The 69,964-nt window shown below is 52.6% G+C and overlaps 1 protein-coding gene across 8 annotated transcripts; it reads left to right on the top strand.

Annotated features, from left to right (window-relative positions):
- The first annotated feature begins 1,239 nt into the window (after nt 1–1,239).
- On the top strand, nt 1,240–50,171 carry TLE3 (TLE family member 3, transcriptional corepressor). 8 transcript variants are annotated; one of them, XM_086319015.1, is made up of 20 exons: nt 1,240–2,443; nt 3,024–3,124; nt 3,658–3,721; nt 4,663–4,707; nt 24,587–24,649; nt 26,156–26,230; nt 33,500–33,704; nt 35,276–35,292; nt 39,146–39,265; nt 40,174–40,224; nt 40,825–40,977; nt 41,375–41,516; nt 42,081–42,280; nt 42,853–42,929; nt 43,709–43,958; nt 44,319–44,566; nt 45,080–45,227; nt 46,079–46,229; nt 47,082–47,158; nt 48,150–50,171. In XM_086319015.1, exons 1-20 carry the CDS (start codon nt 2,420–2,422, stop codon nt 48,255–48,257), a joined length of 2,319 nt encoding a protein of 772 aa, XP_086175141.1. In that variant the 5' UTR covers nt 1,240–2,419; the 3' UTR covers nt 48,258–50,171. The 8 variants fall into 8 exon arrangements, with proteins under 8 accessions (XP_086175141.1, XP_086175143.1, XP_086175142.1 ...); XM_086319017.1 differs by having other exon boundaries at nt 42,081–42,265; XM_086319016.1 differs by having other exon boundaries at nt 41,375–41,507.
- Nucleotides 50,172–69,964: the final 19,793 nt, after the last annotated feature.

Here is a 69,964-nt window from a genome sequence, read left to right on the forward strand (position 1 = left end):
GCCCCTGCGGCCCAGGGCGCGGCCCCCCCCCAGCCCCCCGACGCTCGAGGGCCGCGTCCCCCCGGCCCGTCTGCCCTGACGTAACCCCGAGCTCAGTAGATGGAGGCTATGGGTTTGCGGGCAAACTGGCCCCCGGAGTCGAGTGGCCTGTGCGACCGCGCGGGGAGTCCCGGAGGCGCGGAGGTGGGGGTGGGAGAGGAGCGAACGGGGGCGGGTGAGCGTCTGCGCCTCCCGGGGCGTCGAGGCTGGCGGCCGAGACGCCCACAGGCTCGCACGCGCGCCCCTCTGCAGGCTTCCGCCGACGCCGTGACACTGCCGGGGGCAGGCTGAGAAAACCGGGTCGGAACTCGAAGCCCCCGGGCTGGTGGGGTAAGGCCGCCACCGCATTCCCGACTCCGCTTCCCTGGCCTCGGCGCTCACTGGGCAGCTGCGGCGAAGGCGTAGCGGTCTACACCGAGAAAGAGTCCCCGAGTGGGGACAGCGCGGACTGTGCAGGGTGTCCGCGGACAGACGGGCCCTTCTATCTGCGCAGCCCGCCAAGCAAGAGTTCCTCCGACATGTCCTCGCGGGCAGCCGCTGCACATCAAAGACGCTGTTTATTTGGCTTTCCGTAAAGGACAAATGAACAAAGAAGAAAAGCTGGGGGCCGCGGGGGCGGGGATGGGGGTGGGTGAGCAGAAGAAGGGGCAAAGAAAGGGACACTCTCAGTTCCCAGCAAAATTAAGGTGGGAGGCAACTTTGGGAGCCACCATTTTATCGGTCCTAAATCTTGTGAAGTGAAAACATTAAAGTGACAAAGTGATTCTGTTTGTTTTATAGTATCTAATTGGGCTGCTTTGCAGACCTAATGAGATTAGAGGGAGGAATCGTTCGCCGCCACTGCAGAATAAACTGATACATTGCTACCAGCCACAGGTTTTGAGGACTGTACAGCTTGTCTCTTTTTCTTTTGTTGTTATTCTGTCTTTCCTCTTTTCCCCTCCCGCCAAATGATTATTTGCTAGTATATCGTGGGAAAAAAAAAAAAGAAGAAGAGGGGGGGAAAAAAACCCCAGCAGCCCTGGACTATAATATATATCTATTTATTATATGTCTTTCGGTTAATTCCTGATCTGAGGAGCGCTGTTTTTCACTCCCATGCGAAAGTCACCAGCGGGTAGGGCCTGATTGCTACTTTTCATGCATAGTTTTAGACACAAGAGGGCATTGTGACGTTGCGCCCGGCGGCGCCCAGTCGCAGGCCGAGTCCGGCTGCCCCACGTGGGGGCCCCGAGCTCCCATTGGCCAGCGCTGGGCGAAGCTGCCACATTATTTTGTTACTTTTCAGTCCCTATTTGGAACTGCTCTCGCGGCAGTTCAGACCTCGTGCTCGTCCCACTCGCCTGTCTGTGTGTGGTATCCGCAGGTTCGGGGTACTTTTTTGGTGTGTGTGTGTGTGTGTGTGTGTGTGTGCGTGCGCGCGCGCGTTGGGTGTGTGTTGGGGGTGGGGGGGAGTGTCGGGGCGCGGAGAGGAGAGCCGGGCCGAGGCGAAGGAAGGAAGCCGCAGAGCTCCCGGGTCTCGAGCTGCGTCTCCCCTCCAGCGCTCTTCTGCCTGCGCGCTCCGAGGCGGCGGTGGCGGCACCGAGCGCTCCTCGCTGGGGACTCGGCGCTCGAACTGGGAGCAGCGAGGACACCCTTGCGGCGGCTTCTAGTGCCTACTGGAGTTAGAATGCCAGGGCGGTTGATTCCCACCCACTGAACCCGGAGTTTCCTCCTCGGCCCTGGGAAGGGCTTGCAGTGGCGGCGGCGGCGGCGGCGGCGGCAGTAGCAGACGGAACAGCAGGCTTTCCTCTCCGAGGGGGGGCGTCGAAGCGCCAGCGCCGGGCTCCCGCCCTCACCCTCCGGCGCTCCTGCGGCCCCAAGCCGCCACCTCGGTGCCTGCCTCCTTCCTCTTCTCGCCGAGAGCCGCCCCTGGGATCGGACCCGTGCGCCCCGGATGCTGGGGCTGCCCTGGCGCGCCCCCACTCCCGGCGCGACGCGCTGAGTGAACCGGAGGGCGCCCGCGCTTGCCCCAAGAGGGGCCCCCAGAGTCGGGACCCCGCGCCGGACCCGCCGGGGAGACGACGATGTCCGCGCAGTCCCCGGCTCTGACGCGCTCCACGCAGCGGGGGGAAGGCGGCCGGCCGCAGCTCGCGGAGCCCTAGGTGCACAAAGCCCGCGCCCGCCGACGACTTTGCCGCCTGCTCCTCGGCTCTTTGTCTCCGCTTGGTGCGGGCGCCGGACTCTGGGATTTCGGTGCGAGATCGGGCTGGGGGGGCCGGGGGCGAGCTCTCGGTTTCCCGGCCGCCCCCCGCTCGGGTTTGGCTCCCCCCTCCCCCACACCTCCCCGGCCCGGGCTCTCTGCGCTTCCACGCTCTCGGAATCACGACCCCTCCCTGCCATGTATCCGCAAGGCAGACATCCGGTGAGTAATTGCAACTCGGTTTATTTAAGCATCTATCATGGCAGGGTAAACGAGGCAGTTTATCTGGCACCTCCATTTTGCTTGTTGCTACCTTTATGGTATGTGTGTGTGTGTGCGTGCGTGTGTGTGTGTGTGTGTGTGTGTGTGTGCGCGCGCGCGCGCGCTCACACAAAGGATGGGGATGGGGGGGCGCCGTAGAGAGAGGAGGTTAATTCCGCCCTAATGGCGTGAGGGGCTCCCAGTGTTCCTGGGGAACTGTTTGTTTTCATGCTGTCTCCCGCCCCCTCACCTAAGTCTCCCAACTCATTCGTTGTGTCTCCTCTGTCCCCGTCTTACTTGGGAATAGGAGCCCCTTCGTAAAAGGGATAGGAGCCCCGCGGCCGAGAGGGAGAGATTAGGGCGCCCCCCTCCCCGTCAGGGACCGGAGAAACTTGTTGGGAAGGTTCTGGGCTTTGTGGGAGGCCCCTTTGGCAGAGGTGGGGGCGGGGGGAGACCGGGGAAAGCCGCTGAGGGGCCTGGGCAGCTTGGAGCCGGGTCTGACGCCCCCGCCCCTCCCCTGTCTTGTCCTGGCCGGCTTCAGGCTCCCCATCAACCAGGGCAGCCAGGATTTAAATTCACGGTGGCTGAGTCTTGTGACAGGATCAAAGACGAATTCCAGTTCCTTCAAGCTCAATATCACAGGTAAGGCCTGTGGGGGCCGCCCCGGGGCTGGCAGGGCGGGGGCATCCCCGCCGCGGCTCCTGCCACCACCCCTCGGGGACTGAGCGGGCTCTCGACCCCGGGGCGGCGGGGCAGCCCGGGCCTCCTCCTTTTGTTTCCCCTTTCCGAGCGCGGCGCCTTAACCCTTTGCTGCCGGCAGCCTCTCGGCTCCCCGTGCCGCTCCGGGGGTGAGGGAAGTTGAGGGATCCGGGCGCGAGCCGGCTCGCTCCGGGTTCTGGGGGTCGCGAGTCAACGTCAGGGTCCCGGCCCCCACCCCACCCCGAGCCCGGGATAAGTTCATTCGTTCGGCCGCGGGAAGTTTCAAGTTGTTACACTCCCCCTCCCTGTGTCGGGGACCCACGTCCCCCTCCGCCCGAGGCTGCGGGATGAGGGGAGTACCCCCGGGGGTGGGTGTCAGGAAAGTGGCCAAGTGGCTCTGAGACGCCCTAGGGTTTGGGGTCCCAGAGGAGGCTGTGCAGGCCCCAGGCCTGAGCCGGCTCCTCCTGCCCTCGTAGCCTCAAAGTGGAGTACGACAAGCTGGCGAACGAGAAGACGGAGATGCAGCGCCATTATGTGATGGTGAGAGGCGGCTGGGACTCGGCCAGGGTTGCGGGGGCCTGGGGAGCCCTGCCCAGCCTCCGCGGGGCGGCCCCCGCAGCGGGTGTAGTCCGGGTGTGCCATCCGACCCTTTTTCACCAGCCTCTGTCAGCCTGGGCCACTTGGAGGAGGGTGGGTGAGAGGAGGGGCAGAAAGAGAAACCCAACCCCTCTCCCTGTACACTACCTTTGTGCGCCTTTGATTTGTGTTCTGAAGGTTTCCCTGAGGGCTGGTTGTCCTGTCTCGGGGTTGGATAAAAGTCGTTCTTAGAGACCTCCTGGGAGTGTGTAGAAACTTCTCTGCTCTGCAGCCCTGGGATTTAGCCAGAGTGGGGCATAAGACCTCTCCCCTTCCCTCTCTCTCCCCAGGGGTTCCTGAGAGTGGAGGAGCCTTTTGCCTCCACCCTCACTCAGGGATCACCCCACTGAGAATCTCATGGACCCTGGGGCAGTGTGTAGACGTGTCCTCCCTTTTCCCAGTGTCTCTTCCAGCAAGTTTTAATCTTCTGATGGTGAGGAGGGCACTGGAGGTCCATATGTGGGACTCCCTGCACTGCTGTCCACATAAGAGACCTTGGACACATTGCTAAAGAACTCTGATAGGGCAAGCGGCCCCAGTGTTCACAGGATTGATTCCCTGTTGAACCCGAACGTTGTATAAACAGGATATATGGCACAGGCAGGGCTGGTGGGAGGGAGGGCCCAACTCTTCTTACACATAGGGTATTATTGCACATAGGGTATTCTGTAAGATGAGAACAACACTCCTGAGTCCTTCATCTCTTCAGCCCCTTTGTTAGCTGGCTTTGGGGTTTGACTTAAACTTCTTTAGCAAATGTATCCTAAAAGTACCATTTGGCCAAAGCCGATTCTGGAACACAGATTTTGGTGTTGTGAGTTAACGGCAGTTCTTTTTACTTTTAGTACTACGAGATGTCCTACGGTTTGAACATTGAGATGCACAAGCAGGTAAGTGCTTTAGGATATGTATCTAATTACAGATCCAGCTCTTGACAGGCAGGGTCTGAGGCTTGGTTGAGTTCTCAGACATGTTGAGCTTTTAGCAATCCGAGCTTATGAAGTTTGTCCTGGTCTTGGATCTTGGTGGAGGGGTAAGGAGCAAAAGGCAAGTTGCCCGTTCAGGATCCGCTTTACAAACTCCTGTAACCCAGAGGTGGCTGGCTGCTTTAATCTGTTTTAATGTAAAATTTACAAAAGGAAGGGCAGGAGGGTGTATGTGTGTGTGTGTGTGTTTGTATGTGCATGCGTGTGTGTGTGCGCATGTGCAAAAATGTGATGTTCTACCTTGATAAGATTAAACTTCAAGAGTCTTAAAAGCCAGGCTGAGCTGTCAAAATTTAAGGGAACAGGCTACCTACCGCTTAAAAATATAAATCCAGGATGAGTTACAGCCCCGTACCTTACGTATATGAGGCAACTTTCTCATCTCCATCGTAATGTAAAGGCTGCCTCGGTCATTCCCATTTTCCAGGGGGAAGCTGAGAGGTGAAGTAACAAGCCCAGGGGCAGCCTAGCTAGGACTTCTGAGATGGCTGGGGGTTGAGCTCAGCTTTGAAATCCTGAAGTCAAACCAGTTTAGCTGGTGTGTGATGGATATGTAAACTACCCTGTATCGTCACTCTTCTAATAACAGTATACCTCAAACTGGGCAAATACAAACACCTTTATCTCAGTGCATATCAGTAACTCTGTCCTGGGCGCTGGGCAGGGCTGTGGGAGAGGCCTGTTTGTATATTTGTATTCCGAGGAGAGGCCGCCTATAGTTTGGCTTGGCCAGCGATTAGCGTTGACTTGGCATGGAGAAATGGCGCGGGCCGGTGGTTCTTTTTAACAATTGGTGTTCTTGAAATCTCAGAAGGCTGTTGACTCATTCTAGCCTTTGGTGACCGTGACTTGAATGGATTTTCTGCTCTAAATGAACAGTGGTTTACAAGGTTTAAATTTTGCTCTTTAAGAGGGCAGGACCCAGGGCAGGTGAGAAGGGCAGGTGACCTCTGGAATGCTTGTAGATTCCTGCCTGCCCGCTCCAGTGGTTTCACAGAGAGCCTTTGGAATCCAGGTTCCTTCCCCCTTCTGGAGGGAACCCCAGTGTTGGGTGAAGGGCAGCCAGAAAGGGGCCTGATTTTGTTGAGGAATGTGGGGAGGCAGTCAGGGATTAGCTTTTTAGGGAGACACGGGAAAAGGCTACCAGGCTTTTACTTCTTGACCCACAAGAATCATAAACAGACACCAGTTTGTAAGTAAAGATGTTTGCCCCCGGGAGTATGGGCTAGAGACTGCCTAACTTGAAGTGGAACTGGCTGGATCTGACTGGTCCATTAAGAATGTGTGAAGTGAAACGGGGGTCCCAGGTGTTCGAGGACTTTGGGCTGTTATGCAAGATGCCACCGCCTCCCATTCTCCAACCCTCTTTTTTTGTCCTCAGTGCTTGGTATCTTGGGTGTGTTTAGAGAGGGTAATTGCACCCAGGTTTAAAATTTATAGCAGCCGTTCTTCTAAAAGCTTCGTAATTAAGGTGTAATATGTCGTTGCATGTTGAGGTCTGCATGGGTGGTGTTCCCTGTGTCTGTAAGTGGATGGTTCTTTGGCACAAAGAATCCACCTTGGCTGTTGGAGCGAAGCTGCTCCTGGAGTCCTGGGCCACTCTGAACCCAGGAAGAGTTATTCACCTTCCTAGTGCATTCAGTGGTGGGGTTTACATAAGAAGCAGCTGTGTGCATCTGGGGCTTCTGGCCCGTCCCCAGACCCTGGGTTCTTAGGAGGAGAATGCCTGAGGTTTGGCGACATGATCTCATTTAATCCTCTGAGCTGTCAGAGGGAGATAGATGTCTTATTTGCCCCCTTTTTATAGGCGAGGATACCGAGGCTTTAGGGAAGCCAGGAGGGCAGAGGTGGGACTTAAACGTGGGCCTCTGGCTTCCAGACCGAGCACTTTACCTTGTTTGCCACTCACCTTTGCCTTGGAGCCTCAGCTCCCACTTGCTTCCCAGCAGGACTGTCTGTGCTCTGAGCACAGTGCCTTTGCTGGATTTACAGCAACCTCTGAGTTGGGTGAAATCGCCCTGTGGCTGTGTAGGAACAAAGAGGCAAGGAGGTGAAGAAACCCTGCACTAAGAAATGCAGTCCTGACCTCCTGGGGCTGGCCACCTCCCTAGGCTTGCTAGGGTTCTGCAGAAGAAAACCGGCCACTAATTGTAGTGTGGGTCTTGGGTGCATTTGGCGGATGGTGGTTAGGCCTGAGCAAACAAGTTTATCAGCTGACCTGTTTAGCGGTTGACTGGTGTTTTATCTGCACACACAATCAAGTGACTGGAGTGCTTGAATTATTCATGCAGTGTCCTGCCCTCTAGACTTGACTGTTCGTGTGATTACATCTGCCTGGAACAAACAGGCTGGATTCTTCATCTTGAAGCTCAGGGGTGGGGGTGGGGACTGTCTGTACTTTTATATAATAGATGATCTCCAGAGCTAGCACCTTGGGAAGTGTGGCAGCCCTCAGCCAGCTCACACACACATGCACACATACACACATGCGTGCACACACGCACCCCTCTTACCAACACCACCACATATTTTTTTTCAAAAGCCCTTCTTTGCTGGCTCAATGGGAAATGCCTGTTAGTTCGGAACCTCAGGTTCTGCCAGACGGGCCTGAGTATTGACAGAGGGCAGCTGATGAGGTACGTGCAGCCAGTCTTTATTTTACTGAGAGGTTACACTTACTGTGGCTGGTTCCTTTCCTGGCCGTTTCTCTGTCTCCCTCTGTGTTCTTTCTCCAAGCTGTCGAATGAATCCCAGAGAACACAGTCGATGGTTTCTCCTCCCCTTCTTGGTTTCCCTCCCTAATTGTGGCAAAGCAGAGATTACAGAATCATGGGCCTGGCCTGAGATTTCAAGAGGTCACCCACCTCCTCCAAGCCTCTGCTTCTAGGCAGGATGTCAAGGGTGATTCAGCAAGGCCAGGGAGGTGATGATGGCTGGCCAGCTCATCAGTTCCCATCTTGTTCCCACAGAGGCTGACACTCTCCAGTGTCAGCCACAAATCACAAAGCCAGCGTAGAAACAGGCATTCCAGAGCGATTGTAGTGCATAGGGTTTGAGGCACTGATGCTCTGAAAAGCTGGGCCAGGCTGCCTCTTCACCCCTTGCTGGTGATCACTGAGGTTTTGGAAGAACACTGGAGGCCTATTGATTTGGGGAATGTGTCATGCCCCCACTTTCCCATCACCAAGCAGCCCTTCCTCTGACCTTCTGTTCTAACTGGGAGAGCCCTTTGGCTTCTACTGCACACCTTTCAAGGTCCAGATGAAGGAACTAAGGCCCAGGCAGGGGGAGCTGAGGTTTCCAGATCCATCCAGTCCAGTAAGTTACCAGAGGAGCTGCTGTTGCCGCTTTTCCTCCCGACCCAGCTCTCTTAGCAAAACTCAAGAAATGGAGAGTGCTCGTGTATTAACTAATAGCACTCTGTGTCTTTAATTACCATTGCTGCTTTCTGCATTATTATCTCAGGAGGTTAAGGCTACAGACCTGGCGACACCGAAGTCCAAAGTCCCCCATTTCGGGTTGTATAACCATATCAGCTGAATCTCTCTGCCTGCCCAGGGTCCTCTTCTGAACCGCCAGCTATTTGCACAACTAATGATTCATTGCGCCTGGTAATAAACACAATGTATAACTAGCAATCCCGGAGATAAGGTTCACAGGTAGGGTAAGGTGATAGAACCTGTGAATCTTGCACCTGAGGATGGGTATGGCCATGGGGGTGGCCATGGACATGGCTGAAAAGGAAGATGGAACATTTTCATTTATTACTTCCCCTCTCTGGGCCCTCACACCCACATAAAAAGGGGCTTGGGCTGGAAGACCTTCAGGCATAACATCTTGAAGTTCTGTGGCCACTGTAAAGGTGTGAGGAGCGAGAGGGGACCAGCAAGTGATGAAGTTACCAAAACCCTGCCCAGGAGTCGAGTCAGTCTGGGTAGGGAGAAGCTGGGACACTCAAATTGAAGGGGATGTATTTCTTCATACTAGGGCAGTCCCTGTTTTTGTGGCATCTGAATTGAGCTAAGAAAAAATACCTTTGAGTATCATTTATTTTGGTCAGAATACCGGGATCCGGGAACCCCTCTAAAGCCTCAGTTTCCTTCTGGTGTTTTTGCCTTGTTGCTCTTCTCCAGAGCTGTCTCTGCTCTCATTCTCTTCGGCAGTGGAGGAGGGTATCTGCCTCGCTCCACTTTGGGGTCCACCAAGTTGAAAGCTCCCTTCACCTTGTCCTGACCACCTAGGAAGAATCTGCCCCCTGGACCCTCAAGGCTGCCGTCCATTCCAGCCTTCTCTGGACCCCATTGCTTCTTGTTTATGGAGCTGTCAGAGTGAGGGTCTGTGTGCTTTCTGGCTCTTTTCCTTCTTATCCACGCTATTATTGAAATGATCTGGGAGATGGGCACGTGGTCCCTACCGATCATGGGTACTGGTCCTGGGTGGGGACCTTATTGAAGACTCTTCATGAATCCTGCCGGACCAGGAGCTCCTGGAGGGGCACAGAGCTCCTCTTTCTGTCTGTGGCTTCCTCCTCCCCCTCGTACAGGAAGGCCTAGTCTGTGTCAGAGGTCCTTTTTTTCCTTTTTGTTGTTGAAGTCAGTCAAGGGAGGGATTCCCTTTTTCTTCCTGTGTGGGCAAGATGTTTTTCATCTTGTTTGTACAAAATCCTGGGATACCAGGGAAAGGTAGCCCAGGCCAGACCTCAGTGGGGTGTCCCACTGATCCGCATGCAGAAAGTCTCAGTGTCTGTGGGGAGCCCCTCTTTTGAGGTCTCCTGTGTGTGCTTTGCACATAATAGGTGCTCAGTAAACACATTGCTTTTTCTTTGCTCAGGATTACTGTCAGAGGGTGGAATTCCCATTCCCCCAGCCTTGTGAGTAGGAGAGGGGGAGTTGCTCTTGCGGAGCTTCCTGCTACTTCCTCCTCTGGCTCAGCATCCAGTTTCTTCATCAGTCAAATGAGGGGGTTGGACTGATTCCCAAAACGGGTATTAGGGGCTTGGGATGTGCTGGGTGTGGGCTGGGGCTGGTTTCACAGACACCCTTCCCTCCTCAGGGGGAGTTGGGCATCTAAATGAGTCATTGCAATGCAGTGAGGTAAGTGCTAACAGGGCCAGTGTCACGGGAGGAGCACCCTGGGACAGAGCTGCTCATTCTTCCTGGGAAAGGGGAGTCAGGTCAGAGAAGACTACACCAGCGAAGACTACACCGAAGGGCTGTTACCTGAGCCGAGTCTTAAAACGAGGGTTCATTAGGCAGGCGCCCCCGGAGGCTCCTCTGGGGTGGCAGCAGCCCTTGGAAACACGGGGCTATGTGTCCCGGAAGCCACAAGTCCACAAGTCTTGGGAACTGGCAGTGGCGGGGGAGGGGAGGAGGGCCTCCACTTGGGGTGGGAGGCGAGGTGGTGACATGTTGCAGCGAAGTGATCTCCAAGGCCTCTCGGCTCTCACACTCGCTGCTCTGTGGCTCCTCCGTCCCCAGATGGCTCTCTAAGGCTGGCCCGCGTCCATCTGCCGGGCTGGGGGGTGGGGTGGGGGCCGCTCTCTGCAGTCTGTCTCCCTCCCCTGCTGGCTACCCCACCATCATCTGCTGGTTTGAACTTTATCCCCCAAAGTGGCATTGTCTTCTCGCTCATATTGGTAATTCTGTAATGACTGGTTATGACCCGCCCCCTCCCCCATATTTAATTCTCATCAGCCCAGCTCTCCACTTTGCTATTAATGATAGCAAGCCAGCAAAATAGCTTTCAACATGCCATTGACAGTCTGGTTTAAGAGAGCACTTGAAGTAGTGCTAGACAGCTGAAAGCACCCATAATTGTGTACCAGAGTGAGAACTGCACGCTCAAGGGCCTTGTTTTTATATGCTTAAAGGGACAATATCTTGTTTTCAACAAATGCTCTCTGAGACTCACAGCCAAGATGCGCTCTCTCCCCTTCTCTCTTTGCTTTTTTCCCTTGGCTTTTGTTTTTTTACCTCTTGCCTTTCAAAAGAAATGTTCCCTCTCAAGTTGAGGCTAAGGAGAAACTTAGGGAAGGGGGGATTTCCTGCCGCCACAGAAGTAAGGTCTGGGTACCATCCACTGCAGGCAGCCTGTGGGGTATGCGGTGGGGGTGGGGTGCCTCCCCTGAGGGTCTTCTGGAGGAGGTTACCGGGGGAGTTGCTGTTCTCCCCAGCAGTGATGTAGAGTTCTCCCGTGGGTAAGGATGTTGCCTGGTGAGCGTGAGGGTAGAGGGGGGCAGGCTTCCAAGATGTTACCTTGTCACCGTGGATGAGCAGGCAGAGACCACCTGAGGGAGAAAGGGGTCAGCCTTTGGGGAGTCAGATTAGAACCCTCTAAGCCCTTGAAAGCAGATTTTAGGAGGCCCTTCTGTACAGAGGTTCCTCTGAAAATCATGAGGATGAGTAGGGCAGGGACCTGCCTTCTGCAGGGGACGTTCATCCCAGCTTCGGGGATTAACAGGGGGACCCACTGACTCAGCTTTGAAGATTCTGCCCAAGAACAAATACCTCCCTCCACTTCACCCCACGACATCATGACTTTAATGGTGCAATATCTTTTTGAGAAGGGGTTCCCTTCACTGCTGTAGCCAAAACCTTCCCTGACCCAGTACAGGGTGAAGGAAGAACAAAGTTCCTAGCAGTGGGGCTGAGATGACCGGGGAGCCCTGTTGGGGTTGAGTCTGGCCTTGGCTCCTTAGAGGGGCCCCATTTTGTTCACCTGCCATGCGAGGGACACAGGTGGGATCCTGGGGCAGCTGCCGCCACCTCTAGACACTGCCAAGAGAAAGCCTTTATGAAGACAGAGTGAAAATTCTGATCTATAGTTAGAGACTATAATAATACAGGCTTTCACATTTGTGGAGCACTTGTTTGCAAAGCGGATAAGACATTTTTGTCTTAGAAACCTAAACTCACAGCCATGTGGGTCCAGGACAAACACACCAGGAGGAAAGCGTCAGAGCGTGTCAGGAAAGGCCTGGGGTGTGAAGATGACCTGTATGCTCAGGGTGCCACCAGGCTGTGTTCCTAAACTGGGGCTGGGGTGGGAGGGGAGCGTGTGGAGCAGCAGTGAGCTGTGAGCGCCTCGAGGGACAAGACCACTTTGTATCACAGAGGCTCCTGAGCCCGTCGTGGGTGCACAGTGTGCATTTTGTGGGGGACTCGGACTGTTGGGCTTCCATGGCGGCTCAGGCCAGGAAAAGAATCCGCCTGCAACACAGGAGACCCTGGTTAGATCCCTGGGTTAGAAAGGTCCCCTGGAGGAGGAAATGGCAACCCACTCCAGTATTCTTGCCTGGGAAATCCTGTGGCTAGAGAACGGGCCTGGTGGGCTATAGGGCTTCCCTGGTAGCTCAGTTGGTAAAGAATCTGCCTGCAGTGCAGGAGACCCTGCTTCGATTCCTGGGTACGGAGTATCCCCTGGAGAAGGGAATGGCTACCCACTCTCACATTCTGGTCTGGGGAATTCCATAGACTGTGTAGTCCATGGGGTTGCAAAGTTGGACATGACAGCAACTTTGACTTGATGGGCTGCAGTCCATGGGGTCGCCAAGAGTCAGGCATGACTTAGCGACTGAGCACGCACAAGCATGCACAGACCAGGACTGTTACATTCCAGTTTTTTTTTGGAGGGGCTCGCTGACCCTGTGTAACATCATTCTGGGAATGTTGCAGGCTTTCTCAGGTTACTGAGAGAGGCCTGTGGCTCCGAAAGTCGTGATTGTAGAAAGAAATATGTCATAAACCTGTATTTTAACGTGTCTTTAATAGGCTTAAGCTCTTCCCCCCCTCCTTTCACATGACAGGACAGTGTGAGGGGAAGAAAGGAGAGGGGTGAAGAACCAGATACTTGGGAAGGATAATAAAGCAGAGGTATGAGGGGATAAGGAATGGGGAAGAGCCAGGAAAGCATGCTGCATTTAGATTATAGGAGGACCTGAGCAGCAGGAAGCAAGGGTTAATGGCTTGGAGGTAACTTAGTCAATGATGCTTGTCATGCCTTAGCTATCTATATGGGCCTGGAGTTCCAAGTGCCAGGGCCTTATCTCATTGCCCTTTTAAATCCTTGATAACCATTGTTCACAGCTCTTCGACTTTTTTTTTTCTTTTAATTCCAAATGAGAGCTTCTTAGTTTGCACTGGAAGGCTGCGTCTTCCATCAAACGCGAGAGTTCTTTCCAACTCTTTGCAACAAGGGGCAGGGGAGGTGATTCTTCCTGCCTGGTCAGCTAGGGAGGCTTTCTTTGGTTTTAAACGCCTTCACCACCCACCCAGGTGAGGACGGTGTGATGAAGGGTTGGAGGAGGGGCCCCTACCCAGTCTCCCAGGGCTTCTTAAAGGAGAGCAGTTAACAGATCTGTTCTCCTCCTGGTTTGAAACTGAACATCCTGGCAGATGTTTGGGAATCAGTGGTGATATCTGCTGGGGAGGAGCAAGGCAGTTTAGCGTGGACTGGGGAACCAGGACAGGAGTCCGTCCTCCAGCTGGGGTGGGGCCGGGTACAGGCTCTGTCAGACTTCCTGCCCAGGAAGACGTCGGGCAGACTCACGGGCCTGGGAGAAGCTGTGTGCATCTGCTAAAGTCACTTCAGTCATGTCCAACTCTGTGTGGCCCTGTGGAGAAGCTGCAGGTGATACCACATGGTCTAGAGTGAGGGGCTGAATGGTCTGGTGGGAAGACAAACAGATGAGATGGGGCAGATGGAGGCGGTGAGCTGGCCAGGGCCTGATCGGTCAGTGGGTACTTTGGCATCTCCTTAAACCCTTCCTCTGAGAAGAGACAGGGACTCTTCCTCAGAGCTCCGTCACCCATGGAGAGTCTTGCTTGGCCTAAAAGCAGGAGTCCGAGGGCATGACTCTGGAGGGACTGAGGTCCAGGGACCCTGTCTCCCAGGGCCTCACACTTCATCCCAGGGAAACAGCTCTCCACGAAGCCAGCCAGAAATGAGGAGCATTAGAGCCCCAGAGAGGCACCTGCCCTTGCCAGGGTCCTCCCCCCTGTCGGCTTGCCTCTGGCCGTGTCACTTGGGAAGTGTGTGTGGCACCATGGAGCTCAGTCTGCAGGAATTCCTTAAGGTGGTGGCATGTGTGTGTGTGTGTGATCGTCTCTCTTAGCCTTTTTTTTTTTTTTTTAATTTATTTATTTGTGCTGGGACCTAGTTTTGGCCTGTGGGATCTAGGTCCCTCACCAGAGATGGAACTGAGGCTCCCTGCATTGGAGCTTGGAGTCTTAGCCACTGGACTACCAGGGAAATCCCTCTGTTAGCCATTTTTTGGTTTCTCATCTCTTACCTGATTCCTACCCACCCTTCTCAAAGGACCACCTTTCCCTGGCTCTCCCTCTCTGTCCCTTGGACCACATCCCTTTCTCAGTCCTCTGGTTTTGCAGGAATATTGGGCATTTCCCAGGCCTCCAGGTGATGCATCATTGATAAACCCTTTTTCACAAAGGTGCCAGTGGAATCAGAATTTCTTCATTAGAAGTCAGTTGGTTCTCAAAGGGGGAATCCTGGGAAGTTAGGGGCAAAGGACCAGGATCTGGGAGCTGGCCTGACCTGGTGGCTAAGAGACAGGCTTTGGAGTGAGACAAACTTAGGTTTGAGTCCTCAATCAGGGTCTACTGGCTGTGCAACTTGGCGGCCCGTTTGTCCTCTGTGAACTTGAATTTGTAACAGAGGTGATGAGGATGCCTGCCTCCCTTTAGAGCAGTGTTGTCTGATAGAACTTCCTGTAGTCATGGAAATGCCTGTATGGTGGCCACCAGCCCCATGGGGCTCTTGAGCCTTGGAATGTGTCTGTTGTGATCAAGGAACTGAGTGTCAAGTTGAACTTTAGTGAACATTCACTAGCCATGTGTGGCTGGAGGCATCATATATGGGCCTGTGCATTTATAGAGTGTTTTGAGGATGATGTGAGATGATGTATATTGAGTCCTCTGTGTGTGGGGAGATCTCACAAGGGCTTCTCAAAACAGGACAGTCCCCAAAGCTGCCAAGGCCTCAGAGAGCGAGGACCAGCTCCTTGGTGTTGCTGATGTTGTAAGACTTCCCAGAGCCCTTTCTCATTTGTGACTGGTTGGCTCCATCATGCCAGCCCTACTGTGTAGACACCTTAAGCCCCACCTCACAGTAGGAACACGGATGTTTCAAGAGTTTAAGTGGCTGGATTGCGGTCTTACGGTAGACTAGGGGTGGGTTCAGAAGTGAGAACTAGGCTTGTTTCATTTGGACCAATGATCTTTATCCAGAGGCCACATCAAGGTGTGGTCTTTTGTGGTCTGCCCACTGGCCCACCTCCAGACCCACCTGTGCGTCAGGGCTTCAGTTCCAGTGCTGGGAAGTCCTCAGAGATTTTAAGAATTCAGTGAAATGTAAGTGTCAGTGATGCATAGACCAGGGTTTCCCACCCTGGCCGTGTTGGCATTTGGGGCCGGATAATTCTTCGTGGTGGGGTTGCCCTGGGGTGTTTAGCAGCATTGCTCTACCTCCTAATTCCAGTGGCACCACTTCAGTTGTGACACCCCAAAATGTCCCCGGGGGAGCCAAAGCTGCTGTGCTTGAGAACCCATGATGGAGGAGGAGGAAGTCTGGCTCTAGGGCCACTGCCTTGCTGTGTGACCTTGGGCAGCCAGGCCCTCTCTGGGCTTTGTTTTCTTCATCTGTGAAATGAGACGGTGAATGTGCTGGTGGTTTGGGAGGAGGCCAGCCTGAGAGCGAGCCGATGATATAAACAAGTTCTTAAATACCTGATCTTGATTTTTAAGGCCTATGAAATGCCACCACTTCTGCCATCTTTGTCTGGGGAAGCGAGGCCCCTCTGACACTTTTAAACTAGGAAAAGGACGTGCTCTTGGGTTTTGAACTTGGTGGTGAGGGTAAAATGGGGCTGTTTCTGCCCACGGTCAGTCTGTTAAGGAATACTCTGACATCCTGCTTTCCCCTTCCTGCCCCCCAGGTTTCCCAGAGAGCCCCATCCTTAAAATTCATAGCCAATAGCCAATGCTTCATTTGTAGCACTGACCTTACAGGGAGACCCCCAAAATTTAACGAGCTGCCTCTGCAAGGGTAATGTGACTTTTACAGCCTGTTGAGGGGCAAAGGGAGATTTGCATAATGTTCCAAGGGGGATTAGGTGGCTGGGGGTTGCCATGGCAACCCCACAGGGATGAATTGAGAATTTTTCCTCCTGGCAGGAGTTGGCCAATGGAGTCTGGGAAGGTGGGGGAGGGAGGCTGGGGGTTATCTGAGGGGAGGGAGGGAGAGATGGGGAGGGGAGGGAGAGATGGGGAGGGGGTTGGTGGGTTGGTCGGTTGGTCGTGCCTGGGATGAATGGACAGTGTTGGGAGAAGCTGTAATTTGAAAAGACTTTCCCTGTTCATCTACACAAGCAGGCTCTTTGAGGACCATTCCCTGGAGTGGGGGTGGGAGGCAGGCAGAGTTTAATGTGTTTTAGAAACCAAGAAATTAAAGTGAACAAATATTTAAAGATTATTGGATCTTGTTAACAGGAAGCCCGGTGGATGGAAACTGAGAGTCTGAGAAATGAAAGCCTTAGAGGCAGAGAGGGACTTGGCTGTCAGATTTCCAGGTCCCTCCCATGGAGTGGTGTCCACCCCCGTGTGTCTGTAGGGTTGGAGTTGAATGCTGTCCAGGACAGGGTACTCACTTGCATACAGCACTGAATTTGGTTTTGAGAGCACTGACTATTATCCTGAACCCAAATCTGCCTCATTTATGCAATGGAAGCTGAGGTCCTAGCACAGGACACACCTGGGGCAGGCATGCAGGTCTCTGGACATTGCATCGCCAGCTCTTTCCAGGGTTAGTGGCCTAGACACTAACTCTGTCCCTTCCACCCCCCGCCACCCACCACCCCGCACCACTCCCTCACTTCCTCACTTAGCATCACCATTCCCAATTCCCTTCCTCCCTGGACTCTTGGCAGAAAATGTCTAAGGTTTCTGGTGAGCACAGAAAAGGAAGGTGAGGCTCCTTTCAGCGGAGCATGTGGCAGGGTCACGTCACGCCTAGGCCCCCAGACTCCCTCGCCTTTCATCTGCCCTTGCCAGATGAGGGCTGCCATCCTTTCTCTGTGTGAAGGGCGTGGGGGCCAGTGTCAGAGGCCAGCCCCCGGCAGCGTCCCTGCCCTCCCCCAGGAGACAGATCCTCAGGGTCATGCCAGGGCTGGGCCTTTTCTTGTTCCAAGCCCTCCCGGCATAAAGAATTCAGCAGGCTTCCTCGGAAGCATAAATATTTAATGGCGTTGTAGTTATATATAATTTGATCAATATGTCAGTGCTAAAAGGGCCTTTAAGGAGGCTCACCTATCATTGAGTGATCTGTGATGTAAACCTCCCCGGCCCCTCCAGGAGCAGGGGTCATTATCTCCCTGGCTGCTAAGTGGGTCATTTATTCACCCCCTTCTTAAAGATACCGTGGAACTGTTCTCTTGTTGAGCCTGTACATGGTAGGGATGGAGTGGGGCCTGGGAGCCCCGCCCCAGCTTTTGCTGGAGGCCTCATCCCTCCCTGGACTTCCTTTTCTCTGGTGATAAAACACCCACTTATTTTATTTCCGTGCTCTCTGAGTTTGGTTCGAGGAGAAACTGCCTGGCAAGGAATTTCATCTTGTAGTCCAATAATCGAGGGCCTATCAATTTAGAATTGCCTAGGAAATGCAATGGGATATTTTAAGGTAAAATTGCTTGGATGCATTGTTCTGGAATCTTCTAATATTTGATTGCTGGGTGACTGTGGCACCTGGCCGCTGGCGCTTCCAAGGCCTTCTGCGCAGCCTCCAACCTCTCCCTCTGCCCTTGTGATGTTACTTCAAGGTGAGATAGACTAACTTTAAACACTCCAGGACATATGTCAGAGAGCTAGGTAAAACCCGATTCAAATTCAAGAACCTCAGAGCAGACTGAAGTGGCCACCTCAAACGTACATGCTTCAAGAGGTCCAGCCACCAGGGTGTGACTTTTCAGAGGTCACATGGCTTGTCAGACAGGGAGCTGGTGAGAAAGCCAGCATTCCACATGGCTTGGAATATAACTCAGGGTCTCACGTAGGTATCTTTTCCTCAGCTCATCTTTCTCACACACATCCACAAACGCATCTCCAGAATCACACAGCTCTTTCCAAGAGCCTGCATGGTTGTCCGGTGAAGAAGTCCTTGTTTTAGAAGCGAAAGCAGGGACCTAGGAGCCGCCCCTTGGCTGCCTCACAGAGAGGCAGTGGTTTCTTCCTGCTGAATGAAACACCTTGAACCCTTTCCTGGCTGGCTGCAGCTCCTTGTGAATCATGCAAAGAACCCAGACAGGAGCAGCTGGACACTCACAGATAGGATAGGACATCCCTGCTTTTGCCTGCTCTGTGACTGTTGTGGGCAGTTTGGCTGATGGACACACTCGAATGGTTCGCGTGCCATGAAGACTGGTCCTGAGGACCAAGCCCCAGCTAGCCCCAGTCTCGCCCACACCACTCAGCATCCATCCACATTTCGAGGTCCATCCACATTTCAAGGTGGCTTGCCTCTTTGCTCGTCCTTTAAACTCATGCTCGGCTCTACTTTTCTGAGCTTTCTGGAGGAATCCCTGTGTCACAGAGCAACTTGGGAGCATTTAGTATTCTCAAACTCTAAACGATGGCTCTTGGATCTTATTATCGTCCCCCTGTTTTGCAGACAATAAAATTGAAGCCCAGATGAGGGAAGGGATTTGCCCAAAGCCATGCAGGTCATTTCTGTGTGGCTCAGGGTTCAGAACTCTAAAGCAGTCAGGTTCCTCTCTCTCCTTGTTTGTATTTGGCTGAGGTTAGAATGAAGTCTGCATTTTCTAGACCTGATCAGTACCTGGCAGTTTAAGTACCAGAGAGAGAGTCTCAGGGAAGTGGCTGTCAGCTGTTTCTTGAGCAGGCATTTAAATTAAAAGAAAAGCCAAAGACTGGCTAAAGGCTGCAGGCCAGGAGCAAGAGGCTGCTGAGGGTGTGGGGCAAGAGTAGGTTCCATCTCCCTTAAGTGTCCTGGGTCAAAGGTCAGAAGGATGGGAACTGCAGCAAATGTGAGTGGCCGGCTGTGACTGGAGCAGTGTACTTTGAGAAAGCCCTCTCTTTATAGCAGGATGCTCCGAGATCCTGCTACAGTGAGGAGATGATTGCGTGAATGGGAGTTCCTAAGGCACACTGAGCAGGCAGCTCTTGGGGAAATTACACTCGCCCCCTACTATCCTGTGTTCCGACATTTATTTGCTTAACAGTCTCGATGGAGACGTGGGGCAGATGTTCCTCCCGCAGCCAGAGCCAGTTGGGAGCGCAGACTCCGGATTTCGCAGGATCTCTGTGCACGCCTCTCTGTGTTGAGTAGATTAGTTCCTTCTGAGGAATGATGTTTTTCCACCAGCAAAGCTGCCTTCTTTGAACCACACTTGAAAAGAAACTTTGAAAGGCAGTACCAGGCTCCCCAAACACCTATTTCCAAAGGAAGCCATCCTCCAGCTGCCTGGCACTCGCCTCCTCCCAGGTTCCCCTCCAAGGCTCTGACTCGAAGGCAGAGGCTTTGCTGAGGCCGAGATGGAGGGGAGGGTGGAGGTCTACCCCGCGAGCCCCAGCTGCCATATTGATAACGGGATGCCTGGCATGCCACAAATAGGCTCTAGTTCCAATTTGTGATTTGTGACCTGTCCTGATTGTTAAAGCCACACGTCTTGATTCTTTTTTTCTTTCCTTTCTTGGAAGTGAATGTTTAGAGCTTGTTTGAATTGGATCAAATGCTGTTTTAACAGCTGTTCTAATCGGAAATGCTGTCAATTATTAACCCTGACAGTAGTTTTTCTTTCAAAAATGCTTCTCTGAGCTCTCTCAAAATGTCGAAATTTGGCTTCTTGGTAGGAAGTCGTTTAGTGAAGTTGCTTAATTACCAGGCGTCAGTTTCTCCATCTGAAAACTGGAGATTTATAGGAAGTGCCTTTCCTATAGGGTTCTTGTGAGCTCACACATGTAAAATGCTCAGAACAGCTGGATCTGTGGATGTTAGCCATTATTATTGTTGTTAAGAGTGGTTCTGTTAGGCCAACTTTGTATTTGCAGAGCTTCCCGTCCTCAGTTACCACCCTCAAAAAAATAAACATTAAAGAATTAAAGTCATTTAGGGAACAATTTTCCTGTTCATTCTCTGGCCCTCTGCTGTATGCTGAACTCAGGTTTGGATTGGCCTGTGTGCTTAGTTGCCCCGTCGTGTCTGACTCTTTGCAACCCCGTGGATTGTAGCTGCCAGGCTCCTCTGTCCATGGGATTTCCCAGGCAAGAAGACTGGAGTGGGTTGCCATTTCCTTCTCCTGGGGATCTTCCCAACCAAGGAATGGAACCCACTTCTCCCTTGTCTCCTGCATTGCAGGAGGATTCTTTACCACCGAGCCACGGGTTTAGAGATGACCAAGGCTCAATTCCTGCTTCCATGTGGTGGGGAGACCAGGAGGGCGGTGCTGCCCATGGCAGGGGACAGTCCCAGCTGGGAGGGATGGGGTTTGCATACTTTCTCCACCCCCACTTCCCCCCAGAAAGAAGTCCCCAGACCCAAGAACAAGGACCAAGGGTGACACCGCCCCCTCCCTACCCCTCAGCCCTATGGATCCTGACCCATGATGGGCCAGAGGCCTCACGGCCCCTCAGCCCTATGGGCCCTGACCCATGGTGGGCCAGAGGCCTTACGGCCCCTCAGCCCTATGGATCCTGACCCGTGATGGGCCAGAGCCTTACGGCCCCTCAGCCCTATGGATCCTGACCCGTGATGGGCCAGAGGCCTTACGGCCCCTCAGCCCTATGGATCCTGACCCGTGATGGGCCAGAGCCTTACGGCCCCTCAGCCCTATGGATCCTGACCCATGATGGGCCAGAGGCCTTACGGCCCCTCAGCCCTATGGGCCCTGACCCATGGTGGGCCAGAGGCCTTACGGCCCCTCAGCCCTATGGATCCTGACCCGTGATGGGCCAGAGGCCTTACGGCCCCTCAGCCCTATGGGCCCTGACCCGTGATGGGCCAGAGGCCTTACGGCCCCTCAGCCCTATGGATCCTGACCCGTGATGGGCCAGAGGCCTTACGGCCCCTCAGCCCTATAGGCCCTGACCCATGATGGGCCAGAGGCCTTACGGCCCCTCAGCCCTATGGGCCCTGACCCATGGTGGGCCAGAGGCCTTACGGCCCCTCAGCCCTATGGATCCTGACCCATGATGGGCCAGAGTCCTTACGGCCTCTCAGAGAAGCTGGTCTTCACTGAGTCTGGGCCCCAGGGGAGAGCCTGAAGGTTGATATCCCAAGCCTCTGGAATATTCTGTATCTTGTTCTGCTGACTCTTGGTTGACATGTGGGGTTGGGAGGCAAGAACTGTTCCCCGTGGTGGAAAGGAGAGATGAGAGGGGACTTGCTCTGAGCGACCCAGCTGTGGTCATCTTGTAGCCTGGATGCCAAGCCTGGAACCAGTTGGAGCTCCATGAATCCCAGTAGGTTGTTCCTCATAACCAGAGGATGCTGGGCTCTGGACCAGGCCCTGCAGGGGAAGATTCCACCTGGAGGCAGCCTATGGCCACACGTTTGCTAAAAGATGCGGGGAAGGGCAAGGCTGGCTGGCTACTTCTTATTTTGTCCCTTCACCTAACAAAATATTGACACTTGACCTGTTTGCTAGAGGAAGTAAGCAAAAGCTAGGACTCCTTTATGGGCTTCCAATGGCGATAGTGTAAAGCACCTGCCTGCTGATGCAGGAGATGGAGGAGACCTAGGTTCAATCCCTGGGTCGGGGAAGATCCCCTGGGGGGAAGGCATGGCAACCCACTCCAGTATTCTTGCCTGGAGAATCCAATGGACAGAGAGGAGCCTGGCGGGCTTCAATCCAAAGTGTCACAAAGAGCCAGGCACGACTAAAGTGACTTAGCATGCACACACAGGACTCCTTGATAACCACCCACCTTAAAGATGGTAAGACCTATAGTTACTGAGTGGGCCAAAGTGACAGGGAAGGTTCAGAGCCTGCCGCCTGCCTTCCTGGCTGAGAAGCGGGCAATAGCTAGGGACCCGCTGGGTGCCTTGTGACTGGTCTGGCTTAACCACTACTTGAGGGGCTGTCTGCTCCATCTCCCGGTTGTAGGTCAGCACTTTGTCCACCACTGTCCCTCTCCCTAATGCTGCCCACACTGAGGCAGGCCCACATCCCCAGCCAGGGGACACTGTAATATGAAGTCTTGAAACACACATGCAGGGAAACCAGTGAGATTCTTTTGTCTCTAGATTTTACTGGGCATCTATCATGTACCAGTCTCTGCTATGCCAGTCATTTGAGGTAAGAGACATTGGACCAGTGAGCTCCCTAAGCTCATTGGTAAGGATGATTTATTTTATTTCTCTTTGCTTTGTGTTTTAAATAAAACTTTCTAGTCTTATTTGGCGCATAAACATGTGACAGGTGAGTGATTATGTTGTTCTATACAGGTTTGGACTGAGCTGATTGTTTCCAGAATTCCTGACGTATACAATTCTGACTCTTATAATTTCATCTCCCTTTCCCACTATCAATCAATGTGGGAGAAGAAAAAGTGAAAAGAAATGAGAAGGGGCCCTGTTTTGGACTAGAACTCTTTCCACTTACCTAGATTAATTTATACAATAGTTAGTAATAGTCCCAGGAGCCTTATAAGTATGAATGATGGGCATCTAGTGGGCAGAGGCCAGGGCTGCTGCTAAAAACTCTACAGTGCCCGGAGCAGCCCCACCCAACAGAGTTTTCTCTGGCCCCAAATGTGTGTAGCGTGGCGTCTCAGGCGGCTCAGTGGTGAAGAATCCACCTGCAATGCAGGAGACTCAGGCTCGATCCCTGGGTCGGGAAGATCCCCTGGAGGAGGAAATGGCAACCCAGTCCAGTATTCTTGCCTGGGAAATCCTGTGAACAAGAGGAGCCTGGCAGGCTCTTGTCCATGGGGTCACGAAGAGCCAGACACGACTGAGCACATATGTGGCTAGTACGGATGCTGTGACAAACCCTCCTGTACAGTGTCCTTGCTGAAGTAAACCCCAAAAGTACAGATATGGCTGTGGTCCCTCCCTTGGAACTCAGCCAAGGATGCGTTTGGAAATGGGACCATTATTGGCACTGGTTGGTCCAGGATATGAGGGACAGTCTTTCGCACCAAAGACTTGCTTTACCCCCAGTGCCCAATCTAGAGTGTTCCGGGAGAGAGCTGTGATCTGTGATCCCCACCCAGGAGCCCCTGCTGCTCTGGACAAGGGGGGGTCTGTGTTGGAACCTGCACTGCAGCCAGCAGCCCCGGGATGTGGGCCCACAAAAGCCCACAGATTCCTAGCCTGAGACCCATCTCTTCACCAACCAGAGGCATCTTCATCAGTGGCTGGGGACGGGTTGTGGTGGGGGGTTGGGGTAGTAGGAGTGCTGGCCGCACGAATTCTCCTTAGGGCCCGGGTCTGCTTGTAAGCCTTCAGACAGCATTGCTTTTACTTTAAATGCACAAGCATTTCTCATCCGGAGTCATTTGACATGCAGATGATCACAGATTTTTAAAGGCTGTTGTCACGGTTTTGTCTCTCAAAGATTGCTATGTGCTGATGAGAGCTCTGAAGCCAGCTCTGGGACCTCAGTCCCGGCAGCCTTGGGATTCAGAATGGGATAAGAGAGGCGATTCTGAGACTTGTCTGTCAGTGGTCCTCAGCTTTCCTGTCTGGACTGTTAACCATTTAGCCCCACTCTTTTTTCTTTTTTTTAAACCATTCTTCATTTGAGATGGCTCACATAGATGGATGGCAAAAACAGTTGATTTTTTCTTTCTTCTTTTTAATTTTTTTAATATTTATTTGGCTGTGATTTATTTGGGTGTTAATTGCAACATGCAGGATCCTCAGTCTTCATTGCGGCATGTGGGATCTAGTTCCCTGACCAGAGACTGAACTCAGGCCCCTTGTATTTTGAGCGCAGTCTTAGCCACTGGACCACAAGGGAAGCCCCCAGCTGATGTTTTTCTGAGTGTGATCTTTTCTGGGGTGTTAGGGGTGGGGCAGAGAATTGATCTGCCTTTCTGTGATCAGCTTAGATGAAGGGCTAGGGTTCTGATAGTTACGTTCTGAGCAGCATCTTAGAGAAGGCAAGGCTTGCTCTCCCCAGAAGGAAGCATCAATGGTGGGATTTCCGGCTGGACAGCACTAGAAGGGCGAGGGATTGGTCTGCAGGGGGAGAGGCAGCAGTGGGAAGTGGGAGTGAGGGAAACCCTCTCAACTGCACATCAGTGGGCATGAGGCTAGCCCCAGGGAGCACTTGGCACATGCATCCGGGGGTCTTCCACCACCTCCTGATGTGTCTGGGCGTCTGAGAGTCTGAATTGCAGTTGCCCGTGGGGCCACTGGGCAAAGCAGTTCCTTCTTACCGCGCTGCGTCCGCTCTTATGAGAGGTTTCACCGCAGTGGGTGGTATGGGGGTTGTTCTTGTTTAGCTTTGCATTGTTTTGGTTAGGGCTTCCATTCCAGAGGAGGCGAACTGTATACTCTGAACCAAACACGGAGACCACCTCTGATAGGAAATTGGAGCTCCTGGAAATTGGGTTGGTTGGAGGGAGTGGGAAGGAATTGCTTCACGCTGTGGATTCAGCGAGGCCTCCTGGCAGGAGGTCCATAGAGGGTGGAAGGACGGAGCCTGTCGAGGGCCTGTGGTTTGGCGGGGGGTTGCCCTTCCACAGTCTGACATTTTGGCGACTTGATTTATTTGCCTGAGCCTCACGCAGTCTCTTTCCCTTTGCAGACAGAGATTGCGAAGAGGCTGAACACGATTTTAGCACAGATCATGCCTTTCCTGTCACAAGAGGTAAGACCTTCTTTCGCTTTGTCTTCTGTGCCTTGCCAGAGCGGCCCCTGTCCATCCGTTCACGTGGACAGAAGTTGACAGCCTGGGGCTTTACAACCTTCTCTGGCAAATCAGAGGGGCCGTTTGCTCCTTCTTCCGGTGGAAGCTGTTCCCTGCTTCTGCTGAGCCCCAAGAGGAGGGTCCCGGCCTGTGACGGAGCCACAATGGGCAGTGGGTATCTCTGCCTCTTCCCGTTTCCACCCTTCAGCCTGTCCAAGCCAGCATTCCCAGCCTCAGCTTCCCCATGCCCCAGCATCCACGCCTGGAGACATCTAAGAGCAAGGAAGCCTGCCCAGTCAGTGCCAGGAGCCAGACCCTCTGGGGGGAACCACTTACCCAAAGGTTCTGACTCATCAGGGACAACCGAGTCAGTCACGTCATCTTTAAGCGCTTTTTCCAGGAGACTCCCCCCTGGCCCCTACCTGAGACAGGGCTGGACTGGAGGGCAGTAGGAGAAAACCCTCTCCAAGGAGGCCCCTTGGTGCAGGGCAGACGGGTGGGCTGCCCGAGAGGGGCCCGTAGAGCTTACTGCAGCTCGGACAGGCCTGCCCTCCAGGCCCCCTCCACCTGCACTCCCTCCTAGGTGCTAGGTGTCTTGAGCGAGAGTACTGACCCTTACCTGATTGAATTCCTGTAAAAGCAGGATGTAAGTGATGCCCTCGGGTCTTGCAGCCAGTCAACCCCAAGGCTGAAGGGAATGAATGCTCTAAAAAAGATTAAAAAAAAAAAAAAAAAAAGACTTAATTTTTTAGAGTGCTTTGAGGTTCATAGCAAAGCTGAATGGATAGTACAGAGCTGTCCCCTAGCCTCCCCACCATCAGCACCCCACCCTGGAGTAACGGATGAACCTGCCTCACACGCCATCAGCATCCCAGCATCTCAGCGTCAGCACCCGAGTCCATAGCTTAGATCAGGGTTCATTGTGCCACGTTTGCCCACGTTTAGACACATGCTTTTTTGGTTTGTTTTCTGTTTACATAGATACAGGTTGAGTATAGATACATGTACTTTTCTTCTGAACCCTTCGAATGTAGTTGCAAACATCCTGAAAACTCACAGCATTCTCCGTACTCAGGCTGCCTCTCCTAAAAACAGGACACCTTCCTGTTGTATGGACAACAACACTGTCACTGCATTTAGAAGGGGAGTAATCATGCAGCAGCATCGTCTGATGTTGGCTCTTTCTCAGAGGCCTCAAATAAAGATTTTTTTTCCTGTGGTAGAGGGTGACAGTTGACAAATAGCCATCTTTTGGCTTAAAATTATGGGACGGTTTCATTACAAAAGTAATACATGCTCATTGAAAAGGGTTTAAAGGGTTCCCCGTCCCCCAAGTCCTGTTTGGGTTCGTGGCCCTGGTCTGCCTCCTGTTAGGACGGTGACCCTGCCCGTCCCGTGTGGTCCCCGCACCCCATGCCTCCTCGGGCAGGGAAGCCGCCACCTCTGACCCGGACCTCGTTCCTCCAGCACCAGCAGCAAGTGGCGCAGGCGGTGGAGCGAGCCAAGCAGGTCACCATGACAGAGCTGAACGCCATCATCGGGGTACGTGGACTCCCCAGTCTGCCTCTCACCGTGTGTATAGCCCTTTTATTCCTCCCATTTACCGTAACCAGAGACAGACCCTGACCTCAGCTGGCCTCCAAGAGTGCGGCCCCAGGGCTCCAGTGCCCCCAGCGTCTCACGGGCTTGGACCCACCTAGATATCTTCCCCAGTGGCTCCCCAGTTGCCTCCCAGTCCCCAGATTAAAGGGGTATCTGACCCAACCCTAATCCACCTCTAAATTCATCAGCCCCATCCTACCCTGGCTTTTGGCATCTCCAACAGAGAAGGGGTGGGCTCTGGGATCACCTTGGAGGCCAGCCTGATTTCTCCCACCTCCCTGGGGGCCTGTCCCTTCCCTGGCAAAGATCCGCCCTTCTTTGGCCTCCTGAGGTCAGAACTGTCTCTGCTGTTCTGTGCTGTGAAGCGTGCTGTGGCATTCGGGTCTGGGCCTTGCTGTCCCGTGTGCTGAGCTGCCTGGCTGAGCATCCATCATGGACCTGTGTGAAGTCCAGCCAGGACCCCTGGCCACGTCTTCCTGAGTGTGGGTCCCCAAAGGGACTTCTGAACAATATACATTCCAGGGCACCCCCCTCAGAATTCTTTTCCATCAGTCTGGGATGGGACTGGGCCTCTATGTTTTTGTGTTTTTCCAGATCATTCTGAACCGTAGTCTGGCTTGGGAAGCAGTAGACGGGTTGGCCAGGGTCTCTCCAGCCCTTTGATTGGTCTTCACTCCTCTCCTTGTCCTTAAGTGCAGTCATTATTTCCAGGTGGAATTAAAGGTGCAGAATGTTCTGGCTTGGTGGGGTGAATGATGTCACTGGGCTCTTGATTCTGGGGAGAAACCTGGGGCCCTCTGTTCTAGTTCCACTTTTTCCCCGTGTGACCTCAGGCAGATCCCGTCTTTTCCTCGCACCCTAGTGTCTGCATCTGTTACAGAAGAGGGGTGGATCAGCTCATCTCTTTGGGCCAGGACTGCTGGGAGGGCAGGGTTGGAGTGACAGAGTGATGCTGGTGGATCCTCACCCTTCATCATGTCAGTGGCACCTGTGATGGTTATGGGCTTCTGTCCTTCTGGTCTGAGTTGCCTGCGGGGGGCTGGGCAGGGGAGTGTTAGCCTGGTCTGAATCCTGGGAGTGGTGAGGAAGGGGCAGACCCTCACCTGCTGTGCAGGAGGAGTGGAGAGGAGGCCGGGAAGGAGAACATGAGTGGGTGGTAACTGCTTCTAGCCAGTGATCTGGGAGGCAGAGCCCCCCGCAGGGAAACCATATTGTACAGTTTGAGGTCTCCTCAGAGACCACCCAGCCCAGGGTCGTGCAGCCTCTAGGCTCATGAACTTTGAGGCCGGGTGCTTTGTGAGGATGCACGGGAGGGTGTTCAGCAGCAGCCCTGGTCCCCACCCACTGGATGCCGGTGACCTCCACACACAGTTGTGACACCCCACAATGTCTCCAGACATTGCAAAATGTCCTGGTGAGGGGCCGGGGGCAGTGCATGAAAGCGCCCGAGGTGGAGAGCGACTGATTCAACTGACCCTTGCTTTATAGAGGCTGGGAGTGACAGCCAGTCACACAGCGTTCAGGAGCAAAGTCAGGCCAGACGCCCCAGGCTGGCTTTCAGCTCAGGGCTCCTCCCCTGCCACCCCCTGCCCAGTCCGGCCCTGGTGTGGGGCCAGTGTCCTCCTCCTCAGTGGCAGTTCACAGCTGGATGGCCGTGCTGAGAGTGGTAGGCAAGGGCTCAAGGTGGGAAGTGCCTTCTCTGAAGTTTCTCCTCTCCCAGCCCCTCGCCCCCATCCATACTGTAGGCCCAGCCCTCCCACCCCTGCCATGGCCACAGTGGGGTCCCCTCTTCCCCCGACCGCCTCCCCCTTTGGAATTAAAATCCTCTTATGAAAATAGTTTTTGAAAAAAAAAGTTCTAAGAAAGAGTGGAATTGAGGAGAAGAAGCACTGCTTGGATTAGCTCTGCTTCCTTCAAGGAGTATTTAGGAAGCTACGCGTTAGGTCAAGGCAGCTCGAGGCAGATATTGGAATTCAATTAAAGCCAACGAGTGGGGCCTGTGACCCCCATTTTCGAGGTAATTGCTTCTCTAGCTCTGAGTGAACGCAGCCGTCGCCCTGTCATTAAGCAGGCAGCCGTCTAATCGCTGCGCCTGCCAGAGCCTCACAAGGCAGGAATTACGGACAGGCTCTCGAGCTGGGGCATCCCGCGAAGGAGGGAGAGGGAGAGCGGGCTTGTGGCCGGCTGACTCAGGAGAGTGATGGGAGGAAGGTGGTGAGGGGCCTGGAGTCCTGCCCCAGCAGTAAAGGGAAGGGAGGGCCCATGAGGTCCCAACAGCAGCTGGTACCTGCCCCGTGGCACAGCTGGATTTGCCCCTCTGCGGGGAGGAGTGGCCTGGCCTCCTGGTCTGGGACCTGAGGGGCCTTGGGCAAGTCACCTAGTTCCTCCAGGCCTGTTTCTTCATCTGTGGAAAAGTGAAGGGCTGGGCAAGTGTCGAATGATGTGCCCGCTTCAGTCAGTCATCTGGGGCTCTCTTGGGCATGGGGTGGAAGGATTCTGCCTTCGTGCCTTGGCTTATGTCAGAGAGAGGTGAGAGATCGGGTATCTGGCAAGCCTGGTCACTGGTGTGCCTGCAGTGAGGGGCATGTTTATCACACGAGTTAGAGGATTTCTAGGGTCTCCCCTCCAGGTGAGAGGGGATGGAGGGACTCACGGAGGCCCAGGCTTGCTGGTCTGCGGGGAACTCATGTCCATCTGGGGAAAGCAGGCCTGAAGGCGTGTGTGTGCTCGTGGAGGGCCTACAAAACCCGGTTACTGCAGACCTGATCCACACCCTCTCTTCTTGGATCCAGGTTATTAAGGGAACCTTAGACAGTCAAAAGGTTCCTGAGCATGGGGGCGGGGGCAGAGTATTGTCCCTTGGTCAGCAACTTGCAAAAGGTTTCTCTAGGCAGAGTAGACACAGTGAACTGATGGTACCCACCACTTCCAGAGCTCACGTTTCAGTTTGCTCCACGCTGGCTCCAGGTCACTGAACCTGGCAGGTGGAGGGGTTCTCACCCCACTTGCTGCTGCTGTTCAGTTGCTCAGTCACGTCCGACTCTTTGAGAACCCATGGATTGCAGCACACCAGGCTTCCCTGTGCTTCACTATCTCCTGGAGTTTGCTCAGACTCATGTCCATTGAGTCAGTGATGTTACCTATATATCTCATCCTCTGCCACCCCCTTATCTTGCCCTCAATCTTTCTCAGCATCAGGGTCTTTTCCAATGAGTCGGCTCTTCGTGTCAAGTGGCCAACTCACCCCACTTGTCCACTGACAATTTGGGCTGTGTCCCCTTGAAAATTGTTAGTGGGAGAGATTTAAAGTGTTGGTAGCTTTTTTTCTGGAGTGTAGTTGTACTGGAGTATAGTTGATTTACAGTGTTATGTTAGTTTCGAGTGTATAGCAGTGATTCGGTTATACATACACGTGTATCTCTTCTTGTTCAAATTCTTTTCCCGTTTAGGTTATTATAGAATATTGAGCAGCGATCCCTATGCTACACAATGGGTCCTTGGTGGTGGTTACTTATTTTTTTTTTCAGGTTAGGTAGGGGTGGGGTGAGGAAGAGGAAGAGGGAGGTTGTAGCTTGTCACAAATTGCACAGGGTGTGCTGAAGCCAGTCCTGAGGTTCTCGCATTCCCTCCACAGTGCTGATGAGCTGGGTTCGGTTGACAGGGGGATGGATGGTGCAGAAAGGGAGCCTTAGAATGAACGCATCCTTTTCTCTCAGCCGGGGGCCATGGTAGAGAAAAGTCACGCTGGGCTTGCGTTCTGGCTCTGGTCTCTTTGGCTTAGCAGAGTCATTTCACCGCCCCTGAGCCTGTCCCTGTCTCTGAAATGGAGTAACAGCATTGTTGTGAGCCCTCCAAGCTGCAGTAGAGCACAGACGCACAATTCACCTGGAGCTGGGGGGCCTCTTCTGTGGGCAAGAAGTAGAAGGACCAGGCAGAGGTCGGGGCTGCTCTCCCCTCCCCCGGGAGTCGAGAAGTCTCCATCTCATACAGCTGGGACGTCCTCAGTGGGTCTCAGCCCTGGAAAGGCTTAGACCACTTCACTAGGTTTAACCCACATCATGAACCTGAGAAGCGAAGCATTAAATCAGGTAGCAGAGGCGTGAAGCATGATGTGCATCATCCAGTCACACAGACTTGGCCAGCAAGGGCCTCCCGTCAGTGTCCCCTGTGAATGAGTGGCCCTGTGTTCTGAGCCCAGGACCTGGCACTTGGCCCCATGAGGAAGGCAGGGACACACGCCTGCCCCCAGGATGTCTTCTCTGACAGGCTGCTGTTCTGGCATGAAATGTGAAAGGCAAGAGGAGGGGGCGCTCACGAGGGGCCTTGCCCCCTGGTTGGGGGTTTGAGGAGGTTTGTTGACTTCCTTTCACTTCATGGACAGAGAGATCCTGGTCTTAGAGGGGACAGTGGAAGCTGGAGACAGGCTGCTGCAGAATTGAGCCCAGTGCCTCCTCGGATGGGGGCCTCGATCCCATTTCTCCCCGGTTGAAAACCCCGTCACCCTCCCACTTGGATGTCTCTGTGTTTCCTCCCCTCGTCCTCTGAAGTCAGAGATGTGTCATGGGGACAGGAAAGCAGCCTGAGGATGGCTGTGCCCTGCCTGTGACACTGGGATGGAGAGACAGGTGGAACACTGCCAGCCGCCCCGCTGCGGAGATTTTTTTCTCACTCTCTGTCACAACCAGGATGCTTGTCAGCAGCCCCTTGACCTGACGAGCCCTGGCATCTGTCCTCGCCCTGAGACAGAAGCCTTGGGGGTCGGCTGTCTGTCCTTGCCTCCTGGAGCCTGCTGGACTGCTCCTGACCCTGCCTTCCATCCATCCAGAGCAGACCTCGGGGGAAGTTCTGGCTGTGCAGGGGGTCCTGCTCTTTTGTGCTTTTAGATGAGAAGTACGCGGAAGCTGCCTTTCCTCTGTTGCAAAGAAGACATACCTGCTTCATGGGCCACTCCAGAAAACCACCATCTCCCTCTTGGAGGCTAAACAGCTTTGAAAGCCAGTGTCTTCCATACAGACACTGCAACTGCAGATATAGACTCTGTTGCAAGACTCTGGTGCTGGTTCACTGGTTCACCTTTCAGGAAGCAGGCTGCCCCACTGACACTCCTCGTCCCAACTAACCATTCGAGCTGCACCTCCATGGGCCTTGCCTCTGGGGGGTGGATGGCTTTAGGATAGACACCTCCACTTTGTGTCTGCTCTGGCGTCTCAGGGCAGACAACCCGGACCAGTGGCCACCAGCAGCTTCCATAAACTTCCCGCCAAGAGACGTCCCAGGTCTTGAGCGATGGCTGTAATCCCAGCCTTTTCCCCCTACGCTGAAAAATGAGCCCTGCAGGGCTAGGAGTGTAGTACCTCAGTTTCCTCATTTGCAAAGTGGGGATCATGAATTTGGGGGTGCATGAGGTTGGCAGTTTGTGGTTTAGTTGAGGAAGAGCAGGTCTCTTAATGTGTGCTCTGTGCTCAGACACTCAGTCGTGTCCAACTCTCTGCGATCCCATGAGCTCTAGTCCACCAGGCTTCTCTGTCCAGGGGGCTCTCCTGGTGAGAATACTGGAGCGGGGTACCATTTCCTCCACCAGGGGATCTTCCTAACCCAGGGACTAAACCTAAGTCTCCTGCATCTCCAGCATTGCAGGCAGTTTCTTTACTTGGTAAGCCATTTGGGAAGCATTTAATCCCCGATCTCAGATACACTTAACTGCCTCTTGGAGCCGCATGTGCATCCAGAGCTGTGGGCCTTCTCTGTATTTTGTCGTCTGTCAGCAGTGGCCAGAGAGCCACGGTTCACATTGACAGGTGAGCTTGTCAGGCTTTGGCTCTCTGTCACCCCCATAAACTCTTCTTGCTCTGGGGCAGGGGGTCTCCTTCGGAACATTCTTTGGATGATGTTGGTAGTTGACCGTATTCCAGCCCCTGAGTACCAGTTTGCCGTCTTTAAAGTGGGCACAACCCTTCTGCCAGGTAGTTGAAAGGGTCAGAGATAAGCTTTGGAAAGGGCCCAGGCATTCATTCAGGCATTCAGTAAATTTCCATTCCCTCCCCTCGTGCTTGTTGAAAGGAAAGATGTATGTATAACCCGAGGCCCCAGTCATTCCCAAGAAATGTTTCAATCTCTATGAAATATTTGGTCATGGTGTAGTCAGCGGCACAGTGCCCATGGTTCTTGACACGATCTTAAGATTGATAAAGGGTGTTTTGTCTCGGCTGCTGGGGGAGAACAAGGGGACGAGGGGAAGAGAAGACCCTGAGACCAGTGCTAGGTTGAGGTGTTCGAGACATCCACAGAGCAGAATCCTTGACTAGGGATTGCTGTCCTTGCTGTTGATGGTCGTCGTTGTCATGCATGCTCAGTCCTGTCCAACTCTGGGACCCCGTGGACTGTAGCCCTCCAGGCTCCTCAGTCCATGGGATTTTCCAGGCAAGAATTCTGGCGTGGGTTGCCATTTCCTTCTCCATCTATTGATGATAATAACTGAATTAATACCTGTCTAGATTTGGGGAAAGTGGGGGAGAAGGGGGGCCATGAAAAGCCCTCTGGTAAATGTTAGCTATTGTTAAGAGATCACTTAGTGACCCACCTGAGGTCACCCAGCTAGTAAGTGCCAGGGCTGGGATTTGGATCCAGATCTGTCTTAATTCCAAAGCCCCCCTCTTCACCCTGTTCTCCACTCTCCTGTTCAGTGACATTGATTCTCATTCCTCTGGCCCCAAACTCTTCTTGATCCCAGGACTCTTCTGCTGTGTGCTGCTCTTGCTCTGTAAGACAGGCGTGGAGTTCTTCAGAATTAGGGAGTCTTCCCCAGGGTTGGGGTTAAGGGTGGGAGACGCTGGCTGCTGACGTTGGCAGGCATGTAAGCATGAGCAAAACTGTGACCGCTGGGAGCTTAAAAGTGGATCGCCCTCCACAGAGAGGGAGCCCTGATGACTGTGGTTTTTAAATGCATGCTTTATTTATCTTGGGCTGGGAATCATACATTGAGAAATTCTGTCCTGGTTGGGGAGGAGGTGGTGTTTGCCATCATAAATCTTGTGTCTAAATTGCAGTCCATTAACAGACTTCCTCCAGCATGACAGCATGTGGCCTGAGCTGGGGATGAAGCTTTGGGGGGGTGCGCGTTCCCCTGCTGCCTCCTGGAGGAGCGAGAGGGCGGCCCAGGCCTCTGCCGCCCTGCTGGCTCGGCCGTGCTCACCACCCACTTCATTGCAGCAACAGCAGCTCCAGGCGCAGCACCTCTCCCATGCCACACACGGCCCCCCGGTCCAGCTGCCACCCCACCCGTCAGGCCTCCAGCCTCCAGGGATCCCCCCAGTGACGGGGAGCAGCTCGGGGCTGCTGGCACTTGGTGCACTGGGCAGCCAGGCCCACCTGTCAGTGAAGGACGAGAAGAACCACCATGAGCTGGACCACAGAGGTGCGACCCGGGGCCGGGGCAGGGGCAAGGGCAGGGGTGGGGTGTGGGCAGAGGCTGTAGGGGCCCTGCTGTGAGTGGACACCGCGGACGCTGCCACCTGAGGACCAGGAGTTAGCAAGCCTTGGAGCCGTCCATCAGTGAAGCTCCTGGTGCCTGGAGACCAGGCCCACCCCCAGGCCCACCCCCAGGCCCTGAGTGTACCCACTCTGCTCTGCCCTGAGTGTACCCACTCTGCTCTGCCCTGGAAGACATCTGGTCCTTTCATCCTAGAGTACCCTCCCGTCTTCCTAGCTACACCCTGCCCACTCTCCAAGGGTCAGCCCCAGTCCCATTCCTTCAGGCGGGCCTCCTGGCCAAGCTGAGGGTTTTTCCAAATTCCCAGGGGAGTTTAAGAGTCGGGGTCCCAAGACCTCTGTTGCCATCATCTTCTATCCTTCCCTGGAAAACGTTTCATCCTCACAGAGATCATTAGCCCTCTGAGAACAGAGGCCAAGTTCCCAGGTGTTTAACCCATCAAGGATCCTTGGAAAAGGTACCCAGTTGACTTTCAAGTAAAGACGTGTTAGGGGGCTGTACGCTACATAGAGACAGTGCTGGTGCCGCTACAGGGAGAGGACTGGGAAGATGGGGAATGAGAATGCCCCCCATCCTTTACTCAGCCCTTCCCACAAGGAAGCTGGAGGGCATCAGGAGGGCTTCGTTTTATCGGGATGGGAAAGGGCCTGGCTTCCTAGCAGACCCTTTGCAAACAGGACCACTTTGTGTGGTCTGCCCTCAGATGTTTTTTTCTAGCTTTGATACGTAATTGACACATAACATCACATTCAAGGTGTACCATGTGATGGTTTGATTTATGCTTAGATTTCACTGTGGCACATGCCAATGCCTTATGGGCATGAGGGCCTTGGAGCGTCACCATCCTGCCCAGGCCGAGGCTGGGGAGTGGTAGCAGGTCCTGGGAACTGAGACTAAGATTTTTGTCTCTGCCTTAGGATGATCCTCCCGACAGAGGAAGAGGGCCTCTCTGCAGCAGACAGGAGGACCAGGGAGCTAGTGCTTGACTAGGCAGATAATCAGAGGCCTCTGCTTCCAGGGGCTCTTGGCAAAGAAACAGAGAAGGGTGATAAAAACACCACCATACCAAAAAACCACTCCTATAATTAATTAAAAAGAAATAACAGTAATGTTCTCAACTCTCAGATCCTATGGATATTTTACATAGCACGATCCTTCCCAGGCTCGTGGCTTTAAAAACTGCTGACCAGTAATCTTGGCACCCTTCTCAGCATGGCAGGGAGAGCTAGGCCACAGAGCCCCCTGCAGCCCCACCCAGGCCTGGTGGCCCGGCGAAGCGATGGAATTGGGGCGGTTAATTTCCAAACTGAGAGACGTCACCTAATGGCTCTGCCTTGGCTGACCCGGGGTGACTCAGAGAGCGAGGCCACTGCCCATTTTAAAACCCGTGAACTAGCAAAGCATAAAAGCCAGATGGACGAGACTGACCTTGCTTTCTTTTTGTTTTTCTGTGTTGTGGGACCTGACCCTCCTTTCCTGGCCTTCTGTCCCTGAAGAGAGAGAATCCAGTGCGGTAAGTGCTGGCACTCTGGGGCCTGTGGGGTGCGTTCGGGGTGCAGGGTACTTGGGGTACCCTGTGTGGGCTCCTGGGGGTGGCCGGGTATTGTCATGAAATAAGAGCTGTTATCACCTGTTGATTGACCTTCACTTGGGCAAGCTTTTACCTCTCCAGGCTTTAGGGCCATCGTTTGTCAAATGAAGATTTGGGCTAAGTGAGCTGTAACTAACCCCCTTTTTATATAAGAGGTGATTACTGGAGAGGTCAGCCGGCCAGCCCTGGGTCGTACAAGGGGGGTTGTGGAGTCACGGGGCTGACCCCAGAGCTCGGGACCCTGGTGTCCCTCCCTCATTTGGGGCCGGAGTTCCCTCCCTGTCCCCTAGGTTGGCTGTCTCCTATATGATCCTGTATCGTCTTTATTTCCTCCCAACACCTGAGGTTTCTCCCTGTTGCAGGCTTTAACTTGGTTTAAGAAGTGCTCACAAGCGAGCATTAAGGCCAGGCTGCCTGCGTGTCTGCCAGCTCTGAGATTTGCCGTAAATCTTTCTGATCACACTGAGGCTCAGAGGTTCTGTTTCAAGTGAATAAGCCTTCTGAATGAGCGCAGTGGAGTCTGGATAAAAAAATCCTCCAGCGATTAGCAAAGCTATTTTATTCCTCATCACTGTCCTTGTATCTGGGGCCATCTAATCTGTTAGGATGGCTTTGGTTATTACCTCGTGTTAAGTAGGACTTGGAAGGTCAGGCAGTTAACTAACCATCTAAACAGCAGCTTCCTCGGGTGGCTTCTCCATCTCGACCCATGTCCCCTCCCCAGTCCTCCACTGGGCTGATTTTGAACCTCCCATCAGCAGCAGTGCTCACATCCGTCCCCGAGGCTCTCGCCTGTGTGCTCAGAAATCCAGGTCATTTGGGCCCAGGAATGGCTAGGTGCATAAGAAAGGAACAGCTGAAGCTGCAAATCCATTTTGATTGCTTTCGTGTTGATCCCAGGAGGTGACATTTTTGGAGAGGTAGTTTACCTAGACAGGAAGAGGGCTGGGCTAGACACCTCAAGGCTCAGCCTGGTCCCGGCTTCATGGGGCATTGGGTAGCCCTCTTGGCCTCTCCCAGCCTCAGTTTCTCCATCTGTAATATGGGAATATTCCTGCTCAGCCAGCCTCTCTCCTTAGTTAGGAAGACCCCACTTAGCACAGGACCCAGGACCCAGCTTACCTGCTTACCACGGACTTGCCACAGAGAGCAGTGGCTGCTCAATCCCTTCACTGCCTTCACACGTCCTCATCCTCATCTCTCTTGGCCTTGGCTTTGCGCCCTCTCTGTGAATGCTTTCTGCTAAAGAATCCCACGAGGAGCCCCCAAGATCGGGGCTCTTTACAGCGCTCGCCGATGTTGAGACAGGGCAGAGGGGCCCCTGGAGAGTTCAATGGAAATGAATGGGGTCACCGTCCTTGGCCCCAGAGGGCTGTGGGCCGGCCCTGGGGGTAGGCGGTAGGGGCTCACACGTGTGCACGCAGCCATGGTGTCGCGGGAAGTGGAAACGAAGGTAATCAGCCCTTTGGAAACCAGGCTGTCAACAGATGAGGCCCCGGCAGGAAAGACAGGGCCGTGTCGGAGTGGGAGGGGGGCCGACTGGCCGGGCTGGAAGCTGTCCCGGAGGGGTTAGTCTGGAGTCCAATTAGAGGTAGCTTCATTCATATTTCCTTGCCTAGCCGAAGCAATAAAAAATACTTAGTTTTTTGGCCGCCTGCCAGCCAGAGGCGGGCTGGATCGATGCCGCTAAACGCCTGACATGACTCTCCTCCGGTAGCAGCGAGGCTTTGCAGCTGACTGCAAAAGAAAGAGCCCGCTGTTCTCGGAGCCGCGGCCTGGGTCGCGGGGAGAAACAGGAGCGGCCGCACGCCCCCCTCTCCTTGCTAGCCGCGCAAGAGCAGAGGGGCTGGGAGCGTTTCTGCTTAGCACGGGGTGGTCGCCGTCGGAGGAAATGAAATGAAATGACAGTGATTTTTCTGCCGGTGCTCGCCGCGGCTAATTGAATTGCGGCTACGCGCGCATCGCTGCCGCGCCTGCCCAGCTGCGGGGAAGGTTGAAGCTGCACTTCCATTATAACCTCCATATTTTCTTCAAGGCTTGATAACTCTGCCATTTTAATTTGCTTCAGGCAGAAGCTTGGCAGGGAAGGGCTGCCCAGAAACCGGCTTAGGGGAGGAAATGAGGTTCTGTGGCTCCTTCCCGCACAGCTCCCCGCAGAACGCCAGACCCTGCCTCTGGGGGAAGTGGGGAGACTTTCCATCTGCCTCTGGAAGGCCTCCGCCTTTGAGGAGACATCTCTGCAGGTCCCCATGTAGGCTTGTCACACACCCCTGGGCACGGGGACGAGGATGGACTGGACTTTGCTCCCCGCTCTGCCCCAGCTGGGCGGTCAGCTGCTGGAGGGCAGGGACTGCATCTTGTTCATTCCTCCACACCTGCATCTAGCCTCAAGCCTGATCCAGGGCAGGTGCACAGAAGAAGGTGCCGAGGGATGCAGGGGAAGGTGCGGTGCGGTCTCTTGTCGTGTTATTGTTTGGTCATTCAGTTGTGTCCCACTCTTCTGCGACCCCATGGACTGTAGCTGCCTGGCTCCTCCCCTTCATGGGATTCTACAGGCAAGAAAACTGGAATAGGTTGCCATTCCCTTCTCCAGGGGCTCTTTCTGACCCAGGGGATGAACCTGTGTCTCCTGCATTGGCAGGTGGATTCTTTACCACTGAGCCACCAGTGTAGTCTCTTAGGAAGGAACAAACCTCAGTGGTCCCCTAGAGGGGGTTGTGGTATCTTTCCCTTGGCACAGAGGTTTGCTGGCAGGTACCCCTGCCCATCGCACCTCCCTGTCTGCTCCCAGCCTGGTGTTGGAGGCCACGTGACGCCTGTCGTTCCCTACTCACCCATCGCACCACCAGCTGGAGTCCTTCTCTGAGAGAAGCTCTCAACTTCCAAGACTGCTCCATCCTCAGACCCACTGTCATTGTTTCTCCTGCCTCACCTTGTTAGCCCACCTTCCCTCTTCCCAGGCCTTACATTCCAAACTCTTCTCATCCTCACTTGCTTTGTAGTTGAAGGGAGAACTCATTAGTTCTTTCCAGGCATAAAAGCCTCGGGTTTTCTTCAAGTGGCCTCCTGCTGGGGGACCTTGGGCACGTTTCCCGTCGTCTCGGGACCTGGACTTGGCCATCATCACAGAGTGGAGGGGAATTCCACCTGCCCTCTATGCCTTTTCCCATCTTCAGAGGGAGAGGCTTCATGACATTGTGTTTTCTGCGTCATTGCAACCCTGGTGTTTCTCTCTAAAATTGCGGGAGGCCAAGCCGTCATGGAGGGGCATTCACACAAAATGCCCCGTTGCGTACTTACACTGGGAGACCTGTTGGCACCTGGCAGCTCCCCTGCCTGTCAGTCCCTCTTCCTGTCAGGTTTAGCAGATGAGGTATTGTGCATAGCCCCAGTTTGTCGGCTCAGATCCGTCTTCAAGACTCTGTACAAATTCAGTTTATCCATTCTTTGAGCACAGAGGGGTGGAAAAGGAGATAGGTGCGACCCCCGCCTTCATGAAGCGCACAGGCTAATAGGCCAGAAGCCAGTGGCTCGTGCAAGGTTAATTATCTAACAGCAGCGACATTGCTACAAAAGAGAATTGTCATGCTCTCAGGGCCTCTCCCAGAGGAACCAAATCTGGGGAGTTGGGAGGGCGTCCCTCCCTGGTGAGGCTCTGATGGAGCCAAGACCTACAGGGCACACACGACACCTCAACTGACCTTCTGGGTCACCCCACTGAGCTATATCGATGCACGAATGAAATGTTCACACTGAGTCTCCTCCTTGCTTCCAGAATAACTCAGTGTCGCCCTCGGAAAGCCTGCGAGCTAGTGAGAAGCACCGGGGATCTGCAGACTACAGCATGGAAGCCAAGAAGCGGAAAGCAGAAGAGAAGGACAGTTTGAGCCGATACGTACGTCTGGGGGCTCTGCTGGGGTTTGTGTTGGGTCGGCCAGGCTGAAGGAGGAGCCCTCCCCCGCCCCAGGGCCTGGTCGTGGAAGAGTCAGGTACAGGTTGGGGAGGAGAGGTGGCCCGCTGAGGAGGGCAGGTGGCCTGGGCATGGGAAGCCTGCATAGATCAGTGCGCTGTGAGCATATGGGCCACAGCCAGGAGGGAGTGAGCAGAGAGGTCCCCCTGGGCCCTGTGGAGTCGGGAGAGTTAGGGGCCCCCCCCAGATGGACCCACAACCCCGTGCTACCATCACGGCCCCCTCAGAATCTGTGGTCTGCTCCAGGTGCCATCCCTGGTGCCCTCATACTTTGACCCTGCAGGTGGTCATGGTTTCTGCTCTATGCCAGGCTGGGCAGGGCTGAGAGCTGGGGCAGAGGGCAGGGGGCAATGTGGTGTGGGAGCCAGTGCCCTTGGGCCCAGCCCTCCCTGTCCAGCTCCTTGGCTGCTCTGGGGCTTTGGGCGTATCGCGCAGCCAAAGCCTCAGCTGCATTTCTGGGAGATGAGGCTAATCACCCTTCCCACACTGTGATGGAAATGATGGAACGAGACCAGTGCATGTACAAGTGATGGCGGATGTCAGGCCAGCTGGAGAGAGGTGTTTGGCTCCAGAGGGACAAGTTAAAGGAATCTTAGAAACATAATGGGGCAGTTGTGGGTGAGGCTGCCGGTGGCTGTGGGAGCCGAAAGACCCTGGGTCCGGGAGGCTGCACTAGTAAGCAGCAAAGAGGAGGCCGCCGCTGGTGGGGCTGAGTGGGGACAGTGTGCACTTTGGGGTTTGGCTGAGGTTCAGCTCCTGGCTGGTGGAAATGGGATGGTTTGGGCTCAGTCTGGGGTGGGTGTGGCCTCTCATTGGCTTCTCTCTCCATGCAGGATAGTGACGGGGACAAGAGTGATGATCTAGTGGTGGACGTTTCCAATGAGGTGAGGGCAGTTCCCGGTCGCAGGGTGGCTTTCTGCGTGGGGAGTTGGAGATGGTTCCTGTCCCAGGTGGGAGCTGTTGTGTCTCGGCTATTGCACCCTTACCGGCAGCCCCAGCTGGGTTTGAGGCCTTTGGGTTGGGGGCATCAGGCTGGTCAGGAGGAGGAAGACAGGGCTTGGCTGCTTGGTGGCTGGGGAGTCATTCAGCATGCTGGCTTCCTAGGATGGGTCTCCAGAGAGAGAGACCCCTGAAGATCCCAGTGGGGGGCCGGCTCCCCTGGTCCCCTAGGTCAGCTCTATTCTCCGCACCATCCCTAGGGTTTTAGGGTGGTGAGCCCCGTGGGTCAGCCTCAGCTGGGAATGAGGAGCTAGAAGGGATCTACACGAAGTCAAGAGGGCCAGCTGCCCAGCATGGAGGCCTGAACTAATGTTTGATCTTGAGCAGATCCCGTCCACCCACCCGCTCTGTCCTCAGTCTCCCCGTCTCTGGGATGAGGAAGGGTCAGACTAGGTTGTTAAGAGCTGGTGGCCTCCCCTTGGGACCAGAGAAGACTCAGGCTCATCGTAGCTCTTAGCACATCTCTGCCTCACTTGTGTCCTTAGGACCCTGCGACACCCCGGGTCAGCCCGGCACACTCCCCTCCTGAAAATGGGCTGGACAAGGCCCGTGGCCTGAAGAAGGATGCCCCCACCAGCCCCGCCTCGGTGGCCTCCTCCAGCAGCACGCCCTCCTCCAAGACCAAAGACCTTGGTCATGTATGTGGGGTCTGCTCCTGGCACCGCAGAGACTAGGAGAGGGCTAGGGAGGGTTGGGGCAGAGAGAAAAAGTTTCTGGAAAAGGGGCTGCACCTGGAGTGCTGCTGATTAGAAGGTGGAGGGGTGGAGCAGAAAGCACATGGATTGGGGCTTGGCCTGGGTTCACATCCTGGCTTTACCACGTACAGGCTGAACCCTGTGCTTAGTTACTCTTTCTGAGCCTCGGTTGCTGCATCTGTAAAATGGGAGCAATGAACACAGTCCCTGCCAAACAAGACTGGGCAAGAATGAAGGGGTTGTGTGGCAGAAGATTGAGAACTAGGCCTCATGTGGTGTCTAGCTCTTGGAGAAAGGAATCTTCATAGCCTCCCTTGGTGTCTGCGTTTCCCCCTTGCAGAATGACAAATCCTCCACCCCTGGACTCAAGTCCAACACACCAACCCCGCGGAATGATGCCCCAACTCCTGGCACCAGCACGACCCCGGGGCTCCGGTCGATGCCAGGCAAACCTCCAGGCATGGACCCGCTAGGTATAATGGGTAGGCACAATGGGGCTGAGCTGACTGTGCTTGAGGGGAGGGTCTGCCCCGGGCCAGGGCTGGAGCCTCACAGATGGGCCAGAGCACCAGGCAGGGAGTCGGAGTGAGGGCTGTCCCAGGGCCTGTCTCTGCGGGACTTGGTCAGGTTTGACACCGAGGTGAACGCCTGCTGCTTCAGCACTCATGTCAGGGCTCACTGGGGCCACCGTTGAGCTCAGCGTGTGGACAGAGCTTCAGACAGCTCGGGACACCATCAATGTCTGTCTGCCTTTGTTGTTAGTTCTGTGAGATTCTGAAAAATGCTCTTCTCTGGGCCTCTGAATCTTGTTCTATTAAAAAAAGGTGGGCACATCTCTCACCTCAAACCTTCTTGGGCTGTGAACATGGGGATCTCTGGTAGGTGAGCTCAGCCCAGGAGGACTGCCTGGAGTGGATAGCTTGAGAAGACAGGAAAGATTTCTTCTGGGCCAGAGGCAGCCTGGTGGCCTGCGCTTTTCCTGGATGGAGGGGGTGGGACCCTCTCCCCTTGGCGGTGCGTCCGGGCTTACGTCCACCTCCTTGCAGCCTCGGCCCTGCGCACGCCCATCTCCATCACCAGCTCCTACGCCGCGCCCTTTGCCATGATGAGCCACCACGAGATGAATGGCTCCCTCACCAGCCCCAGCGCCTACGCAGGCCTCCACAACATCCCGCCCCAGATGAGCGCGGCTGCAGCCGCCGCTGCCGCCGCCTACGGCCGATCGCCAATGGTGAGCTTTGGAGCTGTACGTAGACCTTTTGGCTCCTTTTTGGGGGGCTGGGCAAGGAGTGGGAGGGGAGTGGAGGGGGTTAGAGAGACCCGTCCTGCGTGCAGGGGGCGCCTCTGGGTCCAGTGACAGGCAGCTCCTTGGGGGAGAGTGTTCATGAGGAAGCAGAAGGGAACACTCTTGGGGTCACAGGCCTGGTTCCCACCCCTGCCCTTTGGTCACCACGTGACCTCCAGCAGCCGCCCTGGGCTGCCCTTCCATCTGGGAAGCGGGGCTGGCACCCGTCTCTCTGGGCGCTCTGGGGTGGGACTCCCATGGTGAGTCAGGAGATTTCACGAGGCAGGGCCTCGGCCCGTGGGGCTGCCCACGTGTTATACCAAGGCGTGTCTGCTGTTACTGAGAGGGCCCCGGCCTGTGTTGTCGCTGGAACAGGGGCTTTGCTCTGCTCAGCCATCTTGGGCTCTGAAGAGGCAGCGTGGTGCTGGTGGGACAGGACGTGGTGGAGGAGGAAGCTGGGGTTGCGGCGTTGTATAGTAGGGGGACGGAGGGCGGCACCCCTCACTAAGGGCTGGCCTTGTCTTGCCTTACAGGTTGGCTTTGACCCTCACCCTCCCATGCGGGCCACAGGCCTGCCCTCAAGCCTCGCCTCCATTCCTGGTGGAAAACCGTAAGCCTTGACTACTTATTTTCTGCTTGTTGGGGAGGGCAGAGAGCACACCACCCACTCACCCATCCCCTGCCCTGATGGGCCTCTCCTGGGGAAAGGTGTCTGCCTCTCTAGGGGTGCCCCTGGGGCAGGTTGCAATCCCACTGATGGCTGCCTGGCTGCACTCCTGATCGCCCCCAGGCTCCCTCTGAAAGGGGAAGAAGGTTTGGGGTTGAGGTTGTGATCCCTGGACTTGAGAGGGGAGGAACATTTCACATGTTGGGCTTCCCAACCAGATGCCACGGATCTTCCCTGCCCTGGGGGTTCCTGTGGGTTCTAGCCGCAGCTGGCACTCCTATGACCTGAACCAGCGGGCAGACTACACTGGCTCACCCCTGGCTCTGATGTGTACTCTGTGATTCATTCAGGGATGGGGGGCAAGCAGATTTTCTTCCCTAATACTACTGGCTCCTAGAGGAGGGGTGGCATTCAAGCTGGGCCCTTTCCAAAGTCAGAGTGCTAGGGATTGTATAGATGGCGGGAGAGGGTGTTCCAAGGCAACGAGGGGTTAGTGACGTGGTTCGGAGCGAGGATCTATAAGCAGGGGCAGAAGTCAAGGCAGGACTATGAAGCTGTCTCCGTCCTGGTGGAACCAGGTCGAGGAGGTTAGGGTTACCAGGTTTCCTAAGATGAGGGCAGGGGACACCTTGGAGGCAGGCAGGCCAGGCAGGGGTTAGGGCCAGTTAGGAGAAACTGTTAGAGGACTGGAGATGGCAGAAGCGTGGTTCTCCCCCTTTCAGAGCCTACTCTTTCCATGTGAGCGCTGATGGGCAGATGCAGCCCGTGCCCTTCCCCCACGACGCCCTGGCAGGCCCTGGCATCCCCAGGCACGCCCGGCAGATCAACACCCTCAGCCACGGGGAGGTGGTGTGTGCGGTGACCATCAGCAACCCCACGCGCCACGTCTACACAGGAGGCAAGGGCTGCGTGAAGATCTGGGACATCAGCCAGCCGGGGAGCAAGAGCCCCATCTCCCAGCTGGACTGCCTGGTGAGGATCCTAGGGCTGCGGGCATCCCTTCTAGCTGTTACAGGAGAGCTGGGGCCTGGGGCAGCGCCCCACTGACCTGGCCAGGCGCAGCCCTGTATCGACTGAGCGACTCTGGGCAACCTGGCAAACTTCTCTGAACCCTGCTTTCGTTGTCTGGGGAGATGATGCTGGTCTCCAGGGGTCTGTGAAGAAGTGAAAGTTTAAAAAGTCACGAGTGAGCAGTGGGGTCAGCCTGGCAGCCGCGATTAAGGGCAGGAAGAGAGCAGATGTGGCAAGGGTGCTCAGTGTTGCTGGATGTGACTCTCCCGGTCCCCGGGAGGAGAGGTGGGTGGCGCTGAGCATTGTCCCCTCCCCCTTCAGAACAGGGACAACTACATCCGCTCCTGCAAGCTGCTCCCTGATGGGCGCACGCTCATCGTGGGCGGCGAGGCCAGCACGCTCACCATCTGGGACCTGGCCTCGCCCACGCCCCGCATCAAGGCTGAGTTGACGTCCTCGGCTCCGGCCTGCTACGCCCTGGCCATCAGCCCTGACGCCAAAGTCTGCTTCTCCTGCTGCAGTGATGGGAACATTGCCGTGTGGGACCTGCACAACCAGACGCTGGTCAGGTGAGGCACGGGGGGGAGCGGGGGTGTCCTCGCCCTGGGGAGGCCGTGCTGGCATCGTGGCTGCGACCAGCTGGTCTGAGGTGTTGTGGGGTGGCCGGGGTGGCACAGGTGAGGGCACCCAGGTGAAAGGACGGCTTGTACCAGGTGCCCACAGAGGCGGGAGGGCTCTGTGGACCAGGAGCTTGCACCAGGCTCCAGGGAGAGGGGGCCTGGGGCAGACCTGGCAGGGCAGAACTCAGATAAGTTGAGACACGCAGAGATGTGGGGAGAAGAGGCAGCGTTGAGACCGGTTTGGAGGAGCTTAAGCTGCTGGGTCTGAGTCCTCCCTCCCTGTGACCTCGTGCAAGTACTGGCCCTGGCCGAGACGCTCGCGTGGGAGAGGAGCCCTGAAGGACCATGGCCCTCGAGCTTCCCGTTCTGCTGGGGCAGAGTTGGCGTCTCCCTGGGACAGCTGTCAACATAGCAGTCAGTGCTTCCCTGGGGCTCACCCTCACCCCTGCCTGGCCTTCCTAGGCAGTTCCAGGGCCACACGGACGGGGCCAGCTGCATAGACATCTCCCATGACGGCACCAAGCTGTGGACGGGGGGCCTGGACAACACGGTGCGCTCCTGGGACCTGCGGGAGGGCCGGCAGCTGCAGCAGCACGACTTCACCTCCCAGGTGTGTGCCTGGGACCCTCCCCGTCCACTGGGGCAGCATGGGGCCTTCCCTCCCTGGGTCTCAGGGGCTGGTTCAGGGGACCAAGGGGTCCTCACACGCAGTCATTACAAATGGACCTGAGACCAAGCTGAGTCATCTAGGAAGGCTTCCTGGAGGAAGTGGCCATGAAGCAGAATTCACAAGGCTTTGGAGTTGGTCGCACTTGCCCCTTGATTCCCAGCTCCTCTGCCATTGAGCATTTGGCCTCAGTTTTCTCATTCATGGGATGGGAATAGTCATAGCTACTTCATGGGTCTGATGTGAGTACCTGCAATGGTCCCTCTGAAAGCCTTGGCTGTAAGCCTGGCTATAGAAAGCATTCCATAAATGCTAAGTATTATTACTTTTTGTTATTGTATTATTTGTGTTAATATTTTAATCTTGCACGTTTAATACATTAGTGTTTTATTTACTCATATTTTTCTTAAGGAAAGGTGAAAGTCACTGAGACAGAGAATAACTTTGAAAGTGAAATGTCTGTGTCACCTCTGAGTTTGAATCTTGGCTCTGCCGCTTTACTTTTTAGAGTCAGCAACCTCTCTGAGCCTCAGCTTCCTCACCTGGGAAGTTGATTGGGGATAAAACATGAGATCCTATTCCCTTGAGGGGGAGAGAGGGGGACTTTACATTGCACATGGCAGGTGGGGAGGTGCTAGGGGAGGGAGTCGGTAAGACTGAGCCCACAGGGTTCCTGAGCAGGGCCGTGGAGGAGCGCCCCTCTTCTCCCTCCTCCTGTCCCCGCCGCACTGCCCCCGGCACCCCGCTGCCGTGGTTTTGGAGGATGCTGATCTCTGTCCTCCCCTCCCCTGCAGATCTTCTCGCTGGGTTACTGTCCCACCGGGGAGTGGCTGGCCGTGGGCATGGAGAGCAGCAACGTGGAGGTGCTGCACCACACCAAGCCCGACAAGTACCAGCTGCACCTGCACGAGAGCTGCGTGCTGTCCCTCAAGTTCGCCTACTGCGGTGAGCCTGGGGGAGCGGGAGCCTGGCCAGCCCTCTGTGCAGGGATGCCGCTCGGAGCTTGGAGAAGGGCCAGAGCCCCCCTAAGTGAGCATGGTCTCAGAACCAGCCTCCTGACCCAGACCAGTACCCCCATCCCGCCCCGCATCTGAGGATGCAGGTACTGCCACAGGGTACCAAGCACCTGCGACACCAGGCCAGAGCCAGACCTTGCTGGCCTGGGGCAGGAGCAGAGCACCTGCCTACAGGTGGTTTGGACCATGGGCTTTGGTGGCCACAGCTCTGGACTGGAGTATGTGCCGGCCCACTGACTAGCCATGCAGCTTAGGACAGTCCCAGCCTCTCTGAACCCCAACAGGTCTTTATGGACCAGGAATAGCAGGCACCCCCCCCAGGGCTTTGGGAACCCTGGAGCTTTAACGCAGGCAAAGCTCTGGTGGCGTGCCTGCAGAGACGCACCACCTCTGGCTGGGTCTCTAGCTGCTTGGAGCTTCGCCATCCCCAGTCCTTCCTGCCATCTTTCAGTAGTAGAATCGAGATGGGCCAGTTGAGCTTAGTGGCTTTAAAAAGAATCTTCTGGCGAAGTGTAATCCCTGTGATTAACTGCAGATCCTGCCCCTCTCTGTCCCAGCCTGTCCACCCCTCCCCTTGATTGCAGAGAAAGGCAGTATCTGAGTGTCCGTGTGTGTCCGTGTGTGTGTGGTATGTCTTGATTACAAAACGCTTCTCACAAGGGAAGAGTCAGCCCAGCACTAGTTAGCGGGTCACACCGCGTTTCCATGGTAGCTGGCCATGTGGGGCGGGTCTTGCTTTAGAGGGCAGCAGCCCACAACCTGATGTTTCCTTTGCCTGCAGGCAAGTGGTTTGTGAGCACTGGGAAAGATAACCTTCTCAACGCCTGGAGGACTCCGTATGGAGCCAGCATATTCCAGGTACTACCTGCCCTCCAAGTGCCCCTCTTGATTCTGCTGAGAGTCTGGGCCTGGCCACGGTGATGGGGCAGGGATGGGGGAGGCAGAGCAGGACTTGCCCTGACCCCTACCTACTGGGAGTCCAAGACGGCTTCTCCAGCGGCGAGGGTTTGGACTTGGGCACATCAGTGGGACCCATACTCTGCTGCTAGTGGCATCTGACCGATTGGGGCGAGGGCTTTTAGCAGGGGCTCTTGTAGGATTTCTAGAGCAAGGAGGAATGAAAACATGCTCTTGGCTCTGGCCTGCACACTGAGCCCTCACAGGAGGCGCACCGGGCGTATGAGCAAACTGGGCAGCTTTTTTTTTCTGAGCAGTGTTGTCTGGTATTAAAGTAAGTTCATTTTCCATCTCAACACTTCAATATAAGGAGAGAGGTATGGGGCCAGAGAAGGATCCAGAAAGAGGTATGAGAGAGGGAAGAGGCTTTTTTTGTGTGTGGGTTTTCAAAGCCTGGGGCCTGACACTGCACTCTCCCTCGCTCACTCATATACACTCACACAGAGAGAGAGACACACACACAGTCTTGCACACTTACACAGTCACACACACTCTCTTTCAGAGCCAGTAAGACATTCTCTTGATGCAGTTTGGAAGTCTGGCATCTGGTGCATCACACATGTAACTTTCAAGAGTCTCTAGTTACACTGGATACACCTGCTCTCAGCTCAGAAACGCTTCTTCCTATTTGTAAACTCAGGATGCAAAGCTCACACTCAAGTGTTGTGTTTTGCTGCTCGGAGCTGACTGTAAAGATCACATCTGGCCCAGTTAATGAGCTTTTCCTTATGGGGAAGCAGGCAGAAGGGGCCCCACTGATGGGAAGGGCTGTGTTTGAAGGCCTCACAGCATGCTCTCCAGGGTGGGCAGAGGGCGGGTGAATCCCACGAGTACCAAGAAAGCGCTGAGTACCCCCAGAGAGTGAATTTCTGTCCTTTCTCTCCTCCTCCAGTCTAAGGAATCCTCGTCAGTCTTGAGCTGTGACATTTCGGCGGATGACAAATATATCGTAACAGGCTCTGGTGACAAGAAGGCCACGGTTTATGAGGTCATCTACTAAGCAAGGACTGTGACGGGGCTGTCAAGCTCTGGGAGACCCTGACTCGGCTGTGCCAGGGAGACCCCGCAGACACGGAGGACAGGCAGCGAGCGGCCCAGCACCGCGCTCCGGCGGGCTGAGAGGACACGCCCGTCACGTCGGGACTCCTGTGTCTCACGGACTCCCATGGATTTCTCCCCTCCTCCTCCCATAACGATGCTGGCAGAGGCTGCACGTAGATTTGGAGGCTCATGGCTCCGGCTCTCCACATACACCCTCATGAATCTCTTTCCTTCCCCTTTCTTTTGATGTGTCCTCCTTCCCCAGCCCGGGGACACTGGAGTGTGGACCACACGTTTGTACCAGGGAGTGGGGGAGGGTTTCACGTCCCCGATTGTGCAGCGCACAAGGTTTGTGAAAAGTGTAAATAACAGACTCCTATCTCGGACTGGTCAGCGGGGGAGGAGGCCCCTTCCCACCGGCAGTGCCAGCCGTGTATTTCGCCTGCTGTATTCGTAATCCACTCGTGGTGGTGGCTTTTTTTTTTTTTTAAACAGAAGTTCCCATCTGGGAAGGGGAGGCAGGGAGGGGGGCAGAATGGAGAGGGGAGTGGGAGAGGAAGAAGACTCCTGGGTGGAGGAGGGGCAGTATGGCTGGCGGCCAGGTCAGCCATCAGGTACCCCTGGGTGTGTGTCTCCTTGTGGACCTGGAAATCGTCTTAAGGCGTGTCAGGACCCAGCTCCAGACAGACTGACGGACAGGCAGAGCTCGAGACGGGTGCCACCCAGGCTGACGGCAGCAGAAACACAGTGAATTTTTCTGTGGCCTCCTGAGTTCCACCTGCCTCTTAGCCCTTTGGCTCCCCTCTCGGGTGTCTGAAGCTGTCTGTCTGTCTGTCTCCCCCATCCCACCCCCGCCTCCATCTCTCTTTGGTGCACACTTGGTTGTCGTGATGAGAAATGGAAGTTCAAAGGCACTCTGTCTCCAGCCCTACTTAATCTTCGGACACAACCTGAAAAGGACACAAAGGTAGAAGAACGCATAGCAACTCAGCTCAGGGAGCTACCAGAGGAAAATAGCAACTGATGTGGGTGCTTTTTTTTTTAATTTGAATAAAAGGAATTAGAAGTGATGTCCTTTCATAAAATGCCTTCTCCCCACTTTCCTGCCTCTGACCCCTTACTCTCTCCTTAGAGGGAAAATGTGTATTTAGCCTGCAGGACGGAGTCTAAGGTTGATCTCCCTGCCCCCCCACCCCAGGCAGGGCAGCGGGGAGAGGGGACTTGGGGTTGGGCTGGGGGTGCACCGTGCTGACTTCTCCTGGCTTCCTGTCTCTCTTAGGAGCCCAAACAGCTTACAGGTAGAATATCAGCTCCTGCGGGTGCCACTTTTTGGTACCAAAATGTTCTGAGGTATTAGAATTTTGTTTTTTGTTTTGGTTTTCCTTTGGTCTTTTTTTTTTTTTTTTTTCTTAAGGAAAAGCTAAAGGCCGTTATGAGTCCTGGTGGTGGGCTCTCCGTGGATGTAGCATATGGAAGATAATTTTTATACTGCATTTTTATGGGTTATTTTCTAATGTGTGATCCTGTCTGGTTAGAAGGAAGGGGGGTTCCCAGTGAACCCCTCTCCAATGTTCTTGCTCCCAGGTGAGCCCCTCCACATACCTGGCTCTGGAGGCGGAAGAGAAGGGCAAGGTGGGTGCCCTAACCTTTCTGAGGCTGGGGAGGGGTGTCCAGAGTCTGTCTGTGTCTCTATTCCTCTCTCAGTCTCTCTTTCTCTCTGGGTCTCGGATGCTTAGCCACCACCTGTTGTTAAGGCTCTTGCCACAAGGGAAGGCGAGGGTAGAAGACAAATTGATTCCTGAAGAAAAAAAGAAAATGAAAAGTCATTGTAATGACCTGTTTTTATATTTTTAAAAGTTACTATTTAAAGGTTTGATTGTTGCGTTTTAATTCTTCCTCCTCCCCCTGCCCCACCCCAGTAGTTTATCTCCATTCTCCCTCCCCTCAGGCTCCCAAGAAGAGGGGTGGGGTGCTGTCTACCCCACGTCCTGGGTGATCTCCTTTGTCATCCATAAATGTGAGCGCTTCTTTTTTTAAAGCGTTCCCATACTGCCCCCACACCCCTAGAAAGTGATCATGTGGAACAGTTAAAAAGGGAGTGTCTTCATGACCCCAGCCCTGTGCTGTCTCCCCAGTTTAAGGCAGGGTGGGGTGGGGGGGTCTCCTCAGGGCAGTTCCCAGAGGGGAAGTCCACAGTTAACACCCGTGTCCTGTGTAGCTGCCACTGCCCAACTCTTTGCGGAAAAAGATGAAATGGGATGAACTTGCGGAGAAATTGCAAAGTGTCTATGACCATCAGGACCCTGAAAACCTCTACCCTCTTTTTTTAAGCTTAACTTCAGATGCTGTGGGGCAACCCCACTTAGGAGGGGTTTACAGAGAGGAAATGGGGGCAGTGCCCTTGAGGGTGCAGGACTGGCCTGGGGTGGTGGTTCCCAGGTTCCTGGGCATCATGCAGCCATGAGCTAAATTTCCAGAATGTGGGGCTAATGTGGTTTCCAAGTCCTGCCAAAGTCACTGCAAATGAGCACATAAAAACGATTGCCTGCTGTTATTTCATTCAAGAAAGGATTGAACATTTGAAAAAAGGAGTGACCATCCAGATAGAGCAGCCTTTATTCTAAGCCTCGAAAGGACAGCTGGACTGCACGTACCAGGGTCACTTAGCTGGAGCTGGGCTTCCTGTCAGGCTTGCAGAAGAGAAGCTTCCAGCATGTAGGAAGAAGGCCCGTCTGCGGCTATGTTTGGCTGACATCTCTGACTTGTACTGGTGGCACAAACTTGAGTAAAGGAACACCCCTTTGAACCATGCTTTCCTTGCTTGTCAAAGTCTGATCATCACAGCAGAGGGCTAGCAGGGCCAAATGGGGGAGTCTTTGGCCAGAACATTCTCTCTGTACCTGAGGGTTGCAGGTCCCAGTGGGTAGAAAGGAAGAATGTCTCAGAATGCTCCCCTCCACTCTTGGCTCCTGGGAGTGAAGGTCAATGTGAGGCCCATTGCTGAGAAGGGGAGACCATCTCAGAAAGGCTCTTCTACCAAGAGGTTCTCGGCACAATTGAGCATGGGGAGACGACCAAGACTCACTTCGGGCCCGGAAGCTCCCAGTGGAGGCCAGGGAGAGACACCTGACCTGTGAAAGTGCAGTTGGGAACACATCCTTCGGCTCTGAGTGCTGGTGCCTCCACCCTGCCTGTCCGCGCTGCGGCTGTCCTGACAGAAAGAAGCTCACAAGCCTCTCCACCCCGAGCCTTTCACTGCGCATGCTTGTCTTTGCCTCGCTACTGCCTCCCACCCCACCACCGCTCCCCTCCCGCACTTTCCGCTTTACGGAACCTCAGCCCCGACTCAGCCCTACTAAAGCCATATCCACTGCCGTATCCACCTCTCGCGACTCTGCAGATGATTCCTCTGCACTTGAAGGCTTGGGAGGCCTCTTCGAATCTTTGGGGAGGAACCCAAATACTGTACACACTCCAATTTCCGTCTCTAATCCCCCAAGATTGCCCCTACCTCCTCATCAACAAAGTAGCAGAAAACCTTGATACCATTTTCCTGTGGTGGTTTAGTTGCTAAGTTGTGTCTGACAGTTGCAACCCCATGGAATGTAGCCTGCCAGGTTCCTCTGTCCATGGGATTTCACAGGCACGAATACTGGAGTGGGGTTGCCATTTCCTTCTCTAGGGGATCTTCCCAACTCAAGAATCGAACCCAGGACTCCTGCATTGCAGGGGGACTCCTGCACTGCAGGCCGATTCTTTCCCAACTGAGCTACGAGGGATGTCCCATTTTCCAAGCCTTTTTCAAAGTCACCCCTTAACCATTCCTGCAAAAATCCAGGCTCATACTGATCATAGCATTTGCAACTCTTCAGTGCTCCTGTTTGCTTGTCCACACAGCTAGACTGGTTTCGCTGACTGAAGATAGTGCCCAGGACCTCATAGACTCAGGGCAGCACCAGTGAATAAAGGCTGAGCTTTCCCTGGCTTGAGGTTATCCTGATTCTCAGGGCAAGTGCACTGTCCTGAGGCTTGTCCCTGAAGCCCAGAGAAAAGGTTGGCTTTTGAGGGTCTTCCAGCTTGGTCACTCTGCCTTTGCTCAAAGCAAGATCATTGAAACAGAGAGGGCATAGTCGTCAGAAGCCAGAGTTTCTGGCCAGAAACCAAGTTCGTGGTTTCAGGTCACATCAGATGATGTGCAAGTGTCCAGGCCATTTGTAACAATGGCAGAGCCATTCACTCTCAGGCCTCTCTGAGTCACTGCCCATCCCTATTCCCCACCCCTAGGCAGCCCCGACCCCAGCAGAGGCAGTGACCGTCCTAAATCATAGGGTCTGCACCAAGGAACAGATACAGAGAGCTGGAGGTGGAAGTGTGATCGGCAAGACTTAAATGTTAAAAACTGGCCATGGACTCTCCCATGGAGATGGGGTGTACATTTTTATAAGAACACAGTGTTGGAGAATGAACTATTTTTAATATAAAGTATAACAAACAAACATGAGCCTTATTTTATTTGCACGGTTGGGCATCATTTGATGTTTTTGTGACAACAGTAGGAAATGTACTCTATAAAATGTACCATACTCGTGAAGTATTTTTAAATATTACACCAAAATTGGAACTTTTGTACTTGGAGAGACGTCTGTCCTTGGCCCCTCGTTTGATAGATGGGACAGTGAAGGCCCATAAAGGCTACATAACTCACCATGAGTCACACGGCCTGAGCCGACATTGCGACTCACACCTCCCCTTCCCCTAAACCCATACCACAGCCTCCGTGAAGGAGCCGCTTAGTGGGCAGGACTGAGCGGTACTGTCTCAAGGATTAGTATCTAGGGCATGAGGATTCCTGCCTCTTCTTTAAGAGGACTGGTGAGGAAATTTCTCATGGAAGAGCCATGGCCGACAAGAGTCGTGGAAACCAGTATCCTGCCTTGAGAACATTCTAGAACACACCCACCCACATTACCCATGTTTCCATCCATTCACCAGTCACCCATTCATCCATCCATCCATCCACCCACCCACTCATCCTCTCATCTCTCCAATCATCCTTCCATCTACCCATCCATCCCACCAACATTTCTATGGAGAGACCCCAACATATGCCAGGCATGGTTCTAGGTGTTAGGATGCAAAGATCAGTAAGACATGACGCCTGCCCTCTCCACAGTGTGCTCAGCCAGCCGGGAGAAACAGTCACGTAAAGTGACAACTGCCACTTGGTGAGATGCGTGTGTGTGTGTGTGTGTGTGTGAGTCACTCAGTCCTGTCCAACTCCGTAATCCCATGGACTATAGTCCATCAGGCTCCTCTGTCCATGGGATTCCTCAGGCAAAAATACTGGAATGGGTTGCCAGTTCTGTCTAGAGGGTATCTTCCCGACCCAGGATCAAACCCAGCTCTCCCACATTGCAGGCAGCTTCTTTTACTGTCTGAGCCACCAGGGAAGCCCAAAAGGAAGGCAGATACCAGCAGGTTAATGCTAATGCCCGTAACTTGGGTGAGAAGGCACAAACCGGAAGATGCCACAGCACACAGTAGAGATGTTACCCAGGGAGTGGAGTCAGAGCAAGGCTTCTTGGAAGGAGTGAGCCGAACCAAGGCCCAAAGAACAAAGAGGTGCCATGCCCAAGGGAGGTGTGGAGCAGAGTGTTCCAGGTAGAAGGAACAGCATGTGCCAAGGCCCAGAGTAAGAGGCACATCCTCCTCCATCTCCCTCCCCCAACCCGTCTAGTTCTCCCTTTTGCCCTGATCTAGCTACACTCCAGCTTGTTGAAGTCCCCGTTCCTGCAGCCTCTCGTTGGCCAGTCGCCTCCTGTGCAGAAACTAGGCTCAGATTCAGGCCAAGCAGGCTGGTGAAACTCAGGAGAGACCTGCAGAGGCCAGGGTTCTGACCTGAGCCAGGAGGAGGAAATATTAGGGGGTGAGCTGCAGTTCAGAGGGTTGAGACTGCCTGTGTTGAGCCCCAGGCTCTAGGTCCCCACCTCAACTGACATGCAGAGACCGGGGTTCTGTGCACTGGAGCACTGGACATGACCTGGGTCGCTTATCTGGTGCATACAGTCGTGTAGGACGTTAAGCTGCACATCTGTCCCCACCAGTCCTCTGCTTGGAGCCCCTCGATGGCCCTGTGCACAGCACTATGTCTGAACTCCTTAACTGGTTTCCAGGTGCAGCCCTGTACCTCTGGAGTCACTTTTTCACACCAGTCACACACGCCTCCAATGCCCTGAGAGGCCACTTGGATTTTAGGTTACTTATGTGTTTCTCTTCCAGCCAGGAATGCCCTGCATCTTTCTTTGAACCCCTGTTCCTTCTTTAGGATTCAACTTTAGTTTCACTTCAAGGGAGCCCTTCCCTAGCCCCCAACTCCTTTAGTCTAAACTGGCTGTGTCTCCTTTGTGCTGCTGGAGTGTCTTCTGCCAGCTCTCTGGGGAACGTACTATGCATGGTGCATCATGGCTGTTAATTTAATGGTATCACCCTCTCCTGATGTCCACCTGGAAGTGAGCGGGGATTGTGTCTCGTATCTCTGGTACTCAATAGTACATGCTCAGGAAATGTTAGTTGACTGAATCAGTGAGTGTGGGATGAAGATAATAGCTATTCTTAATAGAGGACTTAGTATGTGTCTGCCACTTCTTTTTAAGCATTGTGTAATTCCAAACTCATAACTGTCCTAAGAGGTCAATGCTATTACTATATTCATTTTATAGATGATGTCGCTGAAGTTCCAAGATCACACAGCTTGTAGTATTTGTACAATACTGATGCTGGCTGGACAAATGAATGAGTAGATGGATGAATGGGTGGGTGGGTGGTGGACCATTAGGATTGATTCAGAAACTTGGAAAGAACTGACCCCACAGGTAGAGCAGGGGATGAGTGATCTCGAGATGAAGAACATAGGAAGGAGAGATGGAAGACAGAAATGTCCACTGCCTAGCTTAGGCCTTCCTCACATCCATTAGGGCATGTCTGTCAATGCCTAGAAAGCTCCACAGCGTGCTCACTCTGACCCTGACTCCGAACTCCCCTCCCAAGCAGATCAACCAGCACAGGGCTGATGGCTCAGAAGCGGGCCCTGGAGGTCTCCCGTACTACTGAGGCCAGGAGCAAGAGTGAGATGGGGCTGTGGTCTTGTCTCTCCTGGATATCACAGAGGGAAGCTACCCATGCAAGTGTTTGCTGGCAATAGCTGACAAGACTCAGAAAAAGCAGGTCTGGAATGTCCAATACTGGCAAATGAAACAGCAAGCTAATTAGGATTCCCTTTAACCATGTGGACAGACAGCCATGTTGGATAAAATCAAAGTAAAATAGGGAATTCCCTGGAGCTCCAGTGGTTAGGAATCAGCACTTTCACAGCCAGGGCCCAGGTTCAATACTCTCTGCTCAGGGAACTAAGCAAGCTGTAAGGTGCAGCCAAAAATAAAAAGCAAATAAAACAATTTTGATAGCCTATCATGAAAAAAAGGGGACTCATTTAATGTCATAGATAAAAGACTTTAAAGGTAGAGTGGGAGCTCCCAAGTTCAGAACACTACATAAATTCTAAAAAGTGGACAGAATTTTATAAAGAGGAATGGGAGGTTTTAACAAACCGCTAAGAGAAATTGGTAGATCAAGCTGAGAGAGAAATTAATATGAATATGGAAGAGTTGAACAACATAATTGAATCACAGAACCCTACAACCAACTATTGAAGAACACAGCTAGAAGATCTAGTTTCATCAGTCAAAAGAAATAAAGATGTTTCACAAAATTCAACATTCATGATTTTCCTTAATGTACCAAACAAGGAATAAAAGAAAATATCTTTAATCCTATGATGGACAGCTAAACCAGATGAGCAGCAACCCAATAATAGATAAAAATTAAGTTTTAGAACCATGATTTCAAAGTCAGCAACATAACAAGAATCCTCTTATGACTGTTTCTATTCAACATTGGACTGGAGGCTCTACCAGCCTCCAGCTGGACAAAATAAAACAATAAAAAAAAAATGAATGCAATGATTGAAATGGAAGAAAAACTATGATTATTTATGGATAGTGTGACTATATATGTAGAAAATATGCAATTAAATAAGAGAGCTTAACCACATTGCTAGATCTGAAATCAATATTCATTAATCAATAGCATTCCTATTCATAAGCAATAACCAATTTCAAAGCATAATGTAAAGAAATAAAAATGCTTTTACAAATAGCAACAAATATGACCTATGAGTAAAACTAAGTAAAACTACACAAGACGTTTTTGAAGAAAAACATTAAATGTTACAGAAAAATGTTGCAGGTCTTTTTTAAAAGACCTGTGCAGATCATAAGCTATACCATATTCATTGATAAGGAAATTCAGTATCATTTTTAAAGCTCTCTTTCCCAGCAATCAATTTATAATATCAAACAAAACCCAAAGAGAATGATTTCTATGTAATTTGAAAAGCTAATACTAATATTTATCTGAAGAATAAAGGACTCAAAATAGCAACTATAATTGTGAAGAGGAAAAAGAAAGGAGAGCTTGTCCTCCAGATAGCAAGACTTGTTAGGGACTCAAGGCTACAGTCGGCAGGCAAATATGCTCTTGGTGCACGCATAGACAAATGGGCCAATGGAACAAAACAGAGTCTATAAGTAAGTCTCCACAGAGATGAGAGGTGACTATGGCCTAGGCGCCACTATGTATCACTGAAGAAAAGGGCTTTTAGCAAACAGCTCTGGGACAATGGACAAATAGACCATCTTTATGGAGGGGAAGTGGACCTCTGCCTTACTCAGCGTACACAAAGAAATTCAGGCGGGATTAAAATCCTTACACGTTTAGAAATCTGAGTAGGGAAAGGATCATTGAACAAAATACAGAAATTGAGAGCTATAAAGAAAAAATTGGAGGTCAATTTGACTGTATTAAAATTTAAAACACCTGTACCACAAAAGATGCCATCAAGTTGCAAAGCACGGAAAACTACAAATGTGACACCAATAACTGCCACAGAAATAGTAACTGGAATAGGTAAAGAATTCTTCCAAATTGGCACATAGAAGTAAACAACCCAGAAAAACGGGAAGAACACAGACGATGCACAGGAGAAGCACAAACGGCCAGGAAGCAGGTGAAAATGCCCCAGCCTCACTAGTCCTCAGGGAAATGCAAACCCAAAAGCCAAAGCAAAAGAGAACAACTCGTTCCCGTTGGATTGGCAAGTTTTGCGTTTAGGAACATGCAGCTTCCATGAGGATGTGGAATGACTAGTATCGTCAGACACTGTGGGAGCATAACTGGGTCACCCACTTCACAGAGCATTTGGCAACAGCAAAGTAGAAGCAACACAACTCTATGACCTGATAATTCTGCTTCCAAGTACACACGCTGGAGAAGCTCTTACACAAAGAGATACATGCAGAGATTTTTCATGGCCCCATTGTTCGAAGCAGCAAAAGTAACTGTAAATAACCAGTAATGCAATAACGCATTATTGGAGGAATGAATAAAGAAAAATCTATACATTTTTGTATAAAGAAATTGTATGGAGGCTTTAAAATGTATGAGCTAGATCTGCATGCATCAACTTGGATAAATTTCAAAAACACAATGTTGTGTGAAAAGAGCAAGTTGCAAAAGGAAATATATGATATGATACTATTTATGTCAAATATAAATCCACACAAAACAATTCTAAATTTGAGTATACACATCAAACGCAAGTGGAAAGAACACAGCCTGCCACCAAGATGTTGGTATCTGTGAGGAGGAAAGGAAGGGAGAGGAAGGTGGGAGTTTGGCTCTATCCATCATCACATTCTGTTACCTTTAAAAAAAAATCCGAAGAAAATCTCAAAATATTCACATTTAAAAAATCTATGTGGTTGGACTTCTCTGGCAGTGCAGTAGATAAGAATCCACCTACCAATGAAGGAGCCGTGGATTTGATCCCTGGTCCAGGAAGATTCCACAAGCAGCTAAGCCCATGCACCACACCTACTGAGCCTGTGCTGTAGAGACCGGGATTGTAGCTACTGAAGCCACATGTCCTAGATCCTGTGCTTCGCAATAAGAGAAGCCACCGCAGTGAGAAGACCTTGCACCACGGCAAAAAGCGTCCCCTGCTCACCACAACTGGTACATAGCCATTTTAAAAAATCTATGTGGTAGTTTTAGTAGTATCAATTGGAAAAGACCCTGATGCTGGGAGGGATTGGGGGCAGGAGGAGAAGGGGACAACAGAGGATGAGATGGCTGGATGGCATCACCGACTCAATGCGCATGAGTTTGGGTGAACTCCGGGAGTTGGTGATGAACAGGGAGGCCTGGCGTGCTGTGAGTCACGGGGTCACAAAGAGTCGGACACGAATGAGCAACTGAACTGAACTGAATATCTTCTATATGTTTGAAATATTTCATAATTGAAGACTAAAGAAAGAAAGCCAGAAAAATCAGGCCTTGATAAGGATCACCATCGTTTCTGGTGACTAGGAGGGGAACTTTGGGTGTGGGGTGGGGGGGATAGGTGCACATGCCCAGAGGCAGAGGAGCACAGCCCCAAGCTCACCATGTCACCTTGGCTATGTCACCAGACCTCCCCAGATCTTGGTCTTATCTATGCAGTCATGCTTGAAGGCTGGGTGAGCAATCCCTGAATCTTCTCCAGCCTAGATTTTTTGTGATTCTAATGATTCTGTAGATTGCATGGGCAACTATCTCATGCAGAGACATCATGGATTGAATCCATTTGGCTTTTTATTAGGAAACATGCCAAACATACAAAAATAGAGAAAACAGTATCATGAATCTCCATATACTTATCATCCAGCATCAACAGTTATCAGCTCAGGGTTAACCTTGTTTTATCCCTATACTCCTTCTATTTATACATGACCACTGGAATATTATGCAGCAAATCCCAGACATTTCATCATTTAACTAGTAAACATTTCAATATCTCCAAAAAGTAAAATCTATTTTAAAAATATAGCTGTGATATTCATACCACTAAGCCACCCCAAAAATTAACAGTAATATTCAATGTCATCAAAGGCCCACTCTGTATTTGAATTTCCTCAACTGCCTCATGATTTTTTTTAAAACATTGTATATATGAATTAGGATCCCAAATAAAGTCCATACAAAGTGATTATAATTGATATGTCTTATAGGCTCCTTCTTCATATTTCAGTGTCTCTCTCTCTCTCTGACATTCCTGCACATACATACACACATTAATGTACTGAAGAAACAAAATTATTTGTCCCCAAAGCTTCTCATAGTCTGAATTGTGCTGATCACTAAATTGTAGTTAGATCTTGGAGCCTGATTAGATCCAGATTTCATTGGGAGTTGGGGGGGCCGAGGAACAGCAAGAGTATCTCATTGACCCATTAGGAGGCACATACTATCTAGATGTTTCTCTTTCTGTATGACAGCAGGCATGGATGATCATTGTCTAGATGCATGAATTCATTAGTGGGTACAAAATGTGGTATTTTATTACTCCTTCATCTATTTGCTTGGATACTGCTATAAAAAGAAACCACCCCTCATGAACCATTTGGTTATCTTAAGGTAGAGTTTAAATGCAAGATAAATGCCTACTTATTTTACTTTATTTTTCAGTTTTCAAAGTAATAAGCTAGTTTCCTAGTATTCTCAAAGATTTTCTTCTTTTAAAATATCACTTTTAACTTGTGGATTTGTAAATATTTGATACATTTCAGTCAAATGGAGTTATCCTTGAAAGTGAAAGTTGCTCAGTCATGTCTGACTCTTTGCAACCCCATGGACTATATAGTCCATGGAATTCTTCAGGCCAGAATACTGGACTGGGTAGCCTTTCCCTTCTCTAGGGGATCTTCCCTACCCAGGGATCAAAACAAGGTCTCCTGCATTGCAGGTGGATTCATTATCAACTGAGCTATCCTTATTGCTTCTCAAATCATCCTATTTTAGACAACTTCTTGAAGATACCTTCTGAGTCTTTTCGATATGCCTGTGGTAGTCTTTTGGAGAAGGCGATGGCACCCCACTCCAGTACTCTTGCCTGGAAAATCCCATGGATGGAGGAGCCTGGTAGGCTGTAGTCCATGAGGTCACTAAGAATCGGACACGACTGAACGACTTCACTTTCACTTTTCACTTTCATGCATTGGAGAAGGAAATGGCAACCCATCCCAGTGTTCTTGCCTGGAGAATCCCAGGGACGGGGGAGCCTGGTGGGCTGCCGTCTATGGGGTCGCACAGAGTCGGACACGACTGAAGTGACTTAGCAGCAGCAGCAGTGGTAGTCTTTGATAGCTTCATTGCTTACTGGTACAACATTCTCATCTTGTACATTTTCTGTCTGAAATCTGGAGCCAGCCATTCCTCCAAGAAGCCCTAGTTCCTTTTAGTGGGAAGTAGTATTTAGAAGCCATACTGGGAGTTAGCTTGATGCTAATGGATTGGTCACTGTATTTAGCTCTTTCCCGTAGCAGAGATAGGATATGTGTGTGTTTGTATATTTGTTAAAGATAAAATACATCATGAAATCTACTGATAGCTTTTCAAGTATAGTTAATTTACAATGTTGTACCATTCAAGTGTATAGCAAAATGACTCAGCTATATACATGAATTTTATATATATATATATATATATATATATATATATATATATATATATATAAAACCTCCAATAGCTTTGTTCATAGTGATGCTTCCTAAGGTCCACTTGACTTCCCATTCCAGGATATCTGGCTCTAGGTGACTAATCACACCATCGTGATTATCTGGGTCATGAAGATCTTTTTTGTACAGTTCTTCTGTATATTCTTGCCATCTCTTCTTAATATCTTCTGCTTCTGTTAGGTCCATACCATTTCTGTCCTTTATCAAGCCCATCTTTGCATGAAATGTTCTCTTGGTATCTCTAATTTTCTTGAAGAGATCTCTAGTCTTTCCCATTCTATTGTTTTCCTCTATTTCTTTGCACTGATCACCGAGGAAGACTTTCTTATCTCTCCTTGCTATTCTTTGGAATTCTGCATTCAAATGGGTATATCTTTCCTTTTCTCCTTTGCTCTTCACATCTCTTCTTTTCACAGCTATTTGTAAGGCCTCCTCAGACAGTTTGCTTTTTTGCATTTCTTTTTCTTGGGGATGGTCTTGACCCCTGTCTCCTGTACAATGTCATGAACTTCTGTCCATAGTTCATCAGACAATCAATCAGATCTAGTCCCTTAAATCTTCTTCTCACTTCCACTGTATAATCATGAGGGATTTGATTTAGGTCATACCTGAATGGTCTAGTGGTTTTCCCTACTTTCTTCAATTTAAGTCTGAATTTGGCAATAAGGAGTTCATGATCTGAGCCACAGTCAGCTCCTGGTCTTGTGTTTGCTGACTGTATAGAGCTTCTCCACTTTTGGCTGCAAAGAATATAATCAATCTGATTTCAGTGTTGACCATCTGGTGATGTCCATGTGTAGAGTTTTCTCTTGTGTTGTTGGAAGAGGGTGTTGCTATGACCAGTGTGTTCTCTTGGCAAAACTCTGTCACCCTTTCCCTGCTTCACTCTGTACTCCAAGGCCAAATTTGCTTGTTACTCCAGGTGTTTCTTGACTTCCTACTTTTGCATTCCAGTCCCCTATAATGAAAAGAACATCTTTTTGGGGTGTTAGTTCTAGAAGGTCTTGTAGGTCTTCATAGAACCATTCAACTTCAGCTTCTTCAGCGTTACAGTTTGGGACATAGACTTGGATTACTGTGATATTGAATGGTTTGCCTTGGAAACGAACACCTGACCTGCCTCTTGAGAAATCCGTATGCAGGTCAGGAAGCAACAGTTAGAACTGGACATGGAACAACAGACTGGTTCCAAATAGGAAAAAGAGTATGTCAAGGCTGTATATTGTCACACTGCTTATTTAACTCATATGCAGAGTACATCATGAGAAACGCTGGGTTGGATGAAGCACAAGCTGGAATTAAGATTGCCAGGAGAGATATCAATAACCTCAGATATGCAGATGACACCATCTTTATTACAGAAAGCAAAGAAGAACTAAAGAGTCTCTTGATGAAAGTGAAAGCGGAGAGTGAAAAAGTTGGCTTAAAGCTCAACATTCAGAAAACTAAGATCACGGCATCTGGTCCCATCACTTCATGGTAAGTAGATGGGGAAACAGTGGAAACAGTGGCTGACTTTTTTTTGCGGGGGTGGGGGGGGGGTCCAAAATCACTGCAGATGGTGATTGCAGCCATGAAATTAAAAGACACTTGCTCCTTGAAAGAAAAGTTATGACCAACCTAGACAGCATATTAAAAAGCAGAGACATTACTTTGCCAACAAAGGTCCGTCTAGTCGAGGCTATGGTTTTTCCAGTAGTCATGTATGGATGTGAAAGCTGGTCTATAAAGAAAGCTGAGCACCAAAGAATTGATGCTTTTGAACTATGGTTTTGGAGAAGACTCTTGAGAGTCCCTTGGACTGCAAGGAGATCCAACCAGTCCATCCTAAAGGAGATTAGTCCTGGGTGTTCATTGGAAGGACTGATGTTGAAGCTGAAACTCCAATACTTTGGCCACCTGATGCAAAGAACTGACTCATTTGAAAAGACCCTGATGCTGGGAAAGATTGAAGGCAGGAGAAGAAGGGGGCGACAGAGGATGAGACAATTGGATGGCATCACTGACTCTATGGACATGAGTTTGAGTAAATTCCAGGAGTTGGTGATGGACAGGAAGGCCTGGCGTGCTGCAGTCCATGGGGTCACAAAGAGTCGGACATGACTGAGTGAACTGAACTAAACTGATATAGATATATAATATGTATTATATATTTTTTCTCAGATTCTTTTCCAATACAAGTTATTACAAGATATTGATATGATTCCCTATCTACTGATACTTCAAATTCAGGGTTGTAGGTTTTTACTTAACCTCATTGATCTTCTACCTGAATTTCCTTTCAAAGTAGATTAAATTCTGAGTGGTTTACATCTAAGTAATTATGATGTTGAAATCCTTCTCTTGTTCTCCATGTGTCGCTTGCCTCATTCTCCAACCTGACTGTCAACTTTCTGAGGGTACAGATCAAATCTGGTTTGCTCTATACTCCTGGCTCCTAACAGAGTACATGTCCCATGATACGTGCTTAGTAAATAGTTACCAAATGCCTGAAGGAACCATGCTTTCAACATAAAGTTCCCTCTCCTTAAATAGAGAAGTAGAGTGAATGGAAACTGAAAACTAGCTCAGAACTTTAAGCCAAGCCAATCCACCCACCGACTGATTGAATAGATACACAGACAGAGCATAGCCAGTGTCAGAGGCTAGGGACTGACATGGAGTACAAAGAGAATTGTTCATGCTTGAAGCAGTGCACTCATCAGTGGGGAAACCAAACTTGAACAATTAGAGCAGTTATAAAACCGTGTTATTAATAAGTAGTATGGACAGCATATTATGGGCGTGAGGAGGATCAGGCAGCTCTAAGAGGGTCAGAACGGGATATCCATAAAGGAGATCACATTTGTCCCAAGTATTTAAGGATGAACAGGAGTTGTGGGTTGAGAGAAAGCAAGGCATTTTAGACACACTGGCCCTTGAATGGCCTGCCCCTCTGTAGTGATGAGCTAGTTTGCTCCTGGATGGCTAAAGGTTTTACAGATCCCTTATGCTGGGGCTGGAGGCTACTCTTTGGAGCAATGGTCCCCAACCTTTTTGGCACCAGGGACAAGTTTTCCCCACCCTGGGGTTGTGGTGGTTTCCAGATGATCCAAGCACGTACATTTATTGTGCACTTTATTTCTATTACATCAGCTCCATCTCAGATGATCCGGCATTAGGTCCCAGAGGTTGGCGACCGCTGCCGGGAGGACCCTCAGTATCTCCCATGAGGGGGCTATAGGAGGGCAGGCACAAAGTATGAGGGAGGAAGGAGGAAGAGAGGGAGCCCACAGGCCTGAGTCACTTTGGAGAGCACAGCAGAGAGGCGGCCCTCTCTGCAGAGCACTATTTGGAAACCAGCGCCAAGTGCTGTGCATGCATGATGTAGATCAGCGTGTCAATGAAAGTTATTTGCATTTAAGCTTGTTTGGGGACATACTCCCTAGTCCCTGGGAAGCCCCAAGGACCGATGTTACCAGTTGGCTCACTTTTATCAGGGTGTAATACCTGCCTTTGACCCTGCTGGCCCGGTTCCAGGACCTACAGCTGTCTGGCCTCCGAGCCCTGCCCCAACATGGGCAGAGCTACACTGCTGATGCAGCACCCTCTGAACCCAAGGGTCAAGGAATTGCAGTCATTTGTAAATTATCATCTGGTGATTGGTGCCCTGGTTTACTAAAACTCACCAGGCAGGGAGTTACTTCGTAGTTATTCTTTAAAAAAATTCACTTTTAAAGCTTAAATATAAGCATTTAAGAAAGAAGCTTTATATCATTCTCCTAAATGGGACAGAGGAGCCTGGTGGGCTGCAGTCCATGGGGTCACAAAGAGTCGGACACGACTGAGTGATTTCCCTCTCACTTTTCACTTTCATGCATTGGAGGAGGAAAAGACAACCCACTCCAGTGTTCTTGCCTGGAGAATCCCAGGGATGGCGGAGCCTGGTGGGCTGCTGTCTTTAAAGTCACACAGAGTCCGACACGACTGAAGTGACTTAGCAGCAGCAGCAGCAGCAAATGGGTATCACTCATCTTTTTAAAAAGGTCTCCATACTACTAAGTGTAATGTCAATAAATCTAACCACACCTCTCTTCTAGTCCTCCTGACTCCCACTTTGTTACTTGAAAGGGACATGGGGCAGTGTTTGAGAGGTGCTAAGGACTCATCAGCATCCTCGAGAATTAGAAAAGAAAAACTTTCTTGCTCTGTGGGCAATGATTTTCTTTTTCTTTTGATTGAAGTATAGCTGACTTACAATGTTGTGCTAATTTCTGCTATACAGCAAAGTGACTCAATTATACACATATATACATTCCTTCTTTATATTCTTTTTCATTATGGTTTATGCCAGGAGATTGCCTATCGTTGGCAATGATTTTCAATGCGTCTTCACCTTGCTTAAAAAGAATCCTCCCCCAACCAGATCAAGTCCATGACTCCCATGACAGATGGAAAAACTGAGGCCCCAAGAGCACAAGTGACTTGGAATGGAAGTTCCACAGAACACTGGACTCTCTGTGTCCCTCACGCAGCCCCAGTCAAGACTGAAACTAAAACCTAGGTTTCTTGACTCTGCGTGTCTTTTGTATCGCAGGCTCCCCGACCACGTGCCCCACCTCCAACACCTCTCCTCAGCTTCCTCTTTTGGTTCTACTTGGGGAATTCCAGGGACTGCTTTCCGGGCAGGGTGATGTGGTCCTGCCTGGACCTCGCTCTTGTACCATGTCGCCAAGGTTCCCCGGTGGCTGACCACTCAGGGTCGAGGTGGCCTGACATGGGACGTGGAGAGGGAAGGCGGCAGCCCCATCTTCTCTGTCTCTGGCCTCAGCAGTCAGCAGCTCCAAGCCTCACCCTGGGCCATCAGCCCTGCCCTGTCTGACCCGCCTGGGAGCCAGAGAGGCAGCACAGAGCGGGCTTGTCAGCCATGGACTGAGTGGCCCTCATGGCTGCAGGAGAGGTCTGGACTGGCAGAAGCGGGGTTCCTACCCCTTCAGCTCCCCTCCCTCCCTCTTCACTCTCACAGTGACCTCTGTCCCAGCCTGTGGGCTTGGTTGTGTGCTCTCCTGAGCCAGTCTTTGTGAGGCAGCCACCGCGTCAGCTCCTGTTTGGGCCCCTCATCCACATTCAAGCTTCTATCCAGTCAGCCCTGAGACTCCGGAAAGGCACAGGACCCGGCCACTGCTCACCAGTTGCTACTGGGATTGCAGGTGGGAAACAGACCTCTCCCCAGGTGACCCCAGCATTCCCTGGTCAGTGCTCCAAGGGGACTAGCACAGGGCTGGGGGTGGGATGAGAATCCAGAGGAGGGGCACTCAGCTGGCTCCGACGTCAGGATGGCCTCCTGGAGGTTGGGAGGCCTATGCTGGGCTCTGAGGCACCAGTGGGATGAGGAAGGCCAAAGGAAGGGGGCAGAGATGTGGAACAGCACGTACAAAGGCCCTGGGGCGGTGGAGAAAGATGAGGCTCAAGGGAGAACACCTGCGGGGTGTCAGATGTATCCTGGAGGAAGCAAGGAACCACTGTGTATGTGTGTGCTCAGTCAGTCATGTCTGACTCTTTGCAACCCCATGGGCTATAGCCCACCAGGCTCCTTTGTCCATGGAATATTCCAGGCAATATTACTGACATGGGTTGCCATGCCCTCTTCCAGGGGATCTTCCCGACCCAGGGATCAAACCTGCTGCCTCCTGTGTCCCCTGCATGGCAGGCAGTTTCCTTACCACTGAGACATCTGGGAAGCCCCCAAGGAGCTGCTGACAGTTTAGCAAATGAGACTTGTGGTGGGATTCAGGCATGAGCTCTAGCTGTGGTATTGTGCTACCCATGGTGACCATGGCCTTAGAGCTTAGCATAGCTGGAAAACGTGCTGAACAAGTAACAGAGTAACTGGGACATGAGAGCCCTGAGCTCTCTTTCCCCCACCCCACCCCTACTCCACAGGGGCTCAGAATGGAGACTTTTCCAGATAGGGGACTCACTCATCTGCAAGTCCAATAGACAGGTTCCTGTTTCCTGGTGCTGACAGACCTGGAGGCCTGGTGTTCTGGGGTGACACTGCTGCCCCTAAAAAGGCAGCCCTGTCCTGTCCCCCTCCCCCGCCTTATGGCGACACATGCCCAGGCCATGGCCTGTCTCATCCTCCTAGTCCCTCTGAGTCACCCTGCCCAGAGCCCACCACTGTCTGATCCGCTGCCTGCTGACTGATGGCCATTTCACTGCCCCACCTCATGCCCCTAGCGTCCTTGCCCTGTGGCTGGTGTCCCATGCATTGCCCCTGGGGCCCCTCCTGTCACCACCTTTGACCATTTCAGGTCTCAAGCCTAAGTCTGGCCTCTCCCCCTCCCCGGAGTCCAGAGGGCTAGGGGCCCAACTTTCCAGCTTTCCTCTCTGCACAGTTCCTAGGAGAGCGAAACAGATGAGGTTTGCCTTCCTGTGTGTCATCTCTCATGGGTCTGGGCCTCAGTTTACCCATCAGGAGCACGGGGGCAAAAGTGAGATGTTCCAGTATCACCCTCTGCCATGGGCGGGCACAAACCCAGAAGAGCCGGTACCGTCGCCTCCCCACATCCCCCATTCCAGATGTTGGCTTTCTGGGCCGCGTTGTCTGCGGGGAGGGCAGCTTCCTCAGCGATCGCGGTGCGGTCGCGGCCCCAGCCCAGGGGCAGCCCAAGTCAGCAGTTCGCCGCCGCCCCGCCGCGTGGTCCGCCGGCAGCACCTCGCCCCTCGGGCGGCCCCCGCGCCGAGCAGATGGCAGGGGAGGCGAGCGGCCGCGTCAGCTGCTGTTATCTCTCGCTGATGACACGGAGTGTAAATTCTGTTGGCAACACTCCCTCCTGCCTCTGCATGCCACCAGCTTTAATCACTGTAATTGAGTTATAATGAATGATTGTGTGTTCGCATTGTCTGAGCCAGGCGCAACCCAAGCGAGCGGGAGCGTGGGGCCGGCCCGCCGGGGTAGGGGGGCTCCTCCCTGACAGGGGAGGGGGGGACCTCGCCCCTCCGCTGCCGGGGGCTCCCTTCCCACACCGCACTCCCACCCCCATCCCTAGCATGGAGGCGGCCACGCATCACAGCGGGGAGCAGGTTGATTTTTCACTCTATTATTTTCGAATGACAATGAATTCAGGAAACACTGTGGAATATTTGGAAAACTCGGATAAGCCAGAAGAAAAGTAAAGAAAGAAAAGGAGTCGCTGAAATCCTGCCCCTCAGTGATAACCTCCCCTGCCGCACCCAGTCCATTCCCCTCTCCACCTCCCCACTCCTGCTGCTGCTGCTGCTGCTAAGTCACTTCAGTCGTGTCCGACTCTGTGCGACCCCATAGACGGCAGCCCACCAGGCTCCCCCGTCCCTGGGATTCTCCAGGCAAGAATACTGGAGTGGGGTGCCATTGCCTTCTCCTCCCCACCCCTACCTCCACTTAAATTTTGGTGAAGATTCTTTCAGGCTTTTACAGGTAAGTAGTTACAGCTGTCGGAGAAGGCAATGGCACCCGACTCCAGTACTCCTGCCTGGAAAATCCCATGGATGGAGGAGCCTGGTAGGCTGCAGTCCACGGGGTCGCTGAGTCGCATCCCTTTTCACTTTTCACTTTCATCCACTGGAGAAGGAAGTGGCAACCCACTCCAGTGTTCTTGCCTGGAGAAGCCCAAGGACGGGGGAGCTTAGTGGGCTGCCGTCTGTGGGGTCACACAGAGTCGGACACGACTGAAGTGACTTAGCAGCAGCAGTTACAGCTGTGGCCTGCTTCCCCCATCACAGTGCTGTTGACATCTGTGCTGAGTGATTCCTTATGAGTCTGGCCTCACTCACCTCTACCAGCAGCTCCCAGAGGCAGTGCCTTATTACCCCGTTTCACAGAGGAGGCAGCTGAGGCTCAGACAACTCAAAGAACTTCCCAAACGCAAGGAGCTAGTAAGTGGGCTGCCTTGTTTCAAACCCTGGTGCGGCTGTTTCTGTTGGCACCCTGCTAAATATGCAAATAAAATGAAGTCACTCAATTGTGTCCCACTCTTTGTGACTCCATGGGCTATACAGTCCATGGCATTCTCCTGGCCAGGATACTGGAGTGAGTAGCCTATCCCTTCTCCAGCAAATCTTCCCGACCCAGGGATTGAACCAAGGTCTCCTGCATTGCAGGCAGATTCTTTACCAGCTGAGCTACCAGGGAATCCCTGGCAAATTAAATGAATGGATTTTAAACATCCCTCTCTCTACACTTTCCCTAACCCCTGGGGCCCAAGAGAAAAGCAAAACTGGCTCTGGAACTTTAAAGCTCTTTCTTATTCCCACATGACGGCATTCAGCAGGGGAAAGTGAGTGCTGGAACCAGATCTCTTCTGGAAAAACAGCCGCCACGCCCCTCGATGGGCGGGTGGGGGTCACTTGGGACCTGTGACCTCCCAGATTCACAGAGCCCTGTGCACGGCTCTCTCTTCCAAGTTAGAGGCCAAGGCCATAGGTAAATCGTGGCCCCCACGTGTAAGTGAGCAGGGAAGGGAGAATTCCCAGGGGTGTTCTGCTGGTTCTGGCAAGTGGTCTCTGGGTCCCTCTCTGCAGGATGGGTGGTGGGCAGCTGATGTGACCCTGGGGTCTCCTGGCTCCCAGCGCTCTCACGTCTCCTGCCCTGAGCCAGGATAGGCTCTGGTGAGACTGCTAGTGGTCACCAGCTCAGAGATAGCATAGGTCAGAGGATGGGGGTAGTGGTCCTTCTGAGCTCCGCCCCCACCCCAGAGGGCTCTGTCCCCACAGTGGGGGTGGGCAGGGCTGGAGTGTGACGGACAAGCCCCTGGAAGTAGGAGCTTATTCTAGACCTGTCCTTGAATTTCTGCATAGCTTTGGCAGGTCTAGCTGTGCCAAAGTTCCCCTCCAAGCACCTCCCAAGTGAAGAATTTGGGTGTCACCTGATTGCTTCTCCCACTCTTCTAGGTAGCATCTTTCATTTTTTTTTACTGCATGATAATATTATTATTAAAATAAATATATTACTTACATCTATGCATTTACACACATA

The sequence above is a fragment of the Bos grunniens genome, chromosome 10 (genome assembly GCF_055505025.1).
Source record: "Bos grunniens cultivar Pamir isolate PY7600 chromosome 10, Bosgru_T2T1.0, whole genome shotgun sequence".
NCBI classification, from domain to species: Eukaryota; Metazoa; Chordata; class Mammalia; order Artiodactyla; family Bovidae; genus Bos; species Bos grunniens.

What these genes read in the sequence shown, in the direction of transcription:
- TLE3 (XM_086319010.1), top strand. Translation starts at nt 2,420, where the DNA reads ATGTATCCGCAAGGCAGACATCCG. An exon ending in ACATTGAGATGCACAAGCAG is followed by an intron (nt 4,708 to 24,586) that starts GTAAGTGCTTTA and finishes TTCCCTTTGCAG; the next exon opens with ACAGAGATTGCGAAGAGGCT. An exon ending in CCTCAAGTTCGCCTACTGCG is followed by an intron (nt 46,230 to 47,081) that starts GTGAGCCTGGGG and finishes CTTTGCCTGCAG; the next exon opens with GCAAGTGGTTTGTGAGCACT.